This window comes from Pleurodeles waltl, chromosome 8 (assembly GCF_031143425.1).
Source record: "Pleurodeles waltl isolate 20211129_DDA chromosome 8, aPleWal1.hap1.20221129, whole genome shotgun sequence".
Lineage (NCBI taxonomy): Eukaryota > Metazoa > Chordata > Amphibia > Caudata > Salamandridae > Pleurodeles > Pleurodeles waltl.
In genome coordinates, this window is record NC_090447.1 from 629,489,089 (window position 1) to 629,561,177 (window position 72,089).

A 72,089-nucleotide genomic window follows, 5' to 3' on the forward strand; every position below is an offset into this window, starting at 1 on the left:
TATGTGCTGCACCAAACCACAAACTTATACCAGCAACACGCATATACAGCCTTTGTTGAGGGAAACCTAGCTACCAAGATGACATCCACTACCTCCAGAAGGAGATCGAAGGCATTTTCTTGGCCCTGCTCAATCTCATTGCAACAAGATGGAAATTATCAAAACCACTTTTCTGCTTCAACAGCAGATCCTCCTAGAAGGGCAGCCTGATCAGAGTACGGATGCTTAAGTCCTGGAGTTCTGGATACCATACTCTCATGCCCAGCCTGGAGCCACTACAATGACATGAGTCTTGTCTGTTCTAATCTTCTTGAGAACTTGGGGCAGGAGTGGTATTGGTGGAAAGGCATACAGGAGTCACAAGTTCCACCCAAGGTGGAACGAGTCTCAGAGAGAGGGACGCTTCGGAAACTCTAACGCATAGAAGTGCTGACATTGTGTGTTCTCAGTGGTGACAAACAGATTGAGCAAAGGGTCTCCTCATTTACAGAAGAGACCTTGCACCACCTCCACTGCCACTCGTGATTTGCTAGCAGCTGGTGGCTAAGTTTGTTCACCCTGGCTTTCAATGAGCCTGCTAGGTGGTTCACCACCAGGAAGATCCCTTGGCAGTCCCCACTAAGTGGATGGCAATCAGCACTAGAAGATTGATATGAAGCTGAGTTCCCTCCAGAGACCAGAGATCAATGATCTCCACCTCTCCCAGATGGCCGTCCCAGCCCAGAAGTGAAGCATCTGTCCCCACTGTCAGCTCGAGGTGGGGAAGGGAGAGGGAGAAGGGTCTGTTATGGACCCAATGGCTGTACAGTAACCACCACTGCGCATCTTTCACAGCCTCCACCAAAATCTGAACTTGGTCAGAGAGGTCCCCTTAATATTGGGCCTACTGGGACTTCAGATCCTGCTGCAGAGTCTCCATATGCCACCTGACATGGTCGATCAGCAGGATGCAGGATGCCATCATTCCCAGCAGCCTTACAGTCAATCTCACTGAAATCCATGACAGAGGCTGTAAGATCAGGATCATGTTCTGAATGTTCTGGACTCTCTTTCCAGACAGAAAGGTACAAACCACACCATGTCCAGAATGGCTGAGGTGAAGGGGAAAATTTGAAAAAGAGTCAAGGGTGACTTTGACTTGTTGATAGTGAATCCCAAGAGTAACAGGAAGCTCGCCGTAGTCTGAAGGAGGTTAATGATTGCTTGGTGCAGACCCACCTTTAACAGTCAGTCGCTGTTAGACCTGGCATCCTTGGCATGGTTTCCCCTGTCTTTTTGCCTCCTCCTCCTGTATTTTTGACTGTGTGCTGGACTTTGTTTTTTGCCGGTTTTTGGTTCTCTGAGTACTTTACCACTGCTGACCAGTTCTAAAGTGCACGTGCTCCTTGTGATTATGATTGGTTATCACTGATTGGTCCCCAGAAAACTGCACTAGAGTGCCTAGGGCCGTAAATCAAATGCTACTTGTAAACATGGCTCAGACCTGCCACTGCAGTGTCTGTGTGTGCAGTTTTGCACTGCCAATTCGACCTGGCAAGTGTACCCACTTGCCAGGCCTAAACCTTCCCTTTTACTACATGTAAGTCACCCCTAATGTAGGCTCCAGGTAGCCCCACGGACTGGGTACCGTGTATTTAAAATGTAGGAGATGTACTGGTGTGTTTTACATGACCTGATAGAGAAATACTGCCAAATGTGTTTTTCACTATTGCATGGTCTATCTCTCCTATAGGTTAACATGGGAACTGCCTTTAAATATTTTTTAAGTGCAGTTTCCCATTGGGAGAAGGTACAGATTTGGAGCTTAGGATCTTTGAACTCACAATTTAAAAATGCATCTTTTGGTAGAGTTGGTTTTAAGATTGTCTGTTTGAAAATGCCATTTTTCCAAAGTAAGCCTTTTCTTGCTTAACCATCCTGTGCCTCTGTCTACCTGTGAAATCCATGTCTGGGTCAGACTGACAGTAGGGCTGTTCGTGAATGTTCTGTGCGAGCCACTCACCTGAATTCCAGGCATTCCGATGGGGTGATGACAATTCCCCAATCCCGGTGAGAACTAATGTGCCTGCGATCAAGAGTACATTGCCCTCTCTCTAGTCCTCAAGGTGAAGGGGGCTTGGGAAGAGAAAAAGGGAAAATACCAGCTTCTGCTCCATGGACTGCAGAATCGGACTGCTGGACCCTGGACTGCATGTTGTGTTGGGCATCAGGACTTCTGCTTTCTCAAAATACTGGGTTCTTGTTTTTAGGATTCTGGGCTGCAAAACAATTCCTTCATTAATACATTGAACTTTTATTGCAGAATTATAGATTGTATAATGTCAGTTAGTGTTGACACATTTGTTTCTATAAGGCTGAACAAGTCTCTTCCTCTTTTAACAATCCCTTCACAGGTCTCTGAAGCAATGTCCAAACTCAAAAACAATCAACACAAATAAAAGATTTGTTTGTGTTCAAGCGCAATCTCTTGCCAATATTAGTTTTGATAAACTTGCTCTATTTCCGATCTCCTAATTCTCAGGGGAGCACTTGTTATAGGAAATATGTCTTTGCTTAATGTCTGAGTAGTGGTGTCTTGGATTTCCACCCAATGATAAAACACACTAGTTCTTGTTGTCATAAATTATTTAAAAGACAGAACTCTGTTTTGTTTCACTGATTTTAGTGCAGTGCACATTAAGCAATTATTCTTTCTTTACCTACTAAGTGAAGATACTTGTTTGAAAACTTCAGAAGTACATAAACTGTTTTTTTTCCCTTCCTTATTTTCTCTCTTTTACAGGAAATATGGGATCATTGGCAGAAGACAGAAAAGGAGAGCTGGGACTCCACAGGAAGCCGATGGGGTGGCGAGGACCGTTGGAACTCGCATGGAGGCCATCCGGAGGACAAGAAATGCCAGAACTCAAATGAAAGCAGGTCGGAGAATGAGAAACACTGGAGCTCGACTGGAGGCAGACTGGAGGACAAGGAACTTGACTTGACTGGAGGCAGGTGAGTGGCACAATAGGTACAAAGCCAAGCAAGCTCTCAGACTCAAATGGATCCTTAAATAAATGTTCAAGGCAGATCACATTGTGAAGAGCACATGTTTTGGCAGTTACAGTTGGAGTAGGTGGAAAGGCAGTTGGTTGCTTCTTAGGGAAATGAGCTGTTTTCCTCCTGATCGTGGCACAGGTTCAATACAGATTACACTCTGAAGAGAGCATGTTTTGGCAGTTACAGTTGGCATGGGTTTAGCAGCTGGGATACAATGTACATAATCAACATGCATTGGTTATAACAAATGAGACATTTAACAAGTATGGATTATTGCAAACTTGATATTCAAGGATGTAATGAATATACTGGGTCTTCCCAGGCTAGAGGGCGAGAAAGGAGCTGACAGCTGCACCTGAAAGGACTATGCCTATACTCACACAATGTAGTCTCCAGACCCCTGGAGTGTGTCTGAAGTCAGGTCTGGGCAAGGCAGGATTTTGTGAGAAACAGAGACTTTCCTTTGAAGTTTACCTCCTTCAAAGGCAGAAATAAGAATAAGAAATGGACCCAAAACCCCAGACTTTTAGAACACTCCTGGATCAAGAGAAGCCTCTGCCAAGGAGAGCTGATGAGCTAGAGGAGGAGTGCTGCCCCTTTGCTGTGTTTGCTTTGGTGGATTGGCCTGCAGTTGTTGCTTTTGCCTTCAAGAGGACAAAGACTGGACTTTGCTGTGTATCCTGCTTGTGAAGTTTCTCCAAGGGTGTGGACTGAGCTTGCCTCCTGTTAAGAAGTCTCAGGGACATCAAAGAGTTCACCTACCAGCCTCTGTGTTGGCTTGCTGTGGACCCTAACTCACCAGGTGGTACCTATTCCAGTTTCTGGGCCCTTGGGAGTGAAAGCTATTCTAAAAACAAGAAGAACTAGGTGTACCCACTCTGGACATCTCCAGGACAGATGCCCCTGCCCGACACAGTGATGCCACCCGCACCTAAAGCCGTTGTTCCCGCTGGAGTGTGATGACTGCGACTGACATTTCAGGCGCACCTCCACCGCAGTCCCACTCAAGTCCCACAAGTTTCTGAGTCCTGAGTGCTGTGTCACCGACATTCATGACACCTGACTTCGCCATGCTGCCTGTAGCCCTGTGGTGTGACCCTAACCCAAGAGGTCACCCAACCCTTGACCTGTCAGATTCATGGACCCCACCGGATTAACAGGAACAGATGCCTTGCCCTGACACCTCATACCCTCCCCTGCTCTGCAGTAAGGAATCAACGCTGCACCAGATCCAGGGACACCTCACCTCCCTGACTCCCTGCATCTGCTTGTTTCCTCATTTCCAAAGGTACTGAACCTGGGGGTCCGTGTGACTCCACAACCAGCGCCACCCTCCTTGAGAGTTGCATCGGATTGTTGGGAATGACTCCGTCAATGACGCTGTGATAGCCCAAGTTGGAGCTATTGTGTTTATATGCACTATACTGAAGTTTAATCTTTGAAAATTCCTATTTTTGCTAGTGTATGTTGAATTTCTGTGGTTCTGGTCTTGTTTTACTCAGATAAATATTAGCTAGCTTTATAAACTGGTGTTGAGTGCTTTTTTTGGTGTTTTTACTGTGTTACTGTTTGTGTTTGTGCAAAAACTACTGGGCCCTAGAGACACTGGGGATATACCACCTTTGGATCTGCAACGCTATTGCCCTACGTGACTACAGCTTAAGAACAGATTCACAAAGGTGAACTTAGACCAAAAGTCTAAGTTTAGACCAAGGGTCAGGTTCACAGAAGTAAGCTTAAATCAAAACTCTAAGGCCCAGATTTTAGAGGGCCTTGCGCCATTCAAACGCCACATTACAGTCATTTTTTTCCAGCACTTGTAACGCCTGCTCCGAACAGATGTTAAAAGTAGGCTTCCATTGGTTTCAATGGGCCTCTGGGTACTTTGCAGGATTAGCTTCAGCATTTTTTACGCTAAACCTGCAAAGTGCCAGACTAGTGTATAAAATTATTACGCTAGTACCCCTAACTACTGCCATTGTGCACTATATTTTAAATACGGAGCACACATGGTGGCATTAGGGGGGAGCGAAGAGGCGCAAGAAAATGGCACTGCGCCCAGTATTTTTTATAAATATGCCCCTAAGTTTAGGCCTAAAGTCTAACCTTACTTCTAGTAAAGTTAGACTTTTGGTCTAAGTTCAGACGTTTTTTATGAATTTACACTAAAAGTCTAATCCTACACTGTTAGACCTGACAGCCTTAGGGTAGTCACCCCTAACTTTTTGCCTGCCTCCCTCCATTTTTTGGACACTGTTTTTGCTGGTTTATAGACTCTGCGCACTTTACCACTGCTAACCAGTGCTAAAGTGCATATGCTCTCTCCCTTAAAACATGGTAACCTGGAATCATACCTGATTGGACTATTAATATACGTATAAGTCCCTAGTAAGGTGCACTTTATGTGCATAGGGCTGGTAAATTAAAAGCTACTAGTGGGCCTGCAGCACTGGTTGTGCCACCCACTTAAGTAGCCCCTTTTTCCTTGTCTCAGGCCTGCCATTGCAAGGCCTGTGTGTGCAGTTTCACTGCCACCTCAACTTGGCATTTAAAAGTACTTGCCAAGCCTAGAACTCCCCTTTTTCTACATATAAGTCACCCCTAAGGTGTGCCCTAGGTAACCCCTAGGGCAGGGTGCTGTGTAGGTAAAAGGCAGGACATGTACCTGTGTAGTTATATGTCCTGGTAGTGTAAAACCCCTAAATTCGTTTTCACACTACTGAGAGTCCTGCTCCCTTCATAGGCTAACATTAGGGCTGCCCTCATACACTGTTGAAGTGGCAGCTGCTGATCTGAAAGGAGCAGGGAGGTCATATTTAGTATGGCCAGAATGGTAATACAAAGTCCTACTGACTGGTGAAGTCGGATTTAATATTACTACTCTAGAAATGCCACTTTTAGAAAGTGAGCATTTCTTTGCACTTAAATCCTTCTGTGCCTTACAATCCACGTCTGGCTGGGCTTGGTTGACAGCTCCTTGTGCATTCACTCAGACACACCCCAAACACAGGGTACTCAGCCTCACTTGCATACATCTGCATTTTGAATGGGTCTTCCTGGGCTGGGAGGGTGGAGGGCCTGCTCTCACACAAAGGACTGCCACACCCCCTACTGGGACCCTGGCAGACAGGAGTAAACTGAAAGGGGACCTGGTGCACTTCTTAGCCACTCTTTGAAGTCTCCCCCACTTCAAAGGCACATTTGGGTATAAAACAAGGCCTCTGCCCTACCTCATCAGACACTTGCTGGAGAAGAAACCTGAACCAGAAACTACATCCTGCCAAGAAGAACTGCCTGGCTGCTCAAAGGACTCACCTGTCTGCTTTCTACAAAGGACTGCTGCCTTGCTGTTGCCCTGCTGTCTTGCTGAACTCTTGTCTGGCTGTGAAAGTGCTCTCCAAGGGCTTGGATAGAGCTTGCCTCCTGTTCCTTGAAGTCTCAGGACCAAAAAGACTTCTTCCTTTCACTTGGACTCTCCGTGCGCCGAAAATTTCGACGCACAGCTTGTTTCGCGGCGAGAAAAACGCCGCACACCGACGCTGATCGACGCGACGCCCTCGGGACGATCGAGACTTCGACGCACAACCTCGCAAGGACAAAGCCGCCCGACTTTCCAGGAGAAATCGACGCGACGCCTACCGTGAGCGCGAAACTTTGACGCACGGCCTCGCAAGGACAACGCCGCCCGACTTCCAAGGAGAAATCGACGCGACGCCTGCCGTGAGACCAAAATTCCGACGCACGGCCTCGCAAGGACAACGCCGCCCGACTTCCAAGGAGAAATCGACGCGACGCCTACCGTGAGATCGAAACTTCGACGCGCAGCCCCGCAGAACGACGCGCAGCCGGAAAACAAGCAGGAGAATCCACGCACAGACCCGGGACATCTGGTAATCCCCGCGACCCACAAAAAGAGACTGTCTGCGCGCCGGAAAACGACGCCCGACTTCCCCGCGTGGAAAAGAACGACGCAAGTCTGTGTGTGCTGAGGAGAAATCGACGCACACACCCCTTTTTCCGCGCATCTCTTCTCCTGTGGCCCTCTGAGGAGATTTCCCACCAGAAACCAGGTACTCTGTGCTTGAAAGACAATTTATTGCTTTTTAAAGACTTAAGACACTTTATATCACTTCCCTGTGATATTTCTACAATTTTCCATTGCAACTTTATTCTTTTTGACCTACAATTATCCTGATAAATATTATATATTTTTCTAAACACTGTGTGGTGTATTTTTGTGGTGCTATATGGTGGTATTGTATGATTTATTGCACAAATACTTTACACATTGCCTTCTAAGTTAAGCCTGACTGCTCGTGCCAAGCTACCAGAGGGTGGGCACAGGATAATCTTGGATAGTGTGTGACTTACCCTGACTAGAGTGAGGGCTTTTGCTTGGACAGAGGGTAACCTGACTGCCAACCAAAAACCCCATTTCTAACATACACCAAAAGCCTAACTTTGCTATGAGTAAAGTTAGACATTAGGGCTAAACTAAGTGGCAGATTTATAATTGTGCCACCCACATGAGTAGATCCATAAACATGTCTCAGACCTGCCACTGTAGTATCTGTGTAGGCAGTTTTAAGCTGTGTGTGTGTTCAAATACTTTGCACATTGCCTCTGAGATACGCCTATCTGGTTGAACCAAGCTAACAAGGTGGTGAAAAGGGGTTATCTTAGCTATGTGACTCCCTTACTCTGTGTGAGGGTCCCTACTTGGACAGAGGGCAAACCACTGCCAAATAGAAACCCCATTTCTAACAATAGTTATTTAATATTGACGGTTCATATTTGAGAGGACATCAAATTGAACATTGAAATTGCCAATAATCACAGTGCTGGTTTTGTAAGATGGTACATGTGAGGAATCAGGTTGTTGGTCGAAGGGGTGAAATCCTACTCAAGCAACACCCACATTTCTTGTAAGGGGGAACCACAAAAATAGTCACTAAATTAACCTGTGTTTAACTCTCTGCGAGCTTGGCACACAAGCAGTCAGCAGTCACACTTAACTAAGAGGCAATGTGTAAAGTATTTATGCAGCAATTATAAGCCTTTACTGATTTACACCATGTGTGGGAATGAGAATCATCATCCTGCACGATGCAGTCAGGACTGCTGACACTTCCAAGGTTGTGCAGCGTTGTGCATGTTTCTTAGATGATGGGAAGAAGGGGAGTTTACCTGTTCCAAGGAGACAGCACAACCTGATTGGTCCAAACTGAGAAGGGTCGGTGGAAAGATGCTTTGGAGAGAATGCAATGTATTTTTTTACTATGTGTCATAGAATAGTCGAGGAGATCCTGGCTTCACTGAGGGAAGGCTTTCCCTGATTCTTTTGATTTCCTCTTCCTGAGTGGGACTCTTGAACATTGTTTGCCTATCTTTTCCCTGAACCTTACTTTTGTTTCCTTTAGACTGACACCTTATGCTTAGGATTTCCCCTTGCCATTTTCACGATATATTTAGTTTAGTGAAGTTCCTTTATGGACCTAATGCTTCCTCTTTTCCTAGGGGCGTCAGTGCGCATGTATGTTTGGTTGGCCAGCTCGGGCTGACCAAACAAACATGTGCAGTTGGCTCTGTCCAATCCGGCAACGCAGTACCGGATTGGAGAGAGCAGGCAGAGGCTCTCAATCTGCCTTGAAGAGCCCAGCCAGGGTGCCCCATGCAATTGTACCGCTGCTTTCATGCTTCCAGGATTGGATGAAGGGCAGGCTGGGAGCCTGAACCTGTCCCTGCATATGAGAAGCAGTTTGGAGGTGGCACGGCTTGGCGAAACAGGTAAGTTAATTTTTTTTATTATTTTATTTTTGGTCGCACTCCCCCTTCATAACCCCTATCCCCCACGCCACACCGCCCCTTCTCCCTCCGGTGATCTGCAGGTGTTTGCTCCGCAGTTTGTATCTTAGAATGATTTACATTGCCATGTATCTGATATATTTTGATGGATTGATCAACAATATTTTATGTTTACCTAGTAAATTGACTTATGAAATGACTAAAGCCTGTAACTTGATTTTATTTGCTAACAGACCTTTGTGATATTTTGAACATCCGTCCTGTCATCTTTGCGGAGTCAAATCGGTTTCACTGTAACCATAAATTAATTTTCTGACCTTTTCACACAGAATACACATTCAGCAAACAACAAACAGTCCACACAACCAGTGGCACAATCTGTTTGGTGACTGCACCCGAGTCTAAAGGTATAGAAAAGTGCACTGCATGTTTCTTTCAGAAGTTGGTTTGGATGCATATAACTATGCTCATAGATTGGTCATTTAACCTCTGTAGAAGAGATTTCAGGTCACCTGAGTGGCCATACTGTTTGACCAAGACGTAATATCTATGTTAGTGGTTGATGTCATGCAGTGAACTGGAATAGAAGTGATTTAGAGGTTCTTCAGAAAACAAAGTGCTCTCTTAACTGGAGAATGCACAGCAGTATGAATTTTGATCGTTTGGCTAATTTGAAAGAAAATGGAGAATCCCACAGATGAAGGTTCTGCAAAGTGTGGATATACATGTATTTCCTAAACTTAGATCTAGTGTTCCTTCATGGTCCACATATTCAGAATGTGTTCTGCGGAATGTGAAGTCACAAGGCTCTGTGATTGATGAAGAATGTTTATGAGACTAGCCATCTTGTGAATGAGAGGCAGAGTAACTCTTGCGGCGCAGGCGGGATGAAAGTAAATACTTGCAGATGGGGGGGAATCAGTAAAACAGCAGCAGCATTTGGCATCCCTTAGAATCTGTGCAATACCCTCAAATATATTCCACTGACAATCCAGTATGGATAGTACGGAAACAATAGTTGTTTTACTAAATAGTCTCTGCACAAGGCAAAATGTTTGACAAATGGTTTAACTTGAGAGATTTGGATAACAGAATAAGCATTGCTTGTTACTGGAATATATGTCCGTTTTAGGGACATTTTAAGGAGGTCTGAAGTAAATTTCTGTTCCCACAAGACAGAATATCAGTTTTGACAGTTAGAGGGTTACGTTGATTTTTGTTCATGCAAGTTTTAGTTTGCCTCAAGCAAGTGCTAGAAAACCCGTATTCCTCTCTGATGACTTCTCAAGTTTTAAAATAACTTGAGTGTCATGAGCATAGTTGTAAGAAGTGGGTCATAAGAATTTATTTAGCTCAGGTAAGGGTCTAAGGTAAGCTTTGACAAGACGAAATGCTACTGTGAAGCGTTGGGGTACACCCTCAGAGTTGTAGGTACACGGGTCTGTAACTTTCCCATAAGGAAGGGCACATTCCATTCTAAAGCCTTTGTGTGAAAGCCTGTTAGGTTTAACCTTCTGATCTTTGTTGTGTGGTGTACTGTACTGTATCAAAGGTTATGCAGAAGCTAAGTGAATGAGGAAGCTGTTTTTAACTGCTATCATGTTATGATTGCACCTGATTGAAACCGCTGTGCATTGATGGGAGAAATGTAAAATGTCCTAGCTATATTGAAGGACTGTTTCAATCTATTAAAGAAACAGAGGCGTAGATGATGTATTACTCGGTCAACTTTATTCAACTCAGCATCCAAACATAACCACCATATACATTATAATAAAGACTATATGCCGCATGAGTCTTAAAAAAATTGTAACATGTTCACCAAGAGTAATGGTCCGTTCCCTTTAAGACAGTCCACATAGTAAAAACACTTCTTCTTTAGTCGAGTGAACCATTAACTAGTACGTACATCTGTTGCAGTATTCCTGTTTCTGTTCAACTCCTACAAAAAAAGAGACATGTATTATTTTATAAAGCTCCCATTACCTTACAAATCAAGCCAACAGCTAAATCATGGAACACTTAAATATACATCAAAACTTATGTTTAAGTACTTATACCCAAAGTCCTCTTCCTCTCTCAAACTCCAGGGTGGGTGTACTGTAGATCTGTACTTACCTGGTTGGAATAATCTTCGGCTCTGTGTCCTTAATACAACGGAAACTTTCTTTTCCTGCATAACATGTCAGGACTAGAGGCTACAAATGATACAAGTTCAAAGGTTACCTGCCACCACATCACTTGTTTGAAATAAAAGTTATTTGGGGTAGAATCTGATGACCAATCCACCACATTGAGGATATTCTCCAGGCAGCTACCCATCGAGCCTCTAGCTGAGTGTGCTCCAAAGGTTGAGGTATCAAGCCTGCCTCCTCCATTACCTACCAACCCCACCTTGTAATTGTGGGTAAGGAAACAGGCTTAAGTGGTTTCCCTATTATTATCAGCAATTGTGATGTGCCAGGAGGCTGTACCCTCTCCGACATGGTTTCATAAGGTCTGATGCACCTTGACAGCAGAAGCTACCCATGCCCTCCTGATGAGGTTGGTAGCCTGTTGCAATAAGCCTGGGACCTCAAAAAGTTGTCTGTAATCCTCCAAGCAACCAACATGATGATTCCCGCCTGCACCATTTGGTATGAGTTGTCATGACCATCCAACAACAGATTCCAAGTCTGGGCGAGTAGGATTGAAGAATCCAAAGAAAGTTCAAGAAGAATTGGAAACCAAACTTGTGTGCTCCAAAGTAGTGTCAGCAATATGTGTAACCAAGACAGAGGACCTGCGCTGTCAGTCTGATCACCATAAAATACAGGCAAAAGCATGTTCTAGCTACAGGATCCTATCCTGGAGGAAGGCATCCGTCGCGTCCGCTTACAGATCTGAATTCCAACTGAAGAATCATGAAAGCTGGTAATCCAGGTGGGAGGCGATGAGCTCTATACAGCACAGGCTCCACTTGCTCATTAGGGCCTGGAACAGCTGTGGGCCCAGCTTCCAGGCCTGGAATCCTGCAGTTATATGAAGTTCTAGTCCTCGATCAGATTCAGTTACCCACGGACGTACTTTGTCATAGGTGATATCTTGTTCTGCAGGCAATATTGCCAAAACTCCTTGACCAGCTCCACCAGGGTCTTTGATCTTGTGCTTCCGAGCCAAGTTAAATATGGAATGGCTGACACATCCATCTTCAAAGGGTTGTACAGTCTGCCCTGTTGCCTGCTATGCTCCTGATTTCGATCAAAACTGCCAGCAGACCTAGGCAGGTGATATGGAAAGGGCCTTCTTGTTCTGACCACAGTCCACCTGTGGTAATAGCTCCATAATAAGCACCCACCCTGAGGGACTTGCATCCGAATCCATGACAAGATCTGGTGCTGAGCTGAAAATGGCCCTGCCATTCCAGGCCTCAATATGCTCCAGCCACCACTGAATCTCTGTTTCCATCTCTTGTCAGGTTCACCTCCTCCACATATGTTAGTCTCCTCCTGAGGTGGCTCGCCTTGAGCCTTTGTCGTGCCCAAAAATGAAGGTGCCCTGGGAATATCACCTATACGGACAACACAAGTAGCCCCGCTATCTTGGACAGTTGATGGAGGGAAACTTTCTTCTTGCCGGGTTCTCTTCAGCGCCCTTTGAATGAGGGCCATCTTTTTCTGTGGCAGCTTAAGAGTTAGATGGATTGCATCTATCACAAAACCCACCAAATTATCTGTTGAGAAGGTTCAAACTCAGACTTCTGATCTTATTTGATGAAGCCCAAGTCCAGGAGCAGTGATATTTGCATCTGCAGTTCTGTTTGCAATCAGGAAGGATGCTGATGCTTCAGTAATGGGTCATCTACATATAATATTAACCTGATATTTCTTGAACTGACCCACTCTATGCCAGACCTTGGCACCTTGATGAGACACAGAGGTGTGGAAGAGAGGCCAAACAGAACAGAAACAAACTCATAAACCTGGTGTATCCTCAAAAACTGAAGCAATCTATGTCATGGGTAGATTGGGATGGTGACCTATGAATCTTTCAGGTCTCTGAGGGGGTGCATACCTTGGCCAAAAACTCTGTGCATGGATTGCTGCAACGTGTCTAGAGAGTAAAAGCTTGTGATGAACTTGCTTAGTTCTTTAAAAGAGGGGTCCCCAAAGACACCACGTTCCATCTGAGCCACCCCGGCAAATGAGGCCCTCTCTTTGTGGTAGCACAAGTGGCAAACCAAGCTCTGTCTCAGAAGAGGTATTTAGCCCACTGGCATTCTGTAAGTCAAGATATAAGTGTGGGAGCTCTGTGACTGAGGCCACAACTGGGAGGCAGAGGGCATTCCAAGATGGCAGCAGGAGTCACTTCACAGCCATGTCTCTGATCCTGAGGCCCATGGCGACGGGGAGGAGGATTCAGGCCACAGCCGGGAGCGGGGGAAGATCGGAGACACCTGCAGTCTGCAGGAAAAAAGTAAGATAGGCTTATCAACCTGAACATGTGCTGTGTGAGCTGCGCACTGAGAGCCATATTTATACTTTTTGAAGCAAAACTGCGCCAACGCGGTTTCGCATCAAAAAGTTTAACGCCGGCTAACGCCATTTCTTTGCACCACCCGGGCGTCAAGTTTATACTTACCACTGGTTAGAGTCTTTTTTTTTTACTCAAACCAATGCGCCACATTGTAAAGAAAAAGGACATTAACGCTGCGAAAATGACTTCAATCCGGTTTACGATGCCGCAAACCGGATATGCGCCTTTTTTTGCCACAATAGTGTCAAAAAGCGGTGCAAACACAGCAAAATGTTCAAAGGAGCCCCAAAATCGATTCCAGAAGCCATGAGAGACCACAGGAAGATGATAACCGACCAGGACCCAGCTAGGAGGACCCACACAAGAGCCAGGAGAGGGAGAAGAAGAAAAGGAAGTGTTGGTTCAGTGCAGAGGAGCATGAAATACTGGTGAAAGAGGTGACGGAAAACCAGCATCAACTTTTTGTCACCTCTAAATTGCCAATTGGGAGGAGAGAGGCAATTTGGCAACAAATTGTCGATAAGATCAACAGTGTTGCAGAAGTACGGAGAACAGTCACTGAGTGCGGGAAACGCTGGCATGACTGCAAGCGCAGGACCAAGGAAAAGATGGCAAGGAACAGGAAGGCAGCACTGCACACTGGAGGTGGGAATCCAGCACCGCAGGAGGCCCTGGACCAAATGGAGGAGATGATGGCAGCCGTCATCCCTGAGGAGATCGTCACAGAGATTCAAGGACATGACAGCGCAGACTACCATGATACAACACAGATGCAGGGTAAGTGGCATGGGCAACAAAAATGCCTAATTGTTAACTGCAAGCAGGGGGGGACATACCTACTACACAATGCATGTCAGCCATGACAATCAGGTAGTGGAAAGGGCAAAGGGGCACGGCACGGGTGCATGGGCTGTGCAGGGGAAACCTTGGGCACAGAACAACACTACACCAACAACCTTTGCATGGGGGTACTCTGCCATGCCAAGGATGTTGGAAAGGCAAAGCCAGTTCAGGAGGGTAGGGTACAAAGTAAAACTGGCCTGCTGTTACACGACACCTGGTATTGTCGCTAAATGAACTAGGGCTCAATTTCAGTCTCAGGCCATATCCGCAAGTGGTATTTACCATTGACAACAGTTGCCACTACCACCTCTGCTGTGTGTGCAGGTCAAGTGGCTAATGGCAGTTACGTGCACATGGATCACACACACCCAATATAGAGGGGTCAGGATGACGACATTATCAATCCCTTGTAATTAATAAAAATGTGCAAGTCCTGTCAAATGCTCATGTCTATAGGCACTATAAACATCAGGTATTATTATTAACAGTATGAGGTACACAGCAGTAATGTCATACCCATGCTGCACATGTCAGGGTCTACCCTGTGCCTGTGTTACAAAAGCTGCAATGCCACCATGCAACATCTCAAGTGTCATAGTGCTAAGACAACAGCATTGAAGGGGAGGACATATGTTTCTAGCTAGTGAAACACACCCGCACAGTCATAAGAGGAAATGGAACACTGCTAGGACCATCAGTGCAATCCAATGTAGCACACATTCCCCAACATCAGCAGTGCACACTACCAATGCTGACACCTGTATCGTGCCATGCCAATGCTATAAATAGTATGTGCTAGGTCTCAGCAACATATCAGTGGATGTGAAATATCAGAGACTAGGTCAGTGCCAGATTGTTAAGTGTGGTGCAAGTGCCATCAGAACACCCACAGCCAGTGCAAGGCCACACCATGATAATGGAAGTAGATGGAGGGTTGAGTTGTACAATAGGGTGGCAACATACAATTTGGGAAGAACCTACACCTAGAGAATGTGACGCAGACATTTCCCCAAACTGCCCACACTACATGTGACATGCAGGTGGGGTATAGGCCTGGTAGAATGCTAATAATGATGACAGTAACAATGAACAGGAACCAAGATCACAATGTGCAACTAATAGGAAGTCAGAAAAGTCACATTACAAATGCCACAACACAGACACACTAATTGTACAATATCTCATTGCAGAGGACAAAGGCTCTCCTGGGGATATGCCTATCCTGGACTTCCCTGATGACATGGATGACGAGCTGACAAACATTAGCAGACCCTCAAACATGCCCTTGGAACTCTCCAGACCCCACCTTCAGTGGCAAGGAGGAGCACAGAAGTAGTAGCCATCACAGAGGACCCGCCCACCACCCCAGTAGTGCGACCTGCCAGCTCCAACCCAGCTGAGGACTCTGAGGACACTGGTACCACCTTTGAGAGGACTGTAGTTGGAGTATAGCGTGAGATGGCCAAGGCGGTGCGGGAGGGGATGCAAAATATGGCAGCCAGCCTTGAGGGGATGCATTCGTGCATGATGTCATCTGCAGACAGGCAGCAGCCATACAAGCACTAACGTCCATCCTGCAAGGACTACAACAAAGTGTAAAGGAATTCACCACTGCAGTATGGGAGTTGCCACAACACCTCGCACCCCAAACCTTTCACTGCGTGCACGAATGCAATCATGACCCCCTCAGGGCCGACCTGCCTGCCTACCACAGTGAAGTAGCTGCTATACTTACGAACCAGCAGCTCCTCCTTGCTGCAGTAATGCCCTTAATATACCCACAGTTGGCAGCTACCGGGATTTCTGACTCCACGTCTTCAAACACTGAAGTGTGTGTTGCCCCTTCAAACCCACCACCACGAAGGGCAGAGGAGACGACACACACATCATAAGACGAAGACGTGGAACAGATCACCTTCACCCGTAAGAGTACCCGGTAGCATAAGTCCATGCCAAATGGGCACAGATATCCTAGGTCCTGTGCTTGTTGACATGCCAGTCCTGCAACATCTGCTCACATGCACTGTTCTCCAGCACACTGTTTACCTTGACACTTTGCTCTGTGTTTGTCTCTCACTACCTCATTGGCAATTCATGTTCCTCTGAACTGTATGACACTTCACCCCAGCATGGCCAATGACATGTCCCATTGCACTTGTGTAGCATCACAATAGAATGCGTCACACTGATGGACTCAAAATCCTGAACTATGTAAATATTGCACTACAGCACTTTCAAATAAATAGCACTTACACAACCACTTGGTCTCTGTGTAATGTGACACATCAACTGTGTAGGAAATTAGTGATGTATGTCACATGTCAATGGCCATAGAATGTCAATTCAACCGCCTTGAAAGATTGTGGGCTGATAACTATGCACCGGGGTCTGGATTGTATCATCATCTGCGCTTCCTGAGGCTTATTTCTGAAGTAAATTGAGAATTAACAGTATAATGCTGTGTTGGACTGAAAAAGTCTGCTTCAAGGGATGCTTAAGCTGAAAATCAATGTGTTCAAAATTCCCTTCAAGACAATCTTTATGTATGTGTCATCTGACTATAAACTTTTATCACACACCATACAGCAGGAATGGATGTGTACGAGTGTACGGACATTTATGTAACCTGGCAGTACAATATATGAACTGATTGGTGTGAGTTACGCATACAATACTACATACGACTAAAACATCATTCAGCTTTTCAGAGTTCACATGAACATCAGGCTGCAGGCAGATGTACCACAGTGGCCAATATTCCAAATCAGGTCTCAAACGATGACAGATTTAAAACACACATCCAAGCTTCACAACAAATTGGGAACCATAGTTACCTTGAGTGGTGGGTGCAATGGATGGCAGAGGCATTGAGAAGTAGCTGTGGTGTAGCTGCCAATGTGACTGCACATTAGGGATTGTGAATAACAATGTCAATAATGGGATTCGGATGCAGGATGGTACACAAATGCAAATACTAAATTGACACTGTTCACCCATGCCAAGGCCCTGATACCCAAGCATATGACACATACTGTAAAGGAGTACCTAAATATTTATTCAACAGTAAAAAATGATAATAAACTAGGAGAAACACCTTAACTAAACTAACCTATCCTAACTACACATTACCCACAACTGGCCCTAACTACCCTAAGCTAAACTTACCTATCACATATAACAACACTCTAAACATCAACCCCCCCACCCCCCTTATATGACGGGACACATGTAGGACAACATATACTAACCTAAACACATTCTATCTTATCCTAAACAAATATATATTTTTTGGTATTTTTTATATATATATATATATATATATTTGTTTTATACACATAAACCCTATCATCCCCCACCCACCCACCCACAAAAATAACACATGTAAAAATATAACCCTCTCCACCCCCCAACCTCCTGTACTAACTAAACTAACAGCCTATTCTAACTTAACACTAAGCCCCCGAAACCCACAAAATATAAGAACCAGGAAAGAGGAGGGAGGAGAGGGAATCATGGGTGAGGGTCACAAAGTCACAAGTTTGCCCTCCACAGTATCTTCTTTATTCCACGTAGTCTCCTGCTATTGTGGGACACCTCCTGCTGCAGCCTGTCCATCCTGCGCAACATCCGTTGCATGTCATATCTCATTTGGTGAAATTCTTCATTGTCTATCACTGCAGCAGGGGTTGTCTGTGTGCCACTAGTGGATGGTAGTGCTGGTGCTGGTGCCGTGCTTGGAGGGAGAGGTGCAGGAGCTGCTGTCTGTGTGCCTGGAGCTGATGAGGTAGAGGGACCTACAACAGTGGCTGTCATCCTTTGTGCGACTGTGGTCGTATTGGTTGTTCTGGTGGTGGTAACTGTTGTGGGCAAGGATGGCCCCCCTTGGGCAAATTCCCTCCAGACCCCTGTGGCTCTCTCATGCTGATAACGCCATGCCATATTGCGGAACCCAGACTCCACATCCAGTAAGTGGCGGTAACGCATCGCCTGCCTCTGGAATTCCCTGATCTGATGGGCATTCATATTGGCAGCTGTAAAAATAGAGAAAGCCAAACATTAGTGACATTATTGTGGGATGTAAGCTTAAACAGTCCAAATCACAGTACAGATCATGGAATGTCCCTGAGGAATGACATGCCAATGCAGCCTACACATCTCCTAACAGCCCAGCAATGCTCAAAAAGCTGTGTACCTACTTAAATGATCTGTGCATCACTGTTCTGCCATTGGTCACATAACAAATGCTGCAAGTACTCCACATGTGGCAGGCCAACTAATGAATATCTTCTGGATGACAATCAAGGCCCACAAGATCTGTGTTTTGTAAATGGAATTGCCTGGATGGGATGCAGTTGCTAATCATGAGGGGGTATCCTAGGTTGGAACAAATGGATGTTGGAATTACCTGTCTGTCTTCTACACTAGGATCCTCACACCTAGGTGCACATATTTCATAACTCTAACCCTGTGCCTCAGGGTGTGATGGACATGCAACTCATATCTTCAAACATCAAGGACAGCCAGGAAGCTTTGGACAGCTGTCCATGGGTTTAGTCAGTCCACCACAGGTAAGGAGGGCTGCCAAATAGGATTGACTCAAACATTGGCCAATCACATCCACATTTATGCTCCTAATTGCGGACAATTGTCAACATCATTTGATCTCACTGACACCTTTCCAAAAACAAGCACATAGATGCAAGCAGCCATCTGGGCTTGACCTGCATGCACACCTATGACATTCTACTCAGGTGCCATATAAACATAGCACAACATGTGGAGCCAGATGCTGCTAGGAAGTCAAACATACAGTCCTACATGTTCATTAGTTAACAGGGAGGCTCAAGTCTGTGGGTAATACTTCGATATCACTGGTCTGTGTGAATCAGGGTTTGACTTGCTGACTAAATCATGAACATGGCCACCTCATAATTTATCATTGGCATAAATATAGCAAAACATATCACCCTGTTCACCTACAGCGCAGCACTAGAATCCCAAAATATGACTCTCCACCACAGATTGTCCAACTGAAACATGGAACAAAATATAAAACGCCAGGCAAGTCACATATCAGATCATGTGCCAGCACATCATACCTTGCAATGAGTCCAACAAACAGGAGTCAATCACACAACAGCTGCAAACACAACACAGAAGTAACATATCAACACTTACTGGATATGTCTGGGTCCGCAAATCGAGCCACTTCTCCAATTGTGTAGGGGGCTGGTCCACCTGTAACACATGGACGGGTGAAATGTGCTCAATGTCTGCTCACTGTACAAAACTTGGAACAAAAAATTCTCTGTGTGACATTTTAGATGATGGAGCAGCACCTCAGGCATGTAGACATCTCAACAGACATGCCACTGCAAACATGTATTGACCCTGTCACTCCAGTGATTGATAGACACACATATGCACACATGCATGGGCCCTAACAATCATGTGGTGACAAACATGATTACTCAATTTTGTGTAGAATTCTTCCTAGAGGGTAATCCATTTCTTCGTTTGTTGATATGAGAGACATGCAAAGCCACATTCCTGGTGCACCACAATACCAGTCACTCAGGTATTGTGGCTTGTGCATCAAGGGACAATCAGTTACTGTGTGATGCTCATGTGGGTTGGGTTTAGTACAGGAATTATTGTGCTTTCTATGGTCCATTATATGTGGGCCTGTGTTGTCTGAAGTTACATAAGCCACATTGCCAGTGTACCCACAGCCGTATATGCCCCCTATGACACCATGATGGCAGGGATCCTGTGTGTTACTTGATGGCAATGGTACGCTAAACATGGATTGGCCATTTATCTAAATCATAACAACAAAGAAATATATGCTGACAGTGTCTAATTTGATCATGTGTGACAGAATGCATGAGCACAGGTGTAGTCATTGCACCTGAAGTGTATTACTCAGGGCCCTGTGCACCTATATCAGGTAGCCACATTCATCATCTTACATATGCCAAGTTGGATGATCTGTGGTTATACAACGAACTGCCACTGTCCCCTAAGTGAAACATGGTTTAGCAAATGTCCTACTCTGGCAATCTTAATGAAGTAGGTCTCAATTTGTATGTACCATGGGAATGGCAGCAGTCACAGGAATGCTGGTCTGCTGATCTCAGCATACACCCATGTCTGTGATAGCCTTCATACTGAGAAGGTAACTATTGTACATATGCTGCACTGGATCAGAAGGGGTGTACCAAACGTAAACTAGCAAACTATTTTGTCACATTAAATTATGATGGAAGCAATCAGGACTTCCTTGCACAACATCATGCAAATAAATAATTTGTGACCATTCATTCACAAAGTTCAGGGATCCCATGATGACCCATTAACTTATGAAAATTGCTTGGATATAAAGTGACACAGATGGCAAATGCATCAGTGATGTACCAGTAATTGTGCCCAAGGCAAATTAAAACACACAGGAACAATGAACATAGGGGCATATTTTTTTTTTATGTGTAGCATTTGCTTCCTGTTTTTACGCTACAGCTATGGAAAGTAGCACCATACTTTTAGATATTATCCAGTGTGCATTACTTTGGCATCCATGATTAATTTAAATGCTGCACAAACCAAGTCAAAATATAAGCCTAAGATATTACCAGAGGTTAGGAAGATCTTTGTACGTATGGCCGTGAATACAGTTCAGACATGTATTCCAAATAATTGGGGACTACATTCATTCCTTGCATCAGCATGTGAAATACATCTCATTCCTGTTACACTCACAGACCATGAATAAAACATTTGTTTGTGCCACATTACCATCATCTATTGACGTCAAAGCAGCACTAATTTACAAGATCAAGTTGTTTTGTAAGTTTGTGCAGCTTTTGCATCAACAAATGACGGTAATGCGTAGCAAATATTGTATAAATCAGGGCCACTGTATGTTCAACTTGCATTCCACATGTCCACAAATCTTGCATGCAACATGTCACCAAATCTGCCACTGTCACTACAGAGCATTTTACTGTACACATTAGTCTGATTAGTACTCACCAACAGGGCCACCAATAACCACACCCAGGTGGTCCAGCAGGTCTTGCTCTCTGGCCACAAGGTCAGCCCAGCGATGTTTGAGTTGGTGGTTGTTGCGCTGTCTGTTGAATACGATCTTCAGGTGGAACAGCACCTTGGACCACCTGAGTCTCCTCGCCTCGGTGTGATACCCCTGTATCACCCTGCCACCAGCCTCTAACATCAGGGGGAGGAAGTGGCACACCAGCCAAATGAAAGCCCCCAGCTCCTCCTCACCCATTCTCCCCAGACGTGGCCTGCCCAACATCATAGAAAATAATAGGGATAGGAAAGGGAAAAGAGGGAAATACAGGGAACAGAGGTAGGAAAATGAAACTTAAAGAACCCACATACAGCCCAACAATACCCCGAATAACAATACCCACTACACACTCCTAACAGTACAAAGACAAAATTAGACCCAAAAAATGACACAAAAACACACTTACACTGAATTACTGAGACAATTACAAAAAAAAACAGATGACAATTGGAATGGCACACAGGAGACAAAAGCACAATTTGGCAGACACAACTCTCAACACAGCCACACAGTCTAGAAGAATCACAGACTGCAAAGTGAAAGTACACCCACTGTACTATTTCTGTTAACAGGATATCCTATTACATCCCTTCCTGTGTCAAATGCAGTGCGTTTTTATTCTGATGCGTGAAATTTTATGACGCTTACTAGCTTTGCGTCAAAATTTATTGACGCATATGCTTGAAAATTAGCCAGCATTAAAAGATCAATATATTTTTCATGGATAACCAATTTCATGGGGTGCAGTGTTGAAATTAACGCTAGGGACCAATCGACGTATAATGGCTGTGAGCGTTATTTTAAAAACACCTATGCAGCATTTTTTGACACATATGCGTATTTTTTTACACTTTTGCATCAAAATATCTGTCTTTAACTGTGTTTGTATCATTTTTCTCCTATTTTACGTACACTGAAGCTATAACTATACAAAGATAGGCTGTTAGGGCCTGCTGTGTGTGTTCCAGTGTTTGGGCACATGTGGCAGACCACACTACCACAGACCATAATACTCATGCTGTTGTGCCGGATTAGCACTCCTAACTGACGCAACAGCAACCCAACCATTTGGAATTAAAATGTGTATTCCCTAGTTTGAGCAGGTGGTGTGCCAATAGAGGATAGCAAGGCTACACAACTTTAAAAATGTACACATGGCATGTGTGTTTATGTCTGTGAATTGGCTATTTCAATTGTTGCTGTGCCTCTGTGTGAACGTCACAAGACTTGTTTTGCATAATGTGCTTGTATGCATGTGTTGTAATTGTGGATAACCATCAGATGCCATTCATTGAGGTACATTAGTCAGGATATGTGTTTGTCATACCTGTAGCGTCTTATGCTTAGTGAACTTCCTTGACTTTGGGGTCAAAACATCTCCCATGACAAAATATACACAGGATAAATAGAGTATGGATGATAATGGCAACATTACAAAGGTAAGCCATCACATGTACTGGAATGTTGGATACCACTTCATGGTCACTTGTGTGTATACTACCCATGAGTCAGGCATTTGAACATGGTAGGTAAGTACAGTGTTTGTGACACAGAGTCCCAACTCCAATCCAAAAAAGTTATGGTACACCACAGTTTGAGTCATGTAAATGACCTATGTTTCTCCTGTGGCAGTGGAGGACCAGCAGACCATGCTGTATGTGTTTACATATTTACAGTGGTTCAGTGCACCAAAGTGTCCAGTTCAAGTGTGTGGCCATGTGTTCCATGTCACAGTATTGGCCTCCATGTTGTCACAGTTACTTGCAGGTCTAGTCATGAGCCTGTGTAGCCAACCCTTAAATTAAGAGTATCCTTCAAAGCAGATTTGACCTAAAGCCAAAGATCAACTAACGACACACATGGGGATAATCCAGTTATAGCACTGCAGACCTTTAATAAGGCAGACGACAGGGCAACCTTGGTGTGCTTAAAAACATTTTGCATCAGTAATAGGAAATAGGCAGGTTTCATCACAACGTTTGTACACAGGGTGGCCTCTAAAATTCCCACTGCAACAGGGAACATAAGTGCCTCTGTGCTGATTAATGTCACAACTAGTCATCAAAAGATGGCGGCAGAAGTGAATCTGTGTGTGGACCGTCAGGGCACAAACATGTTTTGTCCTTACATACACCTTGGCAACCCTTGTTTGTTGTGCTGGAGGCACCGTACCGAATCCATGCATACAGCCATGGCACACTCTCACTGTTTGGCACTAATCAATACATGCAAAAACTGACAAGGGATGGGGGCTAGATTAGGCTATATGAATATAGGTCCCAGAACAGACTACTATAAGGAAACTAATTAAACTATACGATATATTTGAGGATTCATCCTAGACCAACCAGACACAATACCCCATGAGGAAAGAGAGGGCATGGAAAGCATCTATGAGACAAATGTACCCACAGGGAACCTCTATAGTTACCGCAAAGACAGGAACCGGCCAGGCTAACAGAATGCAGGCTCTGTCACAAACAAACTTGAACAAGGCAATTACACAGTGAGCAGACTCTGACTGGGAAAAGCTAGAACAGCACTGTGGGAACCAAAAACTGTATTTGTGCTGTGGTCTGCAACGTTACACAATCCACCAAGGGCTCTGTTACACAAGTGATTTGTATGCCAATGCACCACAAGGAGATTCAGCAAATGGCACCTTCTAAGCAGTTCCAGGCAGCAGCAGGGCAGGTTCAAATGGCTGGTCTGCATGGAAGTGCTCACAGGTGTGTGCAGCTTCAGCCTCTCTCAAGTCCTGGAGTTGTGAATCACATTCAAAGGGCAAACTGGACCTTTCACACTGGAAGCAATGGACAGCTGATTACAGGTCTTACCGACTACCAGGCAGCGCAGTATTTGACCTGAAGTCCATGCAGACTGATGAATGTTGACTATGGCGTGCCATACTGAAGAAGGAAGCACACAGGAGTCAGAATGGGAGTCTGGGTGTGTGTAGATGAAGGTTATCAGGGTACAGATAGTCCATTTACAGGCCCCCCTAGAGAAGGGTGGGGAGAGACTTAATACATGGTAGTATCAGGACTTATTACCTGGGATGGACTGCGCAGGGCATGTCTTGTGAGCAATGCTTGTCATACCTGGGGCACTTGTGCTATCCATTTTCAGGTTTGATGTACTTCTTGTCACACATGCTCCTTGCAAAGATAGCTAATGTCACACTTACTGCTGTCAAGGGTCTGGTCATACATTCCTGTTACGAATGTAATAGCACATCCACTGCCTCATGTATGAAACACTTTTGTCCATTATGATTGATGGTGTCTTAGTTGTGTTTCATGTGCTGCAATGAACCATGTTGGCAACATGGATGTGTGTCATAGCCGTGGTCCTCTGATATTGGCCTTCACATGTGAAATAGACAGGACATATTTAATTTACACTGTGTGTGATGTTGGGTGTGCATTCATACCCATCAAATGTGATGTGTCTTTTTCAGTATCCTAATCTGTATTTCTGCAATGCTCCATGAGGCTAAACTCTGATTATGATTCCTAGGGATCATGTGATGCATAAATATTTACCCAGAGCATGATTGAGTGATGAAGGTAGGTGTTTAATGACATATGCTAACAAAGTGGTGATGGTGACAATAGTTAGAAGAAGTTTTGTACAATGTGTTGACTCCGGCGCAATCCTGCTGCAGTGTTTGGATGGTCCCTCTTATGTTCACGAACAGCATCCTCCTCTTCCTCCTCTTCAGGCATTTGTGAGTCTGGTTCATAGAGGGGAATGTTCCTCCATACACACATGTTGTACAGGGTGGCACAGGTCAAAATGATCTTGCAGACCATTTCAGGTGCCTCCTGTGATGTCGAGGCACCGGAATCTGGACTTCAGGATGCCAAAAGTCCTATCTACTATGGTGCGTGTCCTCCGATGTGCCTCATTATAGCCACGCTCTGATGCTGTGCTTGGGTTGACAAATTAGGTCATGATCCATGGCTGGATCCCATAAACCTGATCAGCTGAAAGGGAAAATAAGTGTAAATATTTGGATATTGGTTGCATCTTGATTATCACTTTGCATGGCAGTTGTTATCTTGTGTCGTCTGTGACTCATCTGTGTTTGTGTTATTGTGTGGGATCCTAGGGTTCTAGGATGTTCTATCAGCATTGGGTTGTTTAATTATCAAAACTGATGTTTGGCTGATTGACCGGATATCAGCAGTATATTTCTAAACTTGCAGCTCATTGTGTATCTCCCATGCACTATGTCATATGAAAGATGTGTCCATGTGCCTTCACTGGAGGTGACATGATACTTCCACACACAGAATGGATTCCACTGTGGTGGTAACACGGTTGCACTATATGGCCTGAACATCCCATCCAATTCAACACATGTAATAACATGTGAAAATCAAGGGTGAGGCCCTTTGATTTGGCTAGGTACAACACATCTCCATAAGTTGGCAGCACTGAAGTGTTCACAATTGACAATGCACAAATATCCCATGTGTGACAAGTTATATGCAAACCTATATTTTGTGCCCTCACCGAGTTGGCTCATGTGCAAACGTGCACCTACACTACTGAACCTGCTCCAGGTAAGCTGGCTAACTTGGTTGTGGGGGTGAAGGTTTAAGTGTCAGAAGGTCGATGTGCCTGTACATCTGTTGTGTATATGTATAATTGTCTCAATCCGTATGTGTAGCAGTGTGCACTTTGCAATATTGTCACATCATTATGTGTTCTTAGCACAGTCCACTTGCTTATTGGTAGCGGGCAATGTCACCCCAGGAGTGATGTGAGATGTTGGTACTGCATCAATGATTCCATGTCACCTTCATTAGAGACAGCATCATCATGCTATGTGTCTCATGGTGTTTGACCTGCAACGAAACACATTACACACCCTTTACACAGTACGTATTGGTTGGAAGGGTGTGTGATTGAGTGTTATTGATGTGATATTGGAAGATTAATCTTCCAAGTTGTACTGCCAGGTAAGGCCATGTCATTGTCACTGTGTGGTTTTAAATTGGCCCCTTGTGGCTCTGGAGTGGCATCTGTTGTTATTTGCATGTATCATTTGTCCATAGGTGTGTATCCCATTGGGTCAGGATACCAAACATGACTAGCAGTGTCACAACCTCAGTGTCTTCCTGGTCACGTGTCAATGTAGTGGTGTATGTGTTGTGTGTCCTACAGGGTTGCTGTGCAGTGTGTATATAACTAGGTTTCTGTACTTACCAACAAGCAGGCCATTGCCATATCGTCCATCCTGGAAGTGTTGATTGATGGTGCAGTGGAGGAAGATGAATGAATCATGTACATTCCCAGGATACTTTGCCACGATGTTGGTGATCAATCCCCGGTGATCCACAATGGCTTGCACATTGATGGAGTGTGTGTGCTTCCTGTTGCGGTATAGATGCTCGGTTTCAGCAGGTGGCACAATCCGTACACATGTGCAGTCAATGGCACCAAGCACATGTGGGAAGCCATTGATTTGATAGAAGTCCTGTTTGGTCTCCTGCTGCTTCTGCTGTGTGTTGGGGAAGCTGATGTGGCAGGGTGTAAGGGAGATGATGGCATCCAGCACCTTGGGTAGAAAGGCAGAGAATGAGGGCTGTGAGATCCCGGCAACCAGGGAACCAGTGGTTTGAAAAGAGCCACTTGCCAACATGTGGAGGACAGCTAGCAGCTTGGTCTCTGGTGGAATGATGTGGGGTGTCTTGCAAGCTGGGTACCAACTGTGGCTCAATGTGGCACAGCAGCTGCTGTATGGCTTGCCAGTTTAGTCTGTACCTCTGGATGATGTCATGTTCCCTGAGGACCTGAAGGGTTGTCCTGGTCCGGAATATTCTCTCCTGCCTTCGGCGTTGCCTTTGGGTTCCCTGTTGGTGTGGTGGAAGCTGCTGGTGTTGCTCCTGTGCTCTGCATCTTCGTGCATGCTGGATGAATAGCACCTCCATGTCTTCCTTTTGGAGCTCTGATGTTGCTTCTGTGGGTTTTCCTTAAGTACCGGTGTGTTTGCCCCATTTTAACGCCTGCCATGACCCAGACGTTAATTTTTTACACAAATCAGGATGTGCGCCATTTTCCGACTCCGCCTAACATCCGTGCATCTTTTTTGCATGGTTAGATAAATATGGCGCACAGGTGTTTAAGTCATTTTTTGGATGGGAACGCCTACCTTGCATGTCATTAATGCAAGGCGGTTTCACGCATCCAGAAAATGACGCACACTGAGATATTTTGACGTTAGCGGGGTCTAGGGTCAAATTATAAATATGGTGTTAGTTTTGTGATGAATTTGCGTTAAAAAAAATGACGCAAATCTGGTGCAAGTAGAGTATAAATATGCCCCGGAGTGTCTCTGCCCTGAGGGCAAAGGTGCGGCCAGGGAAGCGACAGGCAGGTGTTTGGTGGATGGATGAGAGCGCTTGCTAGCTAGTCTTTAAGATACGCTACATACTGCACATATGACACATTTTGAAGCCTGGACCTCTCTATCCTGTGAACTTTAGGCTTCTAAGGTGTGTTGCAGGCATTCTGTATGTTCCACTTGCAGGGGCCTGCAAAGTGAAAGGTGAAGCACATAGTGACTTTAGAACTGTTGAGCCCGGGGGGCTTGTTGAAAGACTCAAGGGATGGTTGGGCCCTTCCAAGAAGTTAATTAAAGGATCTTCTCCAGAGTTGGTGAGCCTGAGAATGGCTAAAATATATGTTGTGAAGTGGCTGATGGCTCCCTTCTGAAGCCTTTTTGATTTTCAAAACTAAAAGACTGCATTTAGGGTTCGGGCAACCTGGTGGGCTCAATAGGGGTCCCTCTAGGTATAGGTGGGCTTAGATGGCTACAGAATCATTCCACGCAGTTCTGGATGCGGTTGTGGCTCCTGAGTATCACTTCTCCACCTTTTACCCTTGTACCCCCCAATTTCAGGCATTTCGTCTTCCAGCCCTGCTAGGACCCAGAAAAGATAGAACAAATGAGTTGATTTTCACGAGACACTTCAATAAGAGGAATGTTCCCAAGCCATCTATACTTCGGGGTCATGACATCTCCAATTGCTCCAATAGGACAAAAGGCCACAAAAATATGGACAGGAGCAGTGACTAGGGTGATAGCTTGGACATTTCACCACAATTTACTTCCCCTTAGGCAAGATCTCTGTTAACCAACCATTCCACAGTGACAGAACTCACAAAATTGCAGTGGCCTGGGGCCCATGAATGATCTCCAACCACTAATGGCACTGTTAATTCTGAAACAGTGAAGGCTCATACAGAGCCAGCAGAAACAAGGCGAAAGGACCACATAAGGGCTGCGGAAGCATTCCTTCGGGCTTTAGCTGTGCCTGAAGAAGAGTTAACACGCGACAGCATTAGAGGTGCCATCATGATCAGTGAGGGTATGCCAAGAAATGTACCAGCTTAACCTGTTTTTGCTACTTCCAGTGCAAAAGAACAGCAAGCTCAGAAAATGAAGCTTAAAGAAAGGCTGGAGACAGGATTTTAACAGGATGTGGAACTTAACCTCCTATAATCAACAAAAAAGGCAGATGGCATGGATATGTTGACATCAAACTGAATAGAGCGCACTCAGCCCTGTATACTAATAAGCTCCCAAGATCCACCACAGAAGTTGTGCAGAGAGACAGCAGCTTGCTTAAAAGTCCGGCAATTTAGTCAGGAAATACTGGGCCCAGTCGCCTCTTCATTTGGATCGTCTGCATCAGCTACGTGGAGAAATTTGAAAGATGAATATTTCACAGGAAGAGACCCACAGAGAAACCTGTGAACAACTCAACCAGCTCAATGTGAATATACAGCTTCTGAAATCTCGAGTGTCCCAAGCGGAACAAAGAATATCAGATCTGGAACATTTGAAACAGAACTAGAACCCTGCAACTCTTAAAATCCAGTCTGACCACATTGAACTACAGTTGAAGCTTAATTACTTCACAAATCAATCCTGTCGATCCAATCTATGCTTTATAGGTATTGAAGAGGGCCGGGAGAATGGGACTACAGTGACAACACTAATAATAGAGCTTATAAATAAATATGTCTGTACAGACATGTCTTCAAGAGAGTAGGATCTTAAAGTTATCAGAGCACATTGAGTATCATCACACCAACATCTAAATTTTCAGCATCTTTGAATTATCTTGGTAAACTTTGAGGACTATTGTGTGAAAGAACACATATTATCAAACGCTATAAGAAACAGAGTTTACCAGACCTCTGACAACTATTCATTCAGAGTATTTTCAGATATGTCACTTGCTGCTGCATGGCGCCACATTGAATTAAAGGACATGATTGACACTTTTAAGACGTTTGGAGCACCAGCGGGCATAGTTCATCATTAAAAATTGAAAGTTTTGTATAAAGGCCATCCACACATTTTCCAGTCAGTGGATCAAGCTAAGATCTTTTTAGATTAAATACATTAGGCTTGATGGACAGGCTGAGTATATATGTCTTCCAAACGTACGAATAAGCCTGTGCTTGAATCTATAGGAGAAGGCTGAACAGCAGCCAGTTAGTAGCACTTTGGAGCACCGTCTAGCTGCTTCCCCGGGGAGTTGGCCTCAAGGCGTCATATCAAAGCGCCATAATCAAGGGGGAGGAGCAGGTCCGTGTGATTGGGGGAGGAGCGTTTGCATGGAGGGGGGAAGAGGGTGAGCTCCCCAAAGGGCTCCAGGCAGGGAGGGCACCAGGGACATGGAGAGAGGGAGGGTGGTGAGGAGGAGCTCTGGGTGGAAGAAAGGGAGGACGCTGAATTAAGAAAAAAAGATTATCAGGAGATTGTATACAACATAATTAAGATAGCTTTAATTTTAGAGCAAAATAGATCCAGAGGGCATTCTATTGTTGGCACTGAAAAAGCTTAAATTGTGGCATTAAAGGAGACTGTGAGGGTATCAATGGGAGAAGAGTATTATAACCACTTCTAGATTTGAAAGCAAAATGTTTAGGACCATCTCATGCAGCATGAATGGCATTCATAATTTGCAGTGAAACACATACCAATGCCAAAATTTATAGCAAGGGCCTTTTATGCATCCGCAAATGTTGCTGGGGGCGGGGTAGCTATTTTATTTATTAGAAAGTTTTGCAGGAGATGTGCTATGGGTGGTGCAAGATCCGAAGGCAAGGTGAGTATTGGTGAGTGCTAGAACCAACAAGACAGCAATGCATCTGGTCAGCTACTATGGACCCATCAAAGATAAGGCAATGTCACTACAAAAAAATGATGAGCTTCTAGCCCCCTTTACAAGATTAGTTCTAATGGGAGGTGACTTCAACCTCATTCAAAAGGTTGAGTATGACTGTTTTTGCTGTAATAAATTCCAGAACAAACCAAAATCAGTAAGAGTTTTGGCCCAGATAGTGAGTGATCTCACTTTGGTGCACCCTTGGAGAGCTGACTATCCCAAGAGAAGTGAGTTTACATGCTTCTTTAAATGCTTTAATTTGGCATCTTGTATCGACTATTTTTTTATATCGCAGAGTTGGAGAAGAGCTGAGTCAGGTATATTCTTGAGCCCCTTCTCTGGTAATTCTGCCCGTACATAGATTTAAAACTGAGTGATTAGTCTAAAAAAGATCTATGATGGTCCTTAGTTAGATCCTTGTTGACCCAAGAGGAGTGGATAGCTAATATGCAGTCAGTCTTAACTTGACTTCTTAATAAGAAATCAGGCACAGATTCAAATAGCTCAGTTTTTGGGGACATGTAAAGCCTTCATACTGCAGAAATGCATTGCTTATACTGCACATTTAAATAGAACCAGATGCAGTATTACAGCAAGAATTTGAGCAGGCTAGATAGGGGGACAATAATTTACATACACCTCAATCTAAATCCAGACTGGCAGAGGCAAACCAGAAGCTTATAAATGATTTTGTCTCACATAAATCTATTAGCCAATGGGCTTGTTTTCAGAAGGTTTATGAAGAAAGTGAGCATACTGGGTGCTTTCTAGCATGGTCAATCAAGAAGAGCTGCAATCATGGGGCTATGAAAGCAATCTTCGACCCAAAGCAAAATGATACAACAACTGATTTAGACCAAATTGCTAGAGTGTTTTTAGACCGTTATGCCAAACTATATTCTCATAGCAATAACCCTTTGTCCAGCTCGGTTAAGGCCTTTTTCTCATCGATTAAACTTCCCTCACTGGCAGGGAATTGCATGAAAGTATAGAAGTTCTCATAACACAGGCAGAAGTTCTGGATGCCACTAAAAGTCTTTCTAATACTAAAGCATGCGGAAATGATGGTATAACTTCAGCAATTTTAAAGATATTTTCTGCACAAATAGTGGATTTTTTTACATGTGTGTTCAATAAATTCTTCAATGGTGTGAAATACCATAAGACTTCACTGGGACAGCTATTGTTAGTTTCCCCAAGAAAGACAAGCCTCACGTGCTACCGCCCTATAAGTCTGTTTGAACGCAGCCTTCAAACTATTTTCTTAAATCATGGCATTGAGATTAGATCCAGCAGCAGTGTCACTGGTTTATGGGCATCAGAATGTATTTTTGCCAGAAAGATTTATATCCATTAACATGAACTTGCTTATTCAGGCAATAGATTACTTTTCAGTAAACAATATTAAAACTGCCATTATAATGCTCAGCGCCGAAAAGGCTTTTGACCGTGTCCAATGGGAGGCACTATTTAAGACTCTTCTACATTTTAGCTTTCAAGCTAAATTAATTAAGTTGTTGCTCAATGTATATATCAAAGCAGAGGCCAAGATTATGATTAACTCTAAGTTAATAGGATCAATAACAATTCAGGGGCATACGACAAGGCTGTCCTTTGTCAGTGGTTCGCTTTTCTTTGATAGTGGAGCCACTAACCACAGACATCAGACAGGACCCTACAATCCTGCCACAATTACAAGGAGTCCAAAAACTTAAAATGATTTGCTGATGATATTTTCCTCTATTTAGCGGGAACAGCCTCGGATGTTCAGAACGCTTTAACCAAATCTGAAGCATTTTCAGATATTGGGGGCTGTAAGAGTAATCAGGCCAAATCAGAAGTATTGCTGTATTACTATTCATCTGAGATACTATCTTGTGAGATGTGACATCAGTACTCAAGTACTTGTCCCATAAGATATCTAGACAACTTTGTTACTTGCGACTTTTTGGACCCCTTCAAATTGAATTATGTTACCACCCCAAAAAAGTCCAACTGGAAAAACCTCCCACTTTATATTATAAGATGGGTCGCAGTAGGTTAAATGTCCATTCTCCCCCTTTTTAATTTTGTTTTTCAAATATTATGATAGCTATAAAACAAATGATTTGTCTAGAAGCAGAGCTGATGATAGAAGAGTTCTTATGGCAAGGGAAAAACCTTGCACTAAACTTGCTACCCCCCAAGTCATGGACCTGTGGGTCCGTGACTAATGTAGGTTTCCCACAGTCACGGCATGGCTTGAAACATAGTTCCCTAGCACACTTTGAATATTGGAAGTTGTATGAAAACGGACAAATTTGGGTGTAGAGATTGGGATCTGCATCAGATGGCGCAGAAACAAGGAACTGACTTTAGAGCTCAGGGGTGTCACTTATATGCGGTTCTGCTCAGTCACTTCCACTGTGGCATGGAGCCAACACAGAACCTCATGGCATGACCTAGCAGTTTACGGTAGCACTTCTATGAAAATATCTTGGGTACAACAATTTCCAATCAATTCTAAAATTAAATAAAATTCTGAATATAACACCAGAAAGCATTGATGAAGTGAGGGATACCCACCTGAAGTCCTCACTAGAGGCCAAAGTTTGAAGGTTGACGACGAGCTGGTTCAGGCCAGGGTGGACTGATGTCTCTAGGAGGTGCAGATGGTCGAGGCTGATGATGTAGTCCTTGCAGTGCTTCCTCTGAACTCTCACCGGAGCCATCATTCTCATCAGCTGCATGAGGATGGAGTGTACTGCCCTGAATAGTGGAATGCTGAGGGGGCAAGGTGCTGTGTGGCAGATCCTGACTGGATCCCTGACCTTGTCTGCGAAGTTGCTCTAAGTAGAGAAAAAATATTTGTGTTTACGTAAGGTTGATTGTAAGTTAGTTACACAACAGAAGGTAACAGCAGAGGATGCTAAAACAAAGGGGTGCCAGATTGTCTCTGAAGCATATGAGGCCCATTTCACAAAGGGATGGTGTTAGAAATTTGATTTCTGGTTGGCAGAGGTACTCACCCTGTCCAAGCAGGAACCACAATCCCAGTCAGGGTCAGTCACAAACACATCCTAAATTAGCCTGTGCTCACTGCCTGGTAGCTTGGCACATAGCAGGCAGGCTTAACTTAAGAAGCAATTTGTTAAGTATTTGTGCAACACTTCAAACAGTAAAACAGTGAAAACACCACACAAAAAGATACCACACCTGGTTAGAAAAATAGAGCTTACTTTATTAAATAAAACAAGGCCAAAACAGCAAAAATCCATTAAGTAGAACTTGAGTTATGATTTTTTACAGAATAAACAGTAAAAGAGTGCTTAGATACCATACGCGCTTATCTGGTCACGCTGGAGATTAGCTCTAAGTGCGGATGTAAAGATACTACTCGTAAATGCCCTTTGTGAATTTCCCAAAAATCATGAACTTGGATATTTGGTCTAAACGTAGACCAAACGTTTAAGTTTACCTTTGTGAATCGGGCCCACTGATTGTGAAAAAGCCTTTGGTCATCCTTGCCTCCTTATACCTGCATGTAAAGATGTTCTCTGACACCCTCTCTTCCACACCGACCTCTGATTAAGAAAATGCCCTCTTCCGCCCTTTCTTCCACACAGACCTCTGATTAAGATGTCTTCCTCCACCCTTCCTTCCTCACTGGCCTCTTTTTTCTGAAATATCATCCGCCACGTTCCCTTCCACAGACATACAGAGACATACACACAAAACAACTGATTGTAAATATGGCCTCTGCCATTTGTTCCTCTGGGTGTCAAACATATTGTTCCTATGTCATCTTCTGCCTTCTCTCTACAAACACCATTAATTGCAAGAAGCCTCCTGCTATTCTGCTGTCCACGTAGAACTCTGATTTAAAAAATGTCCTTTGCCAACCTCACCAGACATATTTATCTAAGAGATGGTAAAGATCTAGGCACATGTACACACACTCATCTGTCTGACTGCAAGATGTCAATGGAAATCCTACACCCCACACACTTACCATTGATTGCAAATGTGTCCTCTGGAGCCCCCAACAAATCACATTGTTTGTAAAGATTATCTCTGCCATCCATGCATTTCAAGTGCATTGACGTTTACAATTCTTTTAGACATGCTCCCCTTTCCATGCACCACACTTTTTAAAGATGCACTCCACTGAAATTTCCTTGCACCACTGTTTGTAAAAGGTTAGTTGTGCGATTTTCCAATGCCACATTACAAAGATTTCATCTGCCACCGTATTCTTCACACAGACTATTGCTTGCAAGGGTGCGAACACGCAGCAACTCTTATAAAGATGCTCTTTACTATCCCATTTTCTCTTTCAACGGTCACCACTTGATCTTTATGCTCCTCCCCCCACCTGCCCAAATCTATCTACGTGCGTACTTCTCTCCTTCAGAAACTGACTTCTTCTATCCTTCGATTCCTAAATCCTATCCTTCTTCACATCACTTCACCCTGCCATCTCACTCATGGACTCACCTATTTGCTCATCTCTAACATCTCTTCATTGATTCATTGCTTCCACCTACCAAAGAGAGGCCCTGGTTTATACTTGTTGGTGCAAGACTGGTCTAACACAGTTTTGCACCAAAAGGTTTAGCACCGGCTTGCACCATTTCCGAGCACCAGCCGGGCACCATAATTATGGAATGGTGCAAGCCAGTGCAAAGGGTAGGCTAGCCTAAAAAAAATGATGTTAGCCAGGTGGGGCTGGCGGTATGGCGCTAGGCAGGTTAGAGTTTAAAAAAATGAAGCTAACCAGCCTAGCGTCATTTTCTGTTGCAAAACCATCCATACCACATGACTCCTGTCTTAGAAAAGACAGGATTCATGCCCACCACTCCAATGGCCAGCACAGGGGACCAGGGTCACTTGGGCGTGGCCATTGCACCCAGTGCCATGTAGGGGTGGCCCATTTTAGGGCCCCCAATGGCACTTAAAAAAAAATACTTACCTGTACTTACCTATACTTACCTAGGATGGGGTCCACCATCCTCCGCTGTCCCTCCGGAGTGGGTGGGGGTGTCCCTGGGACCTGGAGAGGGCACCTGTGGGCTTATTCCATGGTGTTTCCCCTAACGCCTGCCCTGACCCAGGCATTAAATAAAGGTGCAAAGCAAGCTTTGCACCTTTATTTGACCTCTCCTCCCCCCGTGCGTGATTTTAGCATGGGGGGGATAAATATGGCGCTAAGGCCATAGAGGCATTTTTTGCACAGGAGTGCCTACTTTACATCTCATTGACGCAAGTAGGGGACGTTATTTATAGGCCCCTAGCACCACATGAGCGTCACTTTTTGTGGCGCTAACATCACCTTGTAAATATGGACCCTTCCCACGCAGCACTGTGAGTGGAAGGGACGTACAATGGATGTTGCTGTGTGTGTGCCACAACAACACCCATTGCATTTTGACGCTGCCTCAGATTTATGAAATTTTGTAAAACTGAGGCAGCGCCAAAATCTAAGGCCCCCCCAGGGGTGGCGTTAACAGGGCTCAACATGGAGGAATACTTTTATTCCTCCTCGTTTTTTAATTTTTCTATGCGTGCTGCAGAATGCAGCACGCATAGAAAGAGCAAAATGCCAGAAATTATTATTTATGTCGGGAAGGTGTCCCTTTCTCCACATAAACAATCATTTGAACATGAAGCTTTGTCACTTCTGTGTGTGCTGCATTGTGCAGCACACAAAGAAGTGCCAAAGCACCATTAGTGATTGTTTATGTGCAGGAAGGGACACCTTCCCTCACATAAACAATCACACCCCTCAATGCAGACATCCTTGCATGATGGTGCAAGGATGCCAGAGTTGGCGCCGGCAGCTAAATTTAGCGACAGATCAGGGGTAATTGCAGAGCTGCGCCGTATTCAGTTAAATAGGGTGTATCCCTGCATTTCTAAAGTGAAGCATCTCAGTGCTGCCAATTTTGGCGCAGCACCGCGCTGTGCCACTTTTCAGTAAATCTGGTCCGTGGTTTCCACAACCAAAAAATGACTTTAACTCCAGAATTTGGTGCTAGAGCGGTCTAGCGCCAGAGCATAACTATGGAGTCGGTTTTGCACCGAATTTGCATAAACAAAATGATGCAAATACGGTGCAAAACAAGTATAAATATGCCCTAGAGTCCTGCGTAGTCATCATTTCATCTATCTTTCTAAACCTCCATCCACCTATCTATCCACCCACCCACTGACCCGTCATCCATCTAATTAACTAAACACCAAAATCTTCTTCCTGCCTCGCTTTTTTTCTCTCCACCAGCATGTCCAATGCAGAAATGATATGCCAGAGATGGCATCGTGACATGCACGGCCCATAACGCTTACCGTCACGTCGAAGGCCCGGGAGGGCCAAACTCACAGCTAGAAATGTGGAGAAGAGCAGGAGCTTCATGGCCAATAGGTGCATATCAGGCGCTGCTGCTCTCGAGGAATTCGGATGCTGAACACTTATTGCTGCAGATACGAGGGTTTGTGGCAAGGTTTTATAGGGAACTCGCGTGACGTGTCTGGTCGTTCTCTGTAATACCTTAATAATGGACTGTAAGAGGAGCAGTGCCCTTCAGACACGTCAATGGATGATTAGTGAAACGTGCACGTCACCGATGATTCTACTATATGCAGATCCTTTCTTTGAAAAAAAAACAGAGACCAAAGAAACCAATTCGGCTTAGAAACGGGTACTTATTTTCTTGTGTGAGGTCGTGCAACAAGGCAGAGTTCACCAGTTAAAGGTATCAATTAGGTAATATTCAAAAAGTGTCAATAATGCTTCAGAAACCAGGTCTGAGTCATTATCCGATAAATATTACTTGAGAAAAATATAGCAGGCCTCTGTAATCATATTGGTCTCACAGCGTGGTTTGCTGTTACAAACCCGAGCAGAGACGTGGTTGGCAGAGTATATGGCCCAAATTTATTTAAGAAAAAGTGGCGCATCAGAGCTGATGCACTACTTTTTCTGCGCTCCCCCTCCCCTACCGGCACCTAACAAAACCATGGATGCGCTGTATTTATAAGATGGCGCACCATGGCAGTGATTAGCACTATAACATCAACATTTTTGACGCAATGCTATTGTGTCGCTTTGCTACACTAGCATCCAAAATTTAGACACTAGCGTAGCAAAGTGTAAGGAGGCCCATAGGTTTCTATGGGAGCATCATTTTAATGCCTGCTGTGAGCAGGCGTTAAAAATGACACCAAAAATGGCACAGTGAAATTGGTGTGCAAGCTCCCCGATGTCAAGGACAGGGTGTGTGAGGCATGTCACTATCAAATGAACCTTTAAGTTTTCATCAGATACTTTCAGATTGGTTTTCTTTTAGTTTGACAGTCCTTGCTCAAAGGTAGATGGGGCGAAGAATCCAGCCAGGGTCAGGGGTGATTACTCAAGGATAGTTTTAAGTATTTTCCTTAGATATGAGCTCATGTGATTGAATCAGACATGATTAGAGCTGGAGTTTAGATCAAGAGCGATGAACAGTAGACAGAATCTCAAAGCCCAACATGAAACTGCTTGATTCTCACCAGGAACTTCACCCCCAGGATTTGTAACACCCATCCCTCCTTGATGCAGGTAAACAGTTCAGTGTGTATGAAGGGTTGATAACCATTGCTGTGCTAAGCCAAGAGGTAGTGAAATCCAGGTCAAGAAAATGATCAGCTGGTTCACCCAGATTTACCCTCGCACCGGGATCTACTGGTGAGTTGCAGTGCTAGTTATATCACAGGGCGGTAGGCACCTATATCATCTAATACTCTTGTCACGAAGTCTAGGTTTTACCAAGTGTTGGAAGGGTTTTCATATATGTGAAGCTGGGTGTATATTGGTGTCAAGCTTGTACCTGCGGTATACATTTTCTGCAAGTTTGAAGGTTCAATCCACATCTTCATGTACATGCATATACCTATGCCTATAGATTGGTCAGTTAGACCCTGTAGAAGTATTGTGGGTAATGTAAGTGGCCATACTGTTTTACCCAGGCAGACTCTCTCCAGCCCAGCAACTGTGCTGCTGGGCTTAAGAGACCCTACTGGGCATGTGTTGGCCGGCCCAAGATGGCCGGCAAAACATACATGCGCAGTGAGGGAGAGTACTGAGCACTCCCCCTCGCTGCTCATCACCCCTGTGTCCCCGCCCCTTTACCGGAAAAAGATAATAACCTCAGGGCCATATTTATACTTTTCGACGCACAACTGCGCCAACGCAGTTGTGCGTCAAAAAATCCAACGCCGGCTAACGCCATTCTGAAGCGCCATGCGGGCGCCGTATTTATTCAATGACGTTAGCCGGCGTTAGCCGGTGGAGCTGCCTGTTGTGCGTACAAAAAAAAATGACGTACACCAGGCAGCGCCGGCGTAGGGGAATATGGAGCTTGGGCGCCAAAAAATGGGGCAAGTCAGGCTGAGGCAAAATTTTTGCCTCAACCCGATTTGCGCCATTTCTTTTGACTCCCAACCCCCATTGAAATGACTCCTGTCTTAGCAAAGACAGGAGTCATGCCCCCTTGCCCAATGGCCATGCCCAGGGGACTTCTGTCCCCTGGGCATGGTCATTGGGCATAGTGGCATGTAGGGTGGCACAAATCAGGCCCCCCTACGCCACAAAAAAAAAAAAATTACTTACCTGAACTTACCTTATGTTCCCTGGGATGGGTCCCTCCATCCTTAGGCGTCCTCCTGGGGTGGGCAAGGGTGACAGGGGGGGTCCCTGTGGGCATGGGAGGGCACCTCTGGGCTCCTTCCGAGCCCACAGGTCCCTTAACGCCTGCCCTGACCAGGCGCTAAAAAACCACGCAAAATCGGCTGGACGTCATTTTTTTTGACCCGCCCACTCCCGGGCGTCATTTTTGCCCGGGAGTGTAAATACGGCGCACATGCCTCGGAGTAAATTTTTTAGACGGGAACGCCTACCTTGCATATCATTAATGCAAAGTAGGTGTCCACGCTAAAAAATGACGCAAACTCCATGGACTTTGGCGCTAGACGCGTCTAACGCCAGAGTATAAATATGGAGTTCGTTTTGCATCGAATTTGCGTAAAAAAAGACGACGCTAATCCGGCGCAAACGGAGTATAAACATGGCCCTCAGTTTATTATCGTTTTCTGATAAAGGTTTAGCAGCTTGCGCTGCTGGCAGGTGCAGGCGACACTCCTCCGCCCTAACGAAGGAGCCACCACTGCTTTTTTAGAATTCCCATTAGGTTTAACCCTCTGATCCGTGTTGTGTTATGTACTGTATGAAAGGTTACGCAGAGGCTCAGAAAATGAGGACAGCTGTTTTTAACTACTGTCATGCTAATATTACAACAGATTGAAACCACTGTGGACTCACTGCTCATTCAAGAGATTTATCCAACTTAGTATTCTGAAAGGAGATCATTTTTTCCATGAATAACGATAGCTGTTGGTAAAAATGTTTGCATACCTGGCTACATACAGCTATAGCTGTCTGTTGAGACCTTGTTTCATCACAAGGCTTAGCATAGCTTTGGGGTCAATCCTCTTCACCCATTGGCTTGTTTGGGTGAGCCCCTTTCAGGTTCAGGTATAGGCTTGCTGACATGACTGTCAGCTATTCGAGTCCACAGCACTTCACAAGTATATATCTCTATATCTACAGTATATCTATATCTATCTATATACATATATATATATATATATATATATATATACTTGTGAAGTGCCGTGGACTCGAATAGCTGACAGTCATATCAGCAGCATATATATATTTTCACTGAAAAAACACAAAGGTTACAGGGATGTTATGGTTAGGCTCACAATCACACGTACAAAACCAGTGAAATTAAGCAGTTGTAGTTACATCAGCTAACTATACTTTGTGCCCCCGTAATGCACTGCTTATAACTTCACATATTACATCACTCATGACATGATCAGTGACATCACTTTTATTTTTTTAAGGGAACGTATTTTGGTTTTGTGTATATTTATTTTTTAGGAATTACGAAGCGTGATGTGTAACATGGCTACCTAGTATATTACAAAGCAAATTGTGGGAAAAATAGTAATTTAGTTAAAGTGATTGAGAACAAAATGTAAACAAGAAGAAGTACATTTATAGTAAGTAGTATAATATCAAAGATGTATATTGCATAATAAATAATGTTATATTTATGTTGTCTTCAAAAAAATGCGGATCAAGACATTTTCCGCAGATCCAAAAATTGTTGTGTGAGTGAATTCTACGGTTTTTTCTCCGATCAAGTGTTAGTTGGGATTTGGATCCGCGGATTCAGTGATTTATTCAATAAATATTTTCTGTATATAATAACCTTGTAAATTAAATTCTACCATAAGAATAAATAGATTCCAGAGATGCTAAATAAGTGTGGTATTTATTCCTGTAGAAACAAGGTAGCTTGAGGATACAGTGAATCCGCAGATGTGTCGCAAAATCTGCGGAGTCGGAGAATGTCAAAAATAAATTCTACTTTTCCATTGATTCCTAAGAACCACACCCAACTTTTGAAAGAAACTTTTGTGATGTGACATTGATATTTTAGGACATGTCATGAACTGACTTGTGTTGTGAATAATATATGTCATGCGACATTCATTTCATGTCAATTGGTATCGTCCCCCTGTCCCCAACTTCTATGGTAGTAGCACAATACAATGTTAACCCCTACGCTGCTAGGCCTTTTCCCCCAACTGTGGCAAGCCTTATTTTGGCTATTTGGGGCAGTTTGCGCTTAGGCCCTCATAACGTTTTGTTCACGTAAGCTACCCACGCCAATTTTGCGTCCTTTTTTTCCAACATCCTAGGGATTCTAGAGGTACCCAGACTTTGTGGGTTCCCCAGAAGGAGGCCAAGAAATTAGCCAAAATACAGTGAAAATTTCGTTTTTTTTTTAAAATGGGAAAAAGGGGCTGCAGAAGAAGGCTTGTGGTTTTTTCCCTTAAAAAGGCATCAACAAAGGGTTTGCGGTGCTAAAATCACCAGCTTCCCAGCTTTCAGGAACAGGCAGACTTGAATCAGAAAACCCAATTATTCAACACAATTTTGGCATTTTACTGGGACATACCCCATTTTTTTAACGATTTTTTTTGCTTTCAGCCTCCTTCCAGTCAGTGACAGAAATGGGCATGAAACCAATGCTGGATCCCAGAAACCGAAACATTTCTGATTAGTAGACAAAATTCTGAATTCAGCAAGGGGTAATTTGTGTAGATCCTACAAGGGTTTTCTACAGAAAATAACAGCTGAAAAAAAAAAATATTGCAATTGAGGTGAAAAAAACTGCAATTTTCCTCTACATTTTACTCTGTAACTTTTTCCTGCAATGTCAGATTTTTGAAAGCAATATACTGTTACGTCTGCTGGACTCTTCTGGTTGTGGGGATATACAGGGCTTGTAGGTTCATCAAGAACTCTAGGTACCCAGAGCAAATAAATGACCTGCACCCTGCAGTGGGTTTTCATTCTATACCGGGTATACAGCAATTCATTTGCTGAAATATAAAGAGTAAAAAATAGCTATCAAGAAAACCTTTGTATTTCCAAAATGGGCACAAGATAAGGTGTTGAAGAGGAGTGGTTATTTGCACATCTCTGAATTCCGGGGTGCCCATACTAGCATTTGAATTACAGGGCATTTCTCAAATAGACGTCTTTTTTACACACTCTCTTATATTTGGAAGGAAAAAATGTAGAGAAAGACAAGGGGCATTAACAATTGTTTTGCTATTCTATGTTGCCCCAAGTCTCCCGATAAAAATGATACCTCACTTGTGTGGGTAGGCCTAGCGCCCGCAACAGAAAATGCCCCAAAACACAACGTGGACACATCCCATTTTTTGACAGAAAACAGAGGTGTTTTTTGCAAAGTGCCTACCTGTAGATTTTGGCCTCTAGCTCAGCCGGCTCCTAGGGAAACCTACCAAACCTGTGCATTTTTTAAAACTAGAGACCTACGGGAATCCAAGATGGGGTGACTTGTGGGGCTCTGACCAGGTTCTGTTACCCAGAATCCTTTGCCAACCTCAAAATTTGGCTAAAAAAACACATTTTCCTCACATTTCGGTGACAGAAAGTTCTGATCTGAGAGGAGCCACAAATTTCCTTCCACCCAGCGTTCCCCCAAGTCTCCCGATAAAAATGGTACCTCACTTGTGTGGGTAGGCATAGCGCACACAAACAGAAATGGCCCAAAACACAACGTGGAAACATCCCATTTTTTGACAGAAAACAGAGGTGATTTTTGCAAAGTGCCTACCTGTAGATTTTGGCCTCTAGCTCAGCCGGCACCTAGGGAAACCTACCAAACCTGTGCATTTTTGAAAACTAGAGACCTAGGGGAATCCAAGATGGGGTGACTTGTGGGGCTCTGACCAGGTTCTGTTACCCAGAATCCATTGCAAACCTCAACATTTGGCTAAAAAAACAAATTTTCCTCACATTTCGGTGATAGAAAGTTCTGCAATCTGAGAGGAGCCACAAATTTCCTTCGACCCAGCGTTTCCCCAAGTCTCCCGATAAAAATGGTACCTCACTTGTGTGGGTAGGCCTAGCGCCCACGAAAGGAAATGGCCCAAAACGCAACGTGGACACATCTCATTTTTTGACAGAAAACAGAGGTGTTTTTTGCAAAGTACCTACCTGTAGATTTTGGCCTCTAGCTCAACCGGCACCTAGGGAAACCTACCAAACATGTACATTTTTTAAAACTAGAGACCTAGGGGAATCCAAGATGGGGTGACTTGTGGAGCTCTGACCAGGTTCTGTTACCCAGAATCCTTTGCAAACCTCAAAATTTGGCTAAAAAAACACATTTTCCTCACATTTCGGTGACAGAAAGTTCTGGAATCTGAGAAGAAACACAAATTTCCTTCGACCCAGCGTTCCCCCAAGTCTCCCGATAAAAATGGTACCTCACTTGTGTGGGTAGGCCTAGCGCCCACGAAAGGAAATGGCCGAAAACACAACGTGGACACATCCCATTTTTTGACAGAAAACAGAGGTGTTTTTTGCAAAGTGCCTACCTGTAGATTTTGGCTTCTAGCTCAGCCGGCACCTACGGGAACCTACCAAACCTGTGCATTTTTTAAAACTAGAGACCTACGGGAATCCAAGATGGGGTGACTTGTGGGGCTCTGACCAGGTTCTGTTACCCATAAATCTTTGCAAACCTAAAAATTTGGCTAAAAAAACACATTTTCCTCACATTTCGGTGACAGAAAGTTCTGGAATCTGAGAGGAGCCACAAATTTCCTCCCACCCAGCGTTCCCCCAAGTCTCCCGATAGAAATGGCACCTCACTTGTGTGGGTAGGCCTAGCGCCCACGAAAGGAAATGGCCCAAAACACAACGTGGACACATCCCATTTTTTGACAGAAATCTGGTGTTTTTTGCAAAGTGCCTACCTGTAGATTTTGGCCTCTAGCTCAGCCGGCACCTAGGGAAACCTACCAAACCTGTGCATTGTTTTAAACTAGAGACCTAGGGGAATCCAAGATGGGGTGACTTGTGGGTATCTGACCAGGTTCTGTTACCCAGAATCTTTTGCAAACCTCAAAATGTGGCTAAAGAAACACATTTTCCTCACATTTCGGTGACAGAAAGTTCTGGAATCTGAGAGGAGCCACAAATTTCCTTCCACCCAGCGTTCCCCCAAGTCTCCCGATAAAAATGGTACCTCACTTGTGTGGGTAGGCCTAGCGCCCACAAAAGGAAATGGCCCAAAACACAACGTGAACACATCACATTTTTTCACAGAAAACAGTGCCTACCTGTGGATTTTGGCCTCTAGCTCAGCCGGCACCTTGGGAAACCTAGCAAACCAGCACATTTTTTAAAACTAGACACCTAGGGGAATCCAAGATGGGGTGACTTGTGGGGCTCTGACCAGGTTCTGTTACCCAGAATCCATTGCAAACCTCAAAATGTGGCTAAAAAAACAAATTTTCCTCACATTTCGGTGATAGAAAGTTCTGGAATCTGAGAGGAGCCACAAATTTCCTTCGACCCAGCGTTTCCCCAAGTCTCCCGATAAAAATGGTACCTCACTTGTGTGGGTAGGCCTAGCGCCCACGAAAGGAAATGGCCCAAAACGCAACGTGGACACATCTCATTTTTTGACAGAAAACAAAGGTGTTTTTTGCAAAGTACCTACCTGTAGATTTTGGCCTCTAGCTCAACCGGCACCTAGGGAAACCTACCAAACATGTACATTTTTTAAAACTAGAGACCTAGGGGAATCCAAGATGGGGTGACTTGTGGAGCTCTGACCAGGTTCTGTTACCCAGAATCCTTTGCAAACCTCAACATTTGGCTAAAAAAACACATTTTCCTAACATTTCGGTGACAGAAAGTTCTGGAATCTGAGAAGAAACACAAATTTCCTTCGACCCAGCGTTCCCCCAAGTCTCCCGATAAAAATGGTACCTCACTTGTGTGGGTAGGCCTAGCGCCCACAAAAGGAAATGGCCCAAAACACAACGTGGACACATCCCATTTTTTGACATAAAACAGAGGTGTTTTTTGCAAAGTGCCTACCTGTAGATTTTGGCTTCTAGCTCAGCCGGCACCTACGGGAACCTACCAAACCTGTGCATTTTTTAAAACTAGAGACCTATGGGAATCCAAGATGGGGTGACTTGTGGGGCTCTGACCAGGTTCTGTTACCCATAATCCTTTGCAAACCTAAAAATTTGGCTAAAAAAACACATTTTCCTCACATTTCGGTGACAGAAAGTTCTGGAATCTGAGAGGAGCCACAAATTTCCTCCCACCCAGCGTTCCCCCAAGTCTCCCGATAAAAATGGCACCTCACTTGTGTGGGTAGGCCTAGCGCCCACGAAAGGAAATGGCCCAAAACACAACGTGGACACATCCCATTTTTTGACAGAAATCTGGTGTTTTTTGCAAAGTGCCTACCTGTAGATTTTGGCCTCTAGCTCAGCCGGCACCTAGGGAAACCTACCAAACCTGTGCATTGTTTTAAACTAGAGACCTAGGGGAATCCAAGATGGGGTGACCTGTGGGTATCTGACCAGGTTCTGTTACCCAGAATCCTTTGCAAACCTCAAAATGTGGCTAAAGAAACACATTTTCCTCACATTTCGGTGACAGAAAGTTCTGGAATCTGAGAGGAGCCACAAATTTCCTTCCACCCAGCGTTCCCCCAAGTCTCCCGATAAAAATGGTACCTCACTTGTGTGGGTAGGCCTAGCGCCCACAAAAGGAAATGGCCCAAAACACAACGTGGACTCATCACATTTTTTCACAGAAAACAGTGCCTACCTGTGGATTTGGGCCTCTAGCTCAGCCGGCACCTGGGGAAACCTAGCAAACCAGCACATTTTTGAAAACTAGACACCTAGAGGAATCCAAGATGGGGTGACTTGTGGGGCTCCAACCTGGTTCTGTTACCCAGAATCCTTTGCAAACCTCAGAATTTGGCCCAAAAAACACTTTTTCCTCTCATTTCGGTGACAGAAAGTTCTGGAATCTGAGAGGTGCCACAAATGTCCTTCCACCCAGCATTCCCCAAAGTCTCCAGATAAAAATGGTACCTCACTTGTGTGGGTGGGCCTAGCGCCCACAAAAGGAAATGGCCCAAAACACAACGTGGACACATCACATTTTTTCACAGAAAACAGAGTTTTTTTTTGCAAAGTGCCTACCTATGGATTTTGGCCTCTAGCTCAGCCGGCCCCAGGGGGGGGTAGAAATGGGCTAAATACAATTTGCCCCTCCAGGGGAGAGACCCTTGCCTAAGGGGTCGCTCCCCATCTCAAAAAAAAAAAAAACGAGCCCTGCCGCCTAGAGGTTTCTGCCACCTCTGGGGGCAGATCAGCCTAATAACAATAGGCCGATCTGCCCTCGGGGGGCAGAAATGGCCTAAAATACATTTTTGGGTCCCTACTGACCTAAAATCAGCCGATCTGCCCCCAAAGCGGCCAGAAATGGTCTAAATACAATTTGTCCCTCCAGGGGAGCGACCCTTGCCTAAGGGGTCGCTCCCGATCTGTAAAACAACAACAACAAAAATCCCCGGTGCCTAGTGGTGTCTGCCCCCCTTGGGGGCAGATCGGCCTAATTAAAATAGGCTGATCTGCCCCCCCTAGGGGGCAGAAATGGCCTAAAATAAATTTGCCCCCCAGGGGAAAGACCCTTGCCTAAGGGGTTGCTCCCCTTACATGAAATTCACAAACAAAAAAAAAAAACTCCCTGGTGTCTAGTGGTTTCTGTCCCCCTTGGGGGTAGATTGGCCTCATAAAAATAGGCCAATCTGAATGGCCTAAATATAATGTGCCCCCTATGGGAGCGACCCTTGCGTAAGGGGTAGCTCCCCACCTCTAAAACAAAAACCACAAAAAAAAAAATAATTATCCCTGGTGCCTGGAGGTTTCTGCCCCCCATGGGGGCAGAAAAGGCCATAAAAAAAAATGCCCCCCCTGGGAGCGACCCCATGCCAGTTTCCTTTCTACAATAAAATCCCTGGTGTCTAGTGGGCTTTGCAATCCGGCTTTTAAAACGCAGAGAGAGACTTCAAAGGGAAGGAAATAACTTTCCTTCCCTTTGAAGCCTCTCTCGGCCTCCCCCACGTGATCGGAAGAGAAATGCAAAGCAATTCTCTTCCGATCGCTAACAGCGCGCGATCGTGCGCTGACGTCACAGGGGTGGGGTGTCGGGGGTGGAAGGGGAAGGGCTTCCCCTGCCATCCCTGCCTTGGGGGGGTGGGGGAGAACCCCACAGAGGGAGCTCTAGCACTCCCTCTGGGCTGTGTGCCCAGGACGTAATGGTTACGTCCTGGGCACAGCAGCACTGTGCCTCAGGACGTAACCATTACGTCCTGGGCACAGAAGGTGTTAAGAAGAGCCGACTGTAATTCTGTGAAGATGACGTGGCTCTGAGGTTGTGCTCTTGGAAGCTAATAAAGCATCTTTGAAGACAATCGGATCTCATTAATTTTAACATTCGTGAAGATAGCAAGGACATCGGACCCGGCTGTGCAGGGGACCCCACCCCCTACCCTTATAAGCCACACATACCTTTACGAAGCCAGTATGGGAAAACAGCTTCATGAAGAGTATTTTGGGGTGACACTCCTGGTACGTTGCTCCAGATGCCACACTTTCTTGTGCCCCCGAAAGTGATGGCAGTGTGTACTATGCATACGTACCTCATGGACTGAGGTAAGTGATTTGACAATAGTACTGACATTAAGGGGGTCATTCTGACCCCGGCGGTAAAATGCACTTACCGCCGGTCATAAATCCTCCATAATCCCGCCGCGGTCGCGGAAACCCGCCATGGTCATTCTGACCCGCAGAAGGCAAACCTCCGAAAATCCGACAGCCACAACCGACCGCCAGACCAGCGGTCGGCGGAAAAGTGGAGGTGACAAAACCTCCACCGCCACGCCAACAGAAATACGCCCATGCCATTACGACCCACGAATCCACGCGGCGGTCATTCAAACGCGGTATTCCATTGGCGGGACACACCGCCGCGGTCAGAATACACACAAACGAACAAAACTCAGCCACATTGGACGATTTGAATCCCACACACCTGATACACATACACACACCACTCCCACACACACAATACAATATAAAACACACACCCACATCACCCACAAACCCCTACGCAAAAAAATTCTGAAAGAAGGCCAGAGCGAGACACCACCATCCACAAACCAGCAGCCACAGCCACTCCACACCATCACCCACACACTATCCACACACAAAACAACACACACCACCACACTCAACACACTTAACTACACATACTCCACCCCACACATCATACACACCACCCCATGGCACCCCAAAGACAACCCCGCTTCACAGACGAAGAACTCAGGGTCATGGTGGAGGAAATCGTTCGGGTAGAGCCCCAGCTGTTCGGCACACAGGTCCAATACACCAGCATTGCCCGGAGGACGGAGCTATGGCAGAGGATTGTCGACAGGGTCAACGCTGTGGGACAGCACCCCAGAAATCGGGAAGACATCAGGAAGCGATGGAACGACCTACGGGGGAAGGTGCGTTCCATGGTATCCAGGCACAACATCGCCGTGCAGAAGACTGGCGGAGGACCCCCACCTCAACCCCCACAATTTACATCATGGGAGGAGGAAGTCTTGAACATCCTGCATCCTGACGGCCTCGCAGGAGTCGGCGGAGGAATGGATACTGGTAAGTTGAAGCTTCACTACTGCTTCCCCCCCACCTGCATGCCAAATCATACCCCAACCCTCACCCCCATCCTCGAACCCCACCCTCACCCCCACCCCCACCACCATCCTCACCCCCACCACGATCCTCACCCCCACCCTCAACCCCACCACCATCCTCACCCCCACCACCATCCTCACCCCCACCCCCAGCACACCTATTCCCCGCCAATGTCTCACCATCACAACCCACACATCCCAAAACCTAGGCCTGCATGCGTCCACTAAGCATGGACACCCATCACCAAAGCATGCCCAATGCATATACACATCCCCCCCACAAGCCACCCTCACCAAAGTCCCCACACACGAATGCCAGCACTTGGGGACACGGGAACCCATAGATACACCCATATGCCACACATTGAAACTATAACCATACCTCTATACCCCTGCAGGACCCGACCGTCAACACACCGCCGCGGAGGGCCCAGATTTCTCCACACCCCCCACCCAAGAGGCCGTCAGCGATGACAGCAGCTCTGTCGACCTGGACACCGATGACCAGCCCGGACCATCGGGGACCTCTGGACAGTCGGTTCCCCTCACACAGGCCCAGGCCACTACAGACCCAAACCCCTCTGGGAACACCAGCACAGCTCCCACCCAGCGGGCCCATGCCTCTGTCTCCAGGGCGCGTCAATCTGCGGTGTGTCTACCACTACAGGGCACCCAGGATAACCCACCACCCCAACAACAACAGGGACCTGGGGGCAGTGGTAGTGGGCACACCGGCCAGGGGGCAGAGGCCCAGGGAAACAGGGCAACTCGGAGGGCAGCTGTGCGAAAGGGGGGGGACGGGCCCAGGGAACCCACTCTCCACGAGGTCCTCACCACCATCATGGGAGCATACAACCGCTCCCAGGAGACGATGGCGACGGTACTGGCCCGGTTCCAGGAGATCCAGGTACTGCAGGAGGAACACTATCGGGGGTACAGGGAGGACATCAGAGCCCTCACCTCCACCCTGGTTACCATGGTAGGGCTGCTGCAGGACCTCGTCAACACCAGGGCGGACACTCAACAACACCCAAGGGCCCCTGCCACTAGCCTGGACCAAGAACAGCCAACCACCTCCGCCGGCGCTAGTGGACAGGAGGCCCCCGCACAGCAGCAGCCCACCAGACCCCCACCTCCTGCAGGAGAAGAACCACCCCGCAAGAGGGCCCTGAGATCTCGCAAGAAGACAGAGTAGGATGTCAAGACCCCCGCCAGCAATGGATACCACCTGATGTCATCCCACTGTCCCACATTGTCACCCTGTCCATCCTTGAACTGCCCATGCTCCATCTCTCCACAGGCCTCTGGACAATGCACCTGTGTGACTGTTACTCTGGACTCTGCCATGGACATTCCTTCACCATAGCCCCCACCCACTTGAAACCACCCATCCCATTTTGAGCACTTCAATAAACACCTATTTTGCACAAAACTATCTGGAGTCTGGCTGTGATTTCAATATATTGTAATTGACATGACAGTGCAAATATGTCCTTGTACATGGTGAAGTCAACAAACAGCTGCCACAAAGCTGTAGTCCATGGGGAAACGAAGCACAGGACTCGTAGTGGGGACCCCAGATCTGAAATAGGGAGGGAAAAGCCACAACTCAGTCATCATACACTGGGGCAAATAGACAGGCAGCAGAGATGCAGGAGAGTAGTTCACATTTACTAAATTATCTTTGAATTGTTACCTGTGTCCTATTGGAAGTACTGTTCAATGATTCTGTCCCTGTTGTCTGTTTCAGCCCCGTCGTCTTACTCCTCGTCACTCTCCTCAGGTTCCACAGCTGCCACAACACCACCGTCTCGACCATCCTCCTGCAGGAAAGGCACCTGGCGGCACAAAGCCAGGTTGTGAAGCATGCAGCAGGCCACGATGATGTGACACACCTTCTTAGGTGAGTACATTAGGGATCCACCTGTCATATGCAGGCACCGAAACCTGGCCTTCAGGAGGCCAAAGGTGCGTTCGATCACCCTCCTAGTACGCCCATGGGCCTCATTGTACCGTTCCTCTGCCCTTGTCCGGGGATTCCTTACTGGGGTCAGTAGCCACGACAGGTTGGGGTACCCAGAGTCCCCCACTAGCCATACACGGTGTCTCTCTAGCTGTTCCATCACGTAAGGGATGCTGCTATTCCTTAGGATGTAGGCGTCATGCACTGACCCTGGGAATTTGGCATTTACATGCGAGATGTACTGGTCAGCCAAACACACCACCTGGATGTTCATTGAATGGTAACTTTTTCTGTTCCTGTACACCTGCTCCCTGTCTCTTGGGGGAACAAAAGCCACATGGGTCCCATCAATGGCACCAATGACGTTGGGAATATGTCCAAGGGCGTAGAAATCACCCTTCACTGTAGCCAATTCGCCCACCTCAGGGAAAATGATGTAGCTCCTCACGGATTTCATCAGGGCAGACAACACTCTGGATAACACCTTCGAAAACATGGGCTGAGACATCCCAGAAGCAATTCCCACTGTTGTCTGAAATGACCCACTTGCCAAGAAATGGAGTACTGACATGACCTGCACCAGAGGGGGAATCCCTGTGGGTTGGCGGATGGGGGACATCAGGTCGGGCTCCAGCTGGGCACACAGTTCATGTATAGTGGCACGGTTAAGACGGTAGGTCAGGATAATGTGGCGTTCTTCCATTGTCGACAGGTCCACCAGCGGTCGGTACACGGGAGGATTCATCCGTCTCTTTGCCAAACCCAGCGGACGGTGCCTAGGAAGGACAACATGGAGCACACAGTCAAGCAACCCACAGGTACGTACTCACAGCTAGCACAGTAAACGATTGTCTATGCAGTGAATGGCGTGTCTGAGTGGCTATGCAAGGCCTAGGCCTGTGTGACGCAGTTGAAATAGAGCCATGTGGGCCCTGGAAATGGCGGCTGCCTGACCTGTGAAGTGTGACAGTGGGATGTGAGGTCAATGCGCTGGCGTGGCACACCGCGGCGGGCGGCGGGCGAAGACCGCGGCGCGAAGCCGCATTGGTTAACATTGAAGCCTATGGGTTTCAGGAGCCAATGGCGAAGGGCGCCGGCGGTGGCGGGACGCACCGCCGCGGTACGCACCGCCGCGGACGTGACCGCCATTTTCTATCTACTAATCCACTTGCGACTTGAACTTTCACAGGAGAGGACCTATACTGCAAGTGTTGCTGTGACCTCGGTCTGGAAGGGACAATGGCTGCTGCGCCTGGGGAAAGGGCCCCTGCCTTCACTGGAGAGGAGTTGGAGAAACTTGTGGATGGGGTCCTCCCCCAGTATGCGCTACTCTACGGTCCTCCAGACCAACAAGTGAGTTTAATTCAATCTGGATTTGGGGCCACTGGCTGGCTTGGGGGCCTGGCGGGGATGGGGGGCATGTTGGGCCTGGCGGGGGGCATGGCGGGGGGCCTGGCGGGGATGGGGGGCATGTTGGGCATGGCGGGGGGCATGGCGGGGGGCCTGGCGGGGATGGGGGGCATGTTGGGCCTGGCGGGGGGCATGGCGGGGGGCCTGGCGGGGATGGGGGGCATGTTGGGCCTGGCGGGGGGCATGGCGGGGGGCCTGGCGGGGATGGGGGGCGTTGGGCCACTGGCAGGGAAAATGCAGACAAACTTGAACGTGGTATTTCTCCCTCCCTGTACGTGTCACATAGGTCCGCGCCCATGAGAAGATCGGGATTTGGCGTGCCATCGCCAAGGAAGTCCGGACCCTGGGGGTCCACCATCGACGGGGCACCCACTGCCGCAAGAGGTGGGAGGACATCCGCCGCGGGACCAAGAAGACCGCCGAGTCTCTGCTGGGGATGGCCTCCCAACGTAGGCGGGGTGCCTGCCGTCAACTGACCCCCCTGATGTTCCGGATCCTGGCGGTGGCCTACCCTGATTTGGATGGGCGCGTGAGGGCAGCACAGCAGACACAAGGGGGTGAGTACAAGCATTATCTACTCTGTTGTCGCGCAGTGGAGGTGTCTGGGTGGGGGAGGAGGGCTGTGGGTCCCCCTAGGCCAGGGCGATATCTGTAGGCTGGGCACCCCCGTAAGCCCCTGTGTCCCCAGCCACCACCCTCAGTAGTTTGTCAGTACAGCCATCCCTGGGTCGTGTCATCCATGGGTGCAGTTGTCAACTCTAGGCGTGTAGGGCATGTTCCACGGAATGCGTAGCGGACCCCAAGTGCGCAACTTAGTGCAGGGGGCATCTGTGTCTGTCATGTCCGCTAACTGTACCGGAGATCCATGTACTCAATATCCCTTTATTTCTCTCTCCCCCCCCCTTTTTGTTTGTCTTTCTGTGCTTGTGTGCATCAGCATCATCAGGCGGAGGAGAAGTGGCATCGGGGCAGGAGGGAGCTGCATCTCACATGGCCCAGGAGGGCCATGCCACAGAGTCAGACTGGACCAGTGAGACGGAGGGCGAGGGGAGCTCCAAGACGGGGACGACTGGACCCTGCAGCGACACGGACACGTCCTCGGAAGGGAGCTCCCTTGCGGGGGTGGCACCATCCGTGCCCCCGCCATTACAGGTACAGCCGCCACCCAGCGCACCATCTCCGCCCTCCCAGCAGCCCCTCAGCGTTCGCCCCGTGCCCGCTCTGCCAGGAAGCCGGGCATCTCCTTCGCCCCAGGCACCTCAGGCCCTGCCCCTGTTACCCCCGCTGCCCTCAGTGAGGAGGTCATTGACCTCCTCCGAACGCTCATTGTTGGGCAGACTACCCTTTTGAATGCCATCCAGGGGGTGGAGAGGGAGGTTCATCGCAGCAATGCGTACCTGGAGGGCATTCATTCGGGTCAGGCTGCCCATCAGCGATCGTTCCAGGCTCTGGCCTCAGCACTGACGGCAGCCATTGTCCCTGTCTCCTGCCTCCCTCTACTAACTCCCTCCTCCCAGTCTCCTGTTCCTCTGCCTGTCCCACCCACACCATCAGACCAGCCTGCACACACCTCAACACCCAAGAGAAGCTCATCCAAACATAAGCACCACAGATCACGCAGACACTCACACACGCAACATTCCGATGCAGACATGCCAACAGTCACTACCACCTCTGTGACCCCCACCTCCTCGTCTCCCTCCTGCCTCCCTGTGACGTCTACACTCACACCTCCATTCACCTCACCATCAGCCAGTGTTTCCATCACCAGCACACCCTCCACTCCAGTCCGCACACGTGCAGTCACCACCCCCACTGCCATTTACACGTCCCCTGTGTCCTCTCCCACTGTGTCTGTCACCCCCTCTTCCACACCACACAAACGCAGCCACCCACCCACCCAACAGCCATCCACCTCACGACAGCCTATCCCTCCTGCACCTGCACCCAAAGACAGCAAACGTGACTCACCTACAACCACATCCTCTCCCTCCACTCCCATTCCCACTGTACCTCCCACTCTCCATTGTCCCAAGAAACTCTTCCTCGCCACTGCTAACTTCTTTCCTGACCCTGAGCCCCCCCCTCCTTCTCGTCGGGGTAAGAAGAGCACCTCAGCCACCACCAGCCCTGCAGCCCCCTTGACAAGGGTGCAGGGGTATTGGAGTCCGCCAGCCCGCATGTCTGGATCTTCGCACAGCAGCAAGGGGACAGCCAGCCCACCCCCTGGGAAGAGGAGCAGAAGGCGGAAGGGGCGCCGCAGGAGCCCGCCTTCTACATTCCCCCCGGACACCACCCAGAGACAGTCACCAGCCACAGCTCCAAAGGGAGGAAAGGGCCACAGACTCACGACTAAGGAGGGCAAGGGCAACAAGTCGGAGAGGTCAGGCAGCAGGCATGCTGCCCAGGAGGAGCCCACAACCCCCATAGCCGCTGCCCCGGGAGGAACCGGCACAGCTGCCCCGGGAGAGCCCACCACCCCCATAGCCGCTGCCCAGGGAGGACCCAGCCCAGCTGGCCAGGAGGGCCCCACCACCCACAGCCCAGGTGGGCATTGAAGGAGCACCATCCCCGCTGCCCAGGAGGGCACCACCAGGCAATGAGCAGTTGGCCATAGACCGGCCGCCGTCTCAAGCACCGCTCCGCTGGGCCCCGCCGTCTCAAGAACCGCTGAACTGGGCCCGCCGTCTCGAGCACCGCTCCGCTGGGCCCCGCCGTCTCAAGAACCGCTGAACTGGGCCCCGCCGTCTCAAGAACCGCTGAACTGGGCCCCGCCGTCTCAAGAACCGCTGAACTGGGCCCCGCCGTCTCAAGCACCGCTCCGCTGGGCCCCGCCTTCTCAAGAACCGCTGAACTGGGCCCCGCCGTCTCAAGCACCGCTCCGCTGGGCCCCGCCGTCTCAAGAACCGCTGAACTGGGCCCCGCCGTCTCAAGCACCGCTCCGCTGGGCCCCGCCGTCTCGAGCACCGCTCCGCTGGGCCCCGCCGTCTCAAGAACCGCTGAACTGGGCCCCGCCGTCTCAAGAACCGCTGAACTGGGCCCCGCCGTCTCCAGCACCGCTCCGCTGGGCCCCGCCGTCTCAAGAACCGCTGAACTGGGCCCCGCCGTCTCAAGAACCGCTGAACTGGGCCCCGCCGTCTCAAGAACCGCTGAACTGGGCCCGCCGTCTCGAGCACCGCTCCGCTGGGCCCCGCCGTCTCAAGAACCGCTGAACTGGGCCCCGCCGTCTCAAGAACCGCTGAACTGGGCCCCGCCGTCTCAAGCACCGCTCCGCTGGGCCCCGCCGTCTCAAGAACCGCTGAACTGGGCCCCGCCGTCTCAAGAACCGCTGAACTGGGCCCCGCCGTCTCGAGCACCGCTCCGCTGGGCCCCGCCGTCTCAAGAACCGCTGAACTGGGCCCTTCAAGGCAAGACCCGCTGAACTGGGCCCTTCAAGGCATGAGGCGCTGAACTGGGCCCTTCCAGGCAAGAACCGCTGGCCCTTTGGCAGACGTGGCAGGGCAGGATCTATCTCAGGCAGGGCTGCAGGATGTCCTCTGGCCAACATGCCTCCTCCAGTGGCAGTGGGGTCTGTTATGGACTGTATGGACTGTGGCTTTGCACTCCCCAGGATGGCCCAGTGGGCAGGCCACCCACTGTATGGACTGTATGGACTGTGGCTTTGCACTCCCCAGGATGGCCCAGTGGGCAGGCCACCCACTGTATGGACTGTATGGACTGTGGCTTTGCACTCCCCAGGATGGCCCAGTGGGCAGGCCACCCACTGTATGGACTGTTTGGACTGTGGCTTTGCACTCCCCAGGATGGCCCAGTGGGCAGGCCACCCACTGTATGGACTGTATGGACTGTGGCTTTGCACTCCCCAGGATGGCCCAGTGGGCAGGCCACCCACTGTATGGACTGTATGGACTGTGGCTTTGCACTCCCCAGGATGGCCCAGTGGGCAGGCCACCCACTGTATGGACTGTTTGGACTGTGGCTTTGCACTCCCCAGGATGGCCCAGTGGGCAGGCCACCCACTGTATGGACTGTATGGACTGTGGCTTTGCACTCCCCAGGATGGCCCAGTGGTCATGGAGTCCCCTCGTGGATCTGGCGTCGTGTACTCAAGTGGCTGAGGTGCCCCCCCTTCCCTTCCCCCTGAGGTGCCTGTCCTATTTTCTTTCTGATGCCCCTGCAGTGTTCTCTCCGTGGAGTTCTTGTCGTGGGACTGGGCCTTGCCCCTTTGCACAGGACCCCTGTGGTCCACGGACAGTGGTTGGACTACATTTAGTAGCTGTGTATATTTTGTACATAGTTTATTTATTTATTGGGATTACTGGTGTCCATATTTCAATATATCTGCCCGTTTATGATCTCTTCTTTTGGTCTTTGCATTATTTCGGAGGGGGGGGTTTGTGGGTTGTGACAGTGATCTGTGGGAATGCATTGATGTGTGTGTTGTAGTGGGGATGGGTGGGTGGGTGTGTGCCGGTAATCTTTTCCCTCCCCTGTGTCGTAGGTGCAGTACTCACCGATGTCTTCCGCGCCGCCGGGCGTGCTCCTGGTATATGAGCAGGTATAGGAGTGCGGGGATGACCTGCAACTCTGGTTCCATACTGCCGGAATCTCGCGTGGAGTGCGTAGAGGTGAGCGTTTTCCCGTTCGTAGTCTGTTTCCGCCGTGTTTTTATCGGCGGTGCTCCCGCCCCGGAAAAGGTGGCGGATTGGTGGGTCGTGATAGGGTGGGCGGTACATTGTCTGCCACCTGGCTGTTGGCGGGGACCGCCGCGCTGTTTGTTTGTACCGCCGTGGCGGGCGGAGTGTTAATGCAGCGGGCTGTGTTGGCGGTTCCCGCCAGGGTCAGAATTGCATATTTTGGACCGCCGGCCTGTTGGCGGCTTGGCCGCCGCTTTATCACCGACCGCCAGGGTCAGAATGAGGGCCTAAGTCATCAAATCTTCCAAGTGACAAAACAACCGATGCACGTCAGTTAGTTGTGCAGTTATCGAAAGCAGTTATTGGTGCAGTTATGGAAATTAGGCGATATATTGGTGCAATCTGTTTATTTAGGGTCGGGAGCACGCTAATTCAAGGTGTCACATACATCATTTTCTTCAAAAAGAAACTGTACAACAGTTTATTAACTGAGCCAGTAGTATTCTGCCTCTGTGACGGGCAGCGCTGATTTACGGTGTCACAAATGTCATTCTCCTCAGGCAACACAGCACTTAATACTATGTCATACGCTATTCAGTAACACATCTTACCAGCTTAAGTGGAGAACACATACCATATGATCATTCTACTCTTTCAGCGATGGGCTGAAAGAATTGCCCGGAATACTTTAGCAAGGAAGGCTGCAAGGAAGAGGAAGTTGGACTGTAGAACTTTGTGTGAAGGAAATAGGCCACGAGGAAGAGGAAGTTGATCCGAGGAAATCCGTGTGGGGGAATTGGGTGGAGTCAAGCCCACATATCCTACCATTTCATGAACCAAATCCCCAAGGAAGTGCCTGCTATTCTGCCTGCCTGCTGGATGTGTTGAGAGGAATTTAAACATATTGCTCTTCATGTTTAAAACTCACCATTACTATGTTTCTAGATTATTGACTAGTGTGATAAGTTTAATAACAATTCAATATCTTCCTGCATGTTAAAAGTGGTATTCTATTTTCAAGTTTTACAAATAAATACAGGAATTTAACCAGCATTTATATTTATTTACATATAATTATATATATATATATATATATATATATATATATATATATATATATATATATATATATATATATATATATTTTTTTTTTTTCAGGTTACTATGGAACTATTCTTAGTAAACAAGTTACACCAGTATGGCAACTGCAAAAATGTCACAACCACTTCTCTTCTTGGATGAAGAAGGGCAGTGGTGGCCCGTCCTTTAGGGCGGAGGGGCCATGCCCCCCCCCACCTTTTGCCCCCCATGAAGAGTGTCTGTCAGGCTGAACAAAGGTTAGCCTGACAGACACTCTTCATGTTCAGGTCAGGCAGCCAGGAGCAGACATGCGCGATTTGCGCGCACGTCTGGCTGCCTGAGCTGAACTTTGCTGGGCTGAGGAGATCACAGCTCCTATGGGCTTGACTTCCTTGGCCCAGCAAAGTTAGCTCAAGGCCCTCCCCTGGGTGACGAGGAAAGCGTCACCAATTGACACTCTCCCTGGGCGCTTCAGTTTAAGCCCTGAAGTGCCCAGGGTGAGTGTCAATCGGTGACACTTAGTCAGAGAGTGGGATGGGGTCAGCATTCTCACTGACCCCATCCCACTCTGTGACGAGGCTGGGACTGCTGTCTTGACTCATTGGCTGACCTAAGATCAGCCAATGAGGGAAGACAGCAGTCCCAACCCTCCTGGGACCTGGAGGCCGAAAGTAAGTGTTTGTGTGTGTATGTGTGTGATGTTTCAAATTGAATGTTTGGTGCGTGTGTGCATGTTTGAATGGTATGAATGTTGTTAATGGATGTGTGTGCGTGCATGTGTGAAAGAATGAGTGTGTGTAATGTTTTAAAATGAATGTTTGGTGCGTGCGTGCATGTTTGAATGGTATGAGTGTTGTTAATGGATGTGCGTGCGTGCGTGTGTGAAAGAATGAGTGTGTGTAATGTTTTAAATTGAATGTTTGGTGCGTGCGTGCATGTTTGAATGGGATGAGTGTTGTTGATGGATGTGCGTGCGTGCGTGCGTGTCTGTGCATGAAAGAATGAGTGTGTGTGTGTGCCCCGCCCGCCCCACTCCCTCCTAAAGCTGCCGGCCGCCCCTGAAGAAGGGGAACTTTTCTTTACCCTGTAATGGATGGGTAAAATTATTTCATTCGTATCTCATAACAATAGGGAGAGATACATTCTCCCCATTTAGGTAACAACACATTCTACTGTATAATTTGGGCATACATGGCAGGAAAGTTTATGAAAATCTAGCACACACACACTGTCAGAAGATGAGGGTGATGACGATGAGGAAGTTTATGAGGACTTGTATTTAATGATACCTTGCAAATTGGAGGAACATTTAGGGAAGAAAATTAATATAGTCTTGGAAAGACATAGGTTTTATTAGCAAAATTCACGGTAAAGAGGAACAAGTTACTAGTTATATAGCTTGTTTGAAGGACATGGCTAATCTATGTGATTTGGGTTCTTTGTATGACTCATTAATTTGTGACCAGCTATTAAGAGGCACTAATAATCCCGGTATCCAAAATAAACTTTTAGCCCGTGATACAGACTTGAAGGAAGCTGTAGATTCAGCCAAGTGTATTTAGTTTACGCAGAAAGTGTCAAGGAAATGAACGAAAATAATGTATCAGAAACAGTTCACAGTATAAAAAAGCAGCCTAATAGTGACAGAACAATTAAAGATGAGGATTCTTACAAGAAAACCATGCAGTTTAAGAAAAATCCAAATTTTCATAAGAATAGGTAAAAGTTCAAATCTTACCACTGTGGTAATCATTATCATTTAGCTAACAACCCAAATTGTCTAGCAAGATCATGTATCTGCAGGAAACCTAATAAGAGGGGGCATTATGCTTGCTCTTGTAGAAATGGGGATGTAGAGTCTAAGCAAGTACATCTAATTGAAGAAACTGTAGATAACACTAACACATTTGTTTTCCAAGTAAAATCAGATAAGTTAGGGACAGTGAATGAGTATCCCATATGTGAAATTCTATTAGATGAAGAAAAAATAGTGGTATATGTGGACTTTTGTTTGTCGTACACTTTTATTGATAGCAAAGCATTTGATGAAAAATAGAAAAATAAAGGCTTCTCCCACTAAAAAGGCAGATATCACACAAGGTGGATATAACCAAGACCCAATACCTTTACTCGGGATGTTACACATGCAAATTTCTTTCAAAGATCATGTAACTCAGGGAAAAGTTTATGTAGTGGAGAGAGGCTGAAGTTTGTTAGGGGAGTAGCATCAAAGAGAACAAGGAATAAAATTAGACCCTAAGAATGTTGATCCAGTCATGACTATTGACCAGGTGGAAATAAATTGTAAAATATGTGAAGAATTTCAGGAGGTATTCATGGAACATATGGATAATTCAATGAATTTCAAACACCAAATAATTCTTATGATAATGCGGTACCAAGGGTGCACAAAGAGAGGCCCATTCTTAATTTAATACGTGAACCATTAAAAGAAGAATTAGACAAATTAGTCATTGAGAGTGTCATGGAGCCTATTGAAATCTCCCTGTGACTTGACCCCGTTGCAGTCACACAGAAATCTGGAGGAAGAGGGATGCGACTTTTTGCTAATCTGAGAGACTTAAACAACAGTATAGGGGTGGACAGGTTTCCATTACCCAAAATAAATTGTATGATTAATATGATTGGAAATGTGAACATTTTTTGTGTATTAGATCTATCCTCAGTGTATCACCAAATTGAAATACATCCCGATTCCAAATTCCTTACATCATTCATTACCCATTTGGAGCATTTCACTTCTGCAGGATGCCATTTGTGTTGGCATCTGCAGTCACAGTATTACCAAAAGTGATGAACCAATTATTGAAGGATATAAAAATGTACTTTACTTCCAAGACGATATGTTGATTTACTGTGAATCAATGGGAAGCTATAATGCTACATTAAAACAAGTCTTAACCACATTCAGGGAGGCAGGGTTAACTCTCAAGAGCGACAAATGCAATTTATTTAGGAATTCTGTTGATTACTTGGGTCAAAAGATCTCCCAGGAAGGAATAAAAGCATGGGGCTAGCTGAATGTATTGCAAAGTTTGTAAAGAATTTCGATGATTTTACTGATCCCTTAAGACATCTTTTTAAAATAGGAACACATTTTGTTTGGGATGATGCTTGCAATGAAGCATTTGTGCCCATCATAAAAACTATTTCAGAAGCATCCTAATTAGAAAATGTTGATACCACATGTAAACCTAGTCTTGGCACCAAAGCTAGTATGAAAGAGCTTGGGGCAACACTAATACAAATAGTAGATGGAAGGAAAATGTTGTAGCATTCACCTCGATAATATTGAAAGACATTGAGATAAATTATTCCACAATAGAGAGAGAGGTGTTGGCTTGCTATTGGGCTATTTCAGATTTCAAGTTTTTCTTGTGGAGATCACTATTCAGGTACTGATCACAAACCTCTCACATATATCTTTACCACCAAGGGCAAAGAACATACTACTCCATGGATATCCAAATGGATTTTGGGACTAGAGGGATATAATTTCAAGGTGGATTTCATTTCAGGCAACACAAATTCTGCAGCTGATTGTCTTTCCAGTATGCCATGGAAAGGAGGAAAGGAATCAAATGTGGTTAACAATGGTGATTCTAATCTTTGTTTGAAATCATGAGGGGTATCTGCGGCGGGCGTTTGGCAGTAGAAACTTTGATTTTTTGTCAGATGTTGCAGCAAAGGACATACTGCTTAGTCTCTCTGTAGAGGCCTGGCCACTAATAACGGGCTTGCAAGATCGAAATTGTAGCCGCCACACCAGCATGGGCAGATGCCACCCCCTCATGTGCTGCTTTAATCAACCCTGGACTTATGTCTTTGTTGGGAATGTCCCTCAAGCCTACACTTGGTATTCTAACTTCAGCGTTCAGGCGATCTCCCATTTGGTAGGAATATTACCCGGAAATGCTTTAGGATAGGGCATACCATCATCCGTAGCTTTCACGGCCAGCCCATATGTCTACGTCCCATTTCGTACTTGAACGTGTTACTGCAGCTACAGCGGCCACAGCCACTGCTGGATTTGTGGCTTCATCAGCCAATGTGTTTTCAGCAACTTGTATCCCAAAGCGCTAGAATCCAAGTGTATGTACAACATGGACATTTGGTAGCGTCTCTATCAGATCTGCTACTTTCCCCCACAGTAGTCTGTGTTTAATGGTGTTGCCTTTGGAATCTCTGAACTCATTCTGGTGCCAGTAATGCAGATATTCATTAAAGGACTGGAAACAATAATATGAATCACAAACAATCAGCGTAGGCTGTGCAGTATCTGTGTGTTCCAGTGCCATCACCAGAGCCTTTAGCTCTGCTAACTGTGCTGTGCAATCCCCTAGGGTTTGCGTAAATGTATGTAGGGGACAAAATTTATCGCCCTCCATGTAGCCACTTTCGACAGCATAGGCAGCAGAATATTGGTGTTTTGGGTCAATTGCAGGTTGTGCTGAGCCATCGGTGTACATGACTCTATGATATTGTTCAATAGGCAATGTATTTGCTGGAACTGGGTATTCTATTTCATACTGCAAAAATTCTTGAGTTTGTAATTTTGGGTCAAAAATGTGGTCTACATCAGTGGCTGTCAAAGACGTAGCCCATTGTATCCAACGTGGATGTAGTGCTTTTGCGTTTGGAACGCTGGCTTTTGTAACAGCCTCTAGTGTTGGGATCGTAGAAACGACAATAATGCGTTTTCCTTGGGCAAGAGGTCGTTCATTAATGACAGCCATCTGTATAGCAATGAGAATTTTCTCAGTGAGAGCAAAGCGTTGTTCTGCCGCTGAATATAAGTGTGATTTGTATGCAATCAGTACTGTCACACCTTCATTGAATGTCACAAAGGTGAAACCGATAGCACCAGCTATTACTCTGATGACCAAATGTGTTTTGTTGTCCCTCGTGTGTAAGTGTTGGGCTGCAAGCATGTCTGTTTATAAATCTCAAAGAATGCATGTATGTTCAATTGTTCAGAATTTGTTTGAAAAATCGGGACGTATCAGATCATATAAAGGTTTTATGCATGTAGCATCATCTAGAATGTAAATTCTGCCAAAATGTAGGAAACCCAATAGAGATTGGAGCTTCGTAATCGTATTTGGTGGTGGTAGCTGTGCGCATTTTTCTAAGAATTGTGGTGCTAGACTCTTTCCTTCACTTGACAGCTCATATCATAAAAATAGGATGCTGAGGAAGGCGATTTTTATTTTTTTGAAATTGAATTTGTAGCCAAATTCAGCAAATCCTACAACAATGCGGGCTACCCGTATTAAATGTTGTAGCAATTCATCATCCGTAAGATAGATATCATCTACATAGGACAATGCTTCAGGATCAGTCTCATGCCTGGACTGTTCTTATACCCCTGAGGTAAAAAACAGAATTGTTTCTGGGAGCCTAGTGCGCTGAAACTTGTTAAGTCTCTACTCTCAGGCGCTATATTCTGGCAGAAAAAAACATTGGAAATGTCCAGTGTTGTTTTGTATCTTTTACACATTATATTGTTCATTAGTGCTGTGCTATGTGAGTTTTGTATAGCATAGGTGCGTGTATGAATGTTTAAGTGTCTGTAGTCTAAGACTATTCTATATGAATGGTCTGGTTTAGCTACTGGTAATAACGGATTATTCATTGGGGAAACACAGGGTTCAATTACCCCCTGGTACTCTAATTGTGTGAATATCTCTCTCACAGGTGCTTTTGCTTTGTGTTTTATAGGATACTGAGGTTGGGGTTGAGGTTCATTTTTAATTGGAATTACGTGGTAGGGGGATTCTGCATCCCATCCTATGTGATTTCAGTATGAGGCAGGTGCCTGTTCCACAGCCCAATCAATGGCCCCCAAACTGTCTCGACCAATGCTAGAATAGGTCTGTGCAATTATCTTAGGCAGCTTGCGTTCCTGATCCTGTTGCGGAACGTCACGGAGCCGCATGCGCACTGCAAGTGTGACGCTTCCCCTTTAAGGTTACTTAAAATGATTGAAGATACTGTGGCAAAATTGCCCATCAATTGCATCCCCAAATCTAGGGCCGGGGCAGCCCTGTATTCATCTTGAATTTGTTTCAACACCTCCGGTAAATTGGCAAGTGTCAGTGTACTGTGAGCGGTTGTATGGAGTGCGGCAAATACCGTGCCCCAGGTATTACAGTTCTCCACTGTAGGGACCATCCCAAAAGGCAAGCACATCATTAATATTCTGTGTTTATCCTGAGGTCCCGTATGGGGAAATACTGCCTCCAGCGCATTCATTTTTTGTGCTAACCAAAACGGAGTTTCCTCTCATTTGGCGGGTACTTTACCCATGATTGACTGCACAGTCGCAGGGTTTATACTTGGCGTGACTGCATGTGGATGTGCTGGAGCAGCACGTGCTTAGTTTGTATTTAATGTTTGCATTATGAACTGTACTAATCATCTATATATCGCTGTTAGCTCTGTATATAAGCGACGATCCTCAGCCACTGCTAAATTTGCAACTGTAGGATGTGGTGTATAGGTGGCCAATAAAGGCCAGGTAGGACCATCGTTACTTAGGGGACCTAACCTTACTGGTAAAATTGTATGGGGTAGGGCGCCATCAAGCCAATTATTATGTTCTTGATAAGATAAAGGTATTTGTAAATATGGGTATGCTCTGGATTGTCCAGGTGCATTTGCAAGTGTATAATGATGAAATGTATTTGTGTTCCCATCAACTGCTGGAAAAGTGACCCAAGAATAAAAAAGTTCTGTTCTATAAGCTGCATGGGCATCCACCACGAATTTGACGGGACCCCCTTGGGGCGTTAGGCCATTTGCTAATAAATGTGTAGTCAGAGGTTGTCTCATATTAACCGCTATTTGTATCTGCTGTCGATTCGCCGTTATAGATGCACTATATGTTCAGAGAAGGCACACCAATAGGGTTTTTTCCGCTTAATATTCAAGCTTGAACAACCTCCAGCTACAAATAGGATAGCCTACATAGTTGGGGTGGAATTCCTCAGTACCACTGACGTCTCCGTATACGGTATTGAGGTGTCATTGTATATAATGAGACAGAGATACTCTGGAGGAAAATTAGACCCTGACCAAACATTGGCGTATTATTCTAATGAGACTACTGGATTTTGAGCAGCAGAATCGCCCACGGTGTGGGAGACTAAGGGCCAGATGTATCAAATGATTTTGCACTCGCAAACTGCGAAATCGGCTGTTTGCGAGTGCAAAATCGTGGTCTGCAATGCATCAAAGGCATTCGCAGACCACAAAATGAAAATCGCAAAAATTTCGATTTTCTGCGTTGCGACCTGGAATTTGCGAATTGCAATTTGCGATTCGCAAAATCCAGGTCGCAAGGCAATTCTGCAAAAAATCGCAAATTGCGATTTTTCGCAGAATGGTATTTTGCACATGCAAAATACCATTGTCTGCAACCAGGTGGTAACCTGGTGCAAAATTTAAAAATGCAGTAAAACTGCATTGTTAAATTTAATATGTAAAGCACACATGCCCTTTTGGCATGTGTGTACTTTACATGGAAAAAGAAAAAATGTTGGGGTGCAGGAGAGGGGGCCTTAGGCCCCCAGCACCTTGGCCTTTTGCATTTCCCAAATTGCGATTTCTGTTTCAGAAATCGCAATTTAGGAAATGAAAAAAAATTGCAGCTATGGGCCTGGGGCCAGTATTGCAATTTGCGATTCGGTAATTGCATTTGTGATTTTTAAGAAATTGCAATTACCGATTCGCAAATGTGATACATGGCCCTTTGCGAGTCGGTAATTGCGATTTCTTAAAAATCGCAATTACCGAATCGCAATGGGCCAGATTCATACATCTGGCCCTAAGTGTTACCCACTGCGGGTGACAGCTGGTGCTCCAATCTGGGTTTTGCTCCGGCCAACTAGCAGTGCCTCATCTCTGCCCAAGTTTAGTGATGACTGGGCAGCCGAGCGCATGACATACTTGGCTCCTCAGGGAAGTCGTGGTCACTCATGTCTCATTTGTTTCTCTCATTTACAATTCAGTCTCATATATAAATGACAAACAGAAGCAGTATATGTTTCAATAATGAGTTTAATAAAACAACTGCATCTTAGATAGCAAAGTGTGAGCTGCAATAACCAGGACAACACAACATGACAGTATTAAAATTCTGACGAAAAGAGTGAAGCATAAAAACAACGCTATCATATTGTCACTATAATCGATGGACTAATTCCTACCTATGTTATGATTGAGCACAGCATGTTAAGCTCTAATTCTGCCCTTTAGGTTCCCCTGGGAAGACCTCAACCCTCATACCTGAGCAAAGGCCTGCAGTCTACGTTAGCATCTGTAGAGAAGCATTCAGCAATCAGCATACAGTTGTGGTTCACTGGCTGGAATCTCCCTCTAACGTGTAAGGGCCAAGGAAGTGTTTTTATAACAACACAGCTGATGTTCTGAGAAAATGTCCCTACGTTAGGATGTGTATTTTCTATGAATGTTGGAGACTAAACTTCTACCACGTACACTGGCAATGTACTGTGCTGTAGCCTTGGAAGAAGCACAGAGTGATCAAGAATGTCTTGTTTGAGAACAGAGTGCTGGCCTAGGCAAAAACAGTTAGATAAACAGAAAATAAAACAAGAGCGTAAAAATGGTTATTGTAACAATAATAAGATGAAGCCGAATAAAATATATCTAGGTTGAAATATAACGTGCATGGAGCTATAACTAAAATGGCTACACAACACAGGGATTACTATGGAGGAATGGGTGGAGTGTCCAGAGAAGTATGACAGCTGAAAGGCTTTAGAGGACAGTATAATACAGGATTGACCACCGAACCCTAATGGATTACAAGACATAATCTGTAGGTATTTGTAAGTTAGACATAAATTATATACATAACACTTTTTGAGGTGAAAGGAGGGTCTTCAAGCCCCAGAGGACCCTGTGGTAACCAGGGGGCGGGGCTACCTCACCAACAAGCGGTAAAAAAGCGCTGCTAGCCCTCCGCTTTGCGGGACACTCTTTGAGGTGGAAGGAAGGACTGCAAGCCCCAGAGGACCCTGTGGTAACCAGGGGGCGGGGCTAACTTACCAACGAGAGCTATAAAGTGCTGCTAGCCCACCGCTTAGCGGGACACTCTTTGAGGTGGAAGGAAGGACTGCAAGCCCCAGAGGACCCTGTGATAACGAGGGGGCGGGGCTAACTTACCAACGAGCGCTATAAAGCGCTGCTAGCTCACCGCTTCGAGGGCCGCGCACGGGCTGCGCCCAGGCAAAGCCCGGGCCAAGGGCAGGCCCGTCTGTGCCCGTCCGTGACTGGACGAGACAGGGCAGGGCCTACTCTCTTGGTTCTACGATTAACCTCAGAACTCTCTTTGCGGAACTCTCTTTGCGGAGTTGACAGTATTATATTTCTTCTATTTCTCCTTTTTCCCTTTTCATTCTTTCTGGTCCGTACTGAAGTCTTATTAGATCAGAACAGGATGGGGAAGAGGAAAGCTAGCGGTAATCAAACTGGGCAGGGAGGGACAAGGAAATTACCTGGACACTAAGCTGAGAATTGTACACTGGATCAAATTGATGATCTAATTGAGGAAGTAGAGAGTTTATTAGTCCCCAAACACTCCAAATCTGCAAAGAGGGGGAATGATGTTGTAATAAAGGACATAAAGTCCTTTTTCACCCCCACGAGCAGAGAGCCGCAGGCAAAAGCTCCACGAGCGACTCACTTAGAGCCCACTACATCAGAAATTTCCACCTCTCCTATAGATCGTTTTCAAACGAATGTGCCCACCCCACAGGATGTGACATAACCTCCCATCAAGTGCTTTAATTGTTTTATGCCACTTGCATCCCTGACAGTCTCTAGCAATGAAGAGGGCGCCTCCAAGGGACTTGAGGAGGTATTAATTCTGCCAGCTACCCAGGGGGATCATCTTGTTGAGACTCAGCTAACAATATTAAGAGACGAGATAGTGAATTTGAGAGAATATACGACATCATTGAGTCGTATGATACACGAGAAACTGGATGGCATAATTGCAGTAATTGGGAACATAAGGAAATTTATACTTGAGTCTGAGTTTAACCCCCTAAATACACAAACCCAGCCAAGTGAAACCCCCACTCTAGGGAAATGTAATAGAAAGAGGGTTGGAATGTCCTTACAGAATCGTCACGTGGAAGGTTGAGTAGTGCCCGAAGTGGCCAATTTAAGATCATGTGATACCAACACAATGATAGGGGCAAGCCAAGAGGCGTATAGGAAAGAGTGTCCAGATTGTGGAAATAGCGATACCACACGGAAACATCTGAAGACCCAGACCAAGTCTAGCCAGTACGATATATACTTGATGAACATCCCAAAGTTAAACTATGGTCAGAAAGAACAAGGGGACTCACTTAAAAATAAAGTGATTCACTGGATAAGGGGAGTAAAAAAATGCAGGTCCGTTTTACGTGAAGACATAGTTAATGTACAGAGATACTCAAGTGACGCTCTAGAAACTGACTTTATAGGGCTGAAATTGAATAGCCAGTTTCGAGAAAAGGGACTATTAGCGCTTGAGCAAAGATCGAGACCTGGCACTCAGTCCCAAGTTACTCTCACTCAAACAATCCCCTATTTAATGGGCAATTTATTTTCTAGAGGTAGCCTAAGAAATCCACCTCCCTTTACTAATATTCGTGGTCAGGGTCCTATGAGTCCAACCTCATCTGTAGATTGACTTAAAGCTCCCAATGAGAGAGAACTGAGGAATGGTATGCCAATCAAAATGGCTTCGGAACCTTGTGCCTCAAATAGTTTGTCATTGGACACTGTGGAATCAGAGGAAGTAGCACACTGTAAAATCTCTAGTGGCCTTGAAGAAGGGTGGGACTCCGAAGTAGCCTTACTACCAGCAAGGGTAAAGGAGGGGTGGCTGAGTTCAGGAGGTTGCAATGATTCCCTAATTACATTTCTGTCCTGGAACGTGGCAGGTATGCTAGCTAAAACAACTAATCCAGAGTGGTGTAGCTTTATAGACCAACAGCACATCATTCTCCTCCAGGAGACGCGGGCATCCTCAATGACTCATAGACTAGGATATTTGACCTTCCAGAAGGTTGCGCTCCCTTCACTATCTGGGAGGGCCTCATGGGGACTGATAATCTGGTTGAAACAAGATCTCTTTCCCAAGGTGAAGGAACTAATATGCCCCACTAGAGACATACTAGCAGTGGAGATGGAATTCAGAAATCCTAGGGGGTCCACTCGTATTGTGATCGTAAATATCTATATTAGACCTGGTCCACGAAATACACAGATTGCTGTGGTGAATTATCTCACAGACTTTTTGAATCAGCTGCCAGGGGGACAGGGTATAATCACCACAGGGAACTGTGATATGCAGCTAAGCTGCAAGAATGATTATTTACGAGAAGGAACCCAGTTTCTAGACTTCTGGGATAAATCAGGTCCGGTGCGGAATACAGTAAAGAAAACAGGGGGAGTAGTAGCCGTATTTGAGAATCTAATAAAGACTGCGGGATTAAGAGTAGTAAATGGGAATACAAAGTCGGACACTCCGGCTATGCCCACGTACAAAAAAGGATTATATACGAGTCACCTAGATTACATCTTGGTTGATGATATCCTTTGGCATTCGATTATTGATATGGCTGTCATCTCAAGGGACGATAGTGACCATCAAGCTCTCTGCACAGCTTACTCATCTTCCATATTTAATAGCAGCAATTTAACTAAATGGGTGAAGGGTAACAACCTAATAGTGACTAATGATTATAACAACGTAAGATGGGAAGCGGTGGCAGATGAAATGAAGTTCCAGGTTTCTATTTACGATGCAGTTAAAATTACTCTACTCCCCCTGAAGTATACTGATTTTGCACTGGTTGATCTGATTAAACTCCATTGCTCTTTGGTCAACCGGCTGAGACCTCTTTTTCAGGTAGTTAGAAAACGGGGGAAAATCACAGATAGATCGTTGAGGGGGGTTTCTAGCTCCTGCCGATAGGCTAAATTACAACTGCTGAGAGCATTGCAGGAAGGAAAATGCTGTGAGATAAGAGCAGCCAGATCTGCATATAAAACTACGCTGAAAATCGCTAAAAAGGAGTGGGAAACCAAAAAATTGAATGCCCTGGTAGGCACACTCCAAGAGGGGGATACAAGATTGTTCTGGAAACTGGTGGGAGAAAAGGAACATCCTCAAAAAGTGGAGACTTATCCAGCAATCCAGCCAGCAACCTGGGTGTTACACTTTGGGAATCTTTATAAGGCAGATTTTAACAGCTGCACCAATGTACCCCTACCGAGTTCTGAAGGGCTTTGTGTTCCCTATATTCCATCTTCAGGGAAAGCTAACCCGCCTAGCTTTGATTTGGGCTCTTTTTCTTTGAAAGAAACAACTCTGGCTCTCCAATCATTACGTAGAGGAAAAGCCCCTGGTCTAGAGGGTGTTCCAGGAAACCTGTATTTATCCTGACCTAGAATTTGGTCCTTGTATATAAACACACTTAGCAATGCGATCCTGAAGGGCAGAGAGTTCCCGTCTACATGGCGAGGAGCAATAATAGTCCCTGTTTATAAAAAGGGGGATAGAGAATCACCGGCCAACTATTGACCTATAAGCTTAATAGATGTGAGCCAAAAGGTATTCTGCAAGCAGGTTTTGACTAGATTGCATACATGGATAGAGGATTCCCAGGTCCTCTCTGACTTTCAGGCAGGATTCAAGAAAGGAGTTGGTACAATAGATCAGGTATTTAGATAGGATCTTCTTTGTTGGAAATACCTGAACTTAAAAAAGGACCATCTGTACGTGGCTTTCATTGATTTAAAGACTGCTTTTGATCTGGTCCCTCTGGACTTGCTCTGGCATGTCCTGGAGTCTTTCAAACTCAATAGTGAGCTATTGAGATTGATAAAACATCTTCACGAGGGAACTTATGCCCAGGTTCAATGGTCACAGGGTGGTGATCTGACAGAAGCTATACCCATTGTAAAAGGGGTCAGACAGGGGTGTGTATTAGCCCCCACCCTGTTTAGCCTCTTTATCAATGGTGCAGTAGAAGAGTTGATGAGATGTAATCACGATGCCCCTAAGTTAGCAGGAGTACCAGTCCATATCCTCATGTTTGCGGATGACACTCTATTGATCTCAAGAGCCCCAATGGGTCTCCAAAGTGAATTGGATGCCTTTCCTATGTTTTGCAATAAGAGGGGCCTTGAAGTAAATCCAGTCAAGACCAAGTCTATGGCTTTTAACCCACATAAGTCATTTAGAGGGATAATGACTCTAGGTGCTCAATTGATAGAATGAGTTAGCCAATTTGACTACCTGGGGATTAGACTAGTGGACGACCAATAACGGTTGCCACAAATTGAAAAGAGTTCCTCTGTCCTTCGGCAGAGGTCAGCAGTGATAGGGAGGAAAATTAAAAACCCAACAGAGGGGGAAATCTTGCCGGCTATCACTGTATACAAGGCTGCGGCAGTGGCAGCCACAATTTATGGTGCCGAGCTGTGGGGCCACTGTAACTCCAGGAATTTGACAATGGTTGAAAATCGATTTATATGCAACTTTTTGCGCTTGCCAATCACTCCTCTTGTCCCCCTTAGATTTGATTTAGCGCTCAACGAGATCCACAATGAAATTGCTCTGAGACCACTTATGTATTGGGTGCACCTTTGGTCAACTGAATAATTGGCTCCCTTTCAAGTAGCCGTAGCAGAGCTATTAGCGCATGATGGCGCAATGTCTATTCCTTGGTTTAAACATTTTAGAGACATGTGCCAACATATTAAAATGGAGAAGGTGTGGAGAGATCCTCCTAATCTATCCAAGGAAGTCAAATTACGTATTAAGCGATGCTACTGGGAGTCGGTTTTGATGCAGATTTGGTTCAAGCAGGGCCAAGAGAGTAGGACATCACAGTTTTTGGATCATAAATGTGCCCCTAGTTGGAGCAAGGATAAAAGTAATTCGAGCTGCTGTCATTTTTACCCAAAGCAACCTCAGACCCTTGCACATTTTGTATTTTTCTGTCCTAGATATTTGGTCCCTAGGAAGAAGTGGATTATCTCTCTATGTAGATCTTTTGGGTTAAGAAATTACAAGGCATCTTTACATATATTGACAAGTGATACAAGTGATAAGGTAGTCTTTGCAGTTGCAAGGTATATCCAAAGTGCATGGGCCGCAAGACTTAGAGAACTTCCCTTCGACTGATTTGCTAACGTGTAAAGTTATTTGGTCCAAAGCAGATTAATCAATGGGACATAGGAAGAAAGGTC

General features: G+C 46.1%; 1 long non-coding RNA gene across 1 annotated transcript; it reads right to left on the bottom strand.

Moving 5' to 3' along the window:
* Window positions 1-10,553: 10,553 nt before the first annotated feature.
* LOC138249136 (uncharacterized) lies at window positions 10,554-36,942 on the bottom strand. Its single transcript, XR_011194741.1, has 3 exons — window positions 36,814-36,942; window positions 33,055-33,317; window positions 10,554-10,786 (listed from the first exon to the last, which is right to left on the bottom strand). It is a non-coding gene; the product is annotated as an uncharacterized lncRNA (long non-coding RNA).
* Between the last annotated feature and the right edge of the window lie 35,147 nt (window positions 36,943-72,089).